Source organism: Phocoena sinus, chromosome 9 (genome assembly GCF_008692025.1).
Source record: "Phocoena sinus isolate mPhoSin1 chromosome 9, mPhoSin1.pri, whole genome shotgun sequence".
Taxonomy (NCBI): domain Eukaryota; kingdom Metazoa; phylum Chordata; class Mammalia; order Artiodactyla; family Phocoenidae; genus Phocoena; species Phocoena sinus.
The window spans coordinates 57,070,085-57,132,514 of record NC_045771.1 but is presented as its reverse complement, the minus strand read 5'-3'; the positions used below and the strand labels follow the sequence as shown (position 1 = coordinate 57,132,514).

The window sequence follows — 62,430 nt, the reverse complement described above, 5'->3', positions numbered from 1 at the left end:
TCAACAGAAGCATGGATATGTCAATATGACAAAGTCAAACAATAGAATATTAAATAGCAATGAAAAAAATTAACTACAGTTACATCAATGTGGATGAATCTCAGAAGAAATGCTGAGTGCATGAATACATACAATCCAGTTCCAGTAGACAAAACTAAGCAGTATATTGTATGTGGATATTTTTATGGGTGGTAAAATCTCCAAAGAAAATCCAGGAATTCTAAACCTCAACCTATTTGCATACTGATGCGAAAGATGCCATTTAAAGTGAGAAATTTTAATTTGGAGTTAAGTCCCTGAGAGTGAAGGAGAGAATGAACTTCAGTTTACTTCTTTCTTTTATTGGGGATTATGAGTGTTATTATACAGGTGATAATTGTATGATTTCTTTTTTATTTTTAATAATCACCAACTTGTAACCCACCAATCAAAAACTTATAGATTGATAGGAAATGCAAGGACAACACTTTAATGAACAGTTGGGTAAGATATTGAATCACCCTCCAGTATTTCAGTGTATATTTCAACAAACAAGGAAATTCTAGCCACAGTATAAGGAAAGCTAATCACAACACAACCATCCAAATCAAGATGGTTAACTTAAGATGGACACTTTTATTTTTTTTGGTTTGGTTATATTTTATTTCTTAAAAGAAAAATCTGAAGCAAATAATGCAAAATGTGCAGATTTAACAAAGCTGGATTGTATTCGCTGTTGGTTATATAATTTCTGAACACTTGACACATTTATTTTCTTTTGAATGCATTCCTTTTATTTTTTTTTCATTTTATTTTATTTTATTTATTTATTTTTATACAGCAGGTTCTCTTTTTTTTTTTTTTTTGCGGTACGCGGGCCTCTCACCGCTGTGGCCTCTCCTGTTGCGGAGCACAGGCTCTGGACGCGCAGGCCCAGCGGCCATGGCCCGCAGGCCCAGCCACTCCGCGGCACGTGGGATCCTCCCGGACCGGGGCACGAACCCATGCCCCCTGCATCGGCAGGCGGACTCTCAACCACTGCGCCACCAGGGAAGCCCAATACAGCAGGTTCTTATTAGTCATCCATTTTATACACATCAGTGTATACATGTCAATCCCAATCTCCCAATTCATCCCACCACCACCACCACTGCCGCCCTCCCCACTTTCCCACCTCCGTACGTTTGTCCTCTACATCTGTGTCTCTGTTTCTGCCTTGCAAACTGGTTCATCTGTACCATTTTTCTAGATTCCACATATATGCGTTAATACATGATATTTTTTTTTCTCTTTCTGACTTACTTCACTCTGTATGACAGTCTCTGGATCGATCCACGACTCTACAAATGACCCAATTTTGTTCCTTTTTAGTGGCTGAGTAATATTCCATTGTATAATAACTTAGATATTAATGTTGCTTGCGTTCATCTAATCCTCACACTTCATTCAGGTTTCACCAATTGTCTCAACAATGTCTTTTATAACAAAAAGACCCAGTTTGGAAGCACATGTTGCACTTAATCTCCTCCAGTCTGGAACATTTCCTTAACCTTTCCATGATATTTATGACCTTGACACTTTTTAAGATGACAGGCCAGTTATTTTGCAGAATATCCCTCAATTTAGGTTTGTATGATGTTCCAAGATTCTTAGATTTAAGCTATGCATCTTGGCAGGAATATCACAGGAGTGATGCTATGTACTCATTCCATCCCATTAGGTGGTACATTATTCTCATTTGTCCCATATTGATGTTGTTCACCTCAGTGACTTGAAAATACCACTGAAAAAAGAGCATACAGGCCAGACTTCTCCACTGTAAAGTTGTCTTTCCCCATTTGTCATTGGTGGAGAGGTAATTTGAAACTTTGTAAATACACTATTTCTTGCCAATTTTCCATCTATTCATTTACTTATCTGTATGGACTCGTGGTTTTCCATTTCATTCAGTGAATTATCTGATTATTCAGTGGATAATCTGTTACTACACTATTTATTTTGATGCTCCAATTGTCCTAGATTTGACTAGTAGGAGCTTATACAAGTTGACTAGACCTTTTAATGTTGTCCATATCTTTCTTTGACTTCTTCCTTGCTTTCTGAACAAAAGATGTTCCAAGCTTATCTAATACTTTCTCTGTCCCATCTCTGGAATCAGCTGTCTTTCCAAGGGGCCCTGGTTCTTCAAAGAGAAAAATGGCATTTAGAAGACACCATCTGAATTCTAGTTTTGTTCATTGCTATTGTGGTGTCTCTACTCCCTCTCAATCAGCAAGCCTAGACAATATATTCACAGCTATATTTATTTCTGTACCTAAATATATTAAAAAACCATGAGTTCACACATGTAACCATGAGTTACTCTCTTCTCATATTTGTAAGCCACTTCTCCAACAGTGAGAAATATGGCTTTCATTTCCTTATATATTTCCTTATTTGAGCAGTCCCTCTGTGTAATCTTCTATCTCAATGCCCAGCAGTCCCCTGCCCATCACAGGTGTGTTCCTCTCTTAACTCAGATCTGACTCTTGACCAAAGTGGCCTTTAATGATCCCCTAAGCTTTACTAAACTTTGGACAGGCATCTTCTAGATTATAGGTCCCTGACTAAAGGCCTCCCTTTCCTTAGAGCATTTACTTTAGAAAATTTGTAATTACAAATTTTTTCTCTGTCCCTTTAAAATGTACGTAAATCTCGGGACTTCCCTTGTGGTCCAGTGGCTAAGACTCCACACTCCCAATGCAGAGGGCCCAATTCGATCCCTGGTCAGTGAACCAGATCCCACATGCCACAACTAAAGATCCCACATGCTGCAACTAAAGAATATCCCATGTGCCACAACTAAAACCCGGTGCAGCTAAATAAATATAATTTTTTTTTAATGTTAAAATGTATGTAAATCTTCTCCCACCCTGTTGCCAGTTTTATAACCCAGGATTGTCTTTCTCAAGCACCAGGGAACCGGGTATTTGAAATGTAAACACCAAAGAAGATAGCACCCCTGTCTCCCAGTATCAGTAGGAGGGTGGAAACCTGACTTGGATGCACATCAACTAGCAAACCCAGGTGGCCTAATCACAGAGAAAAACGTTTGCAAACTGAGGGGCAATCCATGCGCTTGACACACCCCACTGACCTGATAGTACTCCAGTTCTTTTCCACTAGTTCATTCCAGGGCTTAAAAACCTTCCCAGGCTTTCCTGGTGGTGCAGTAGTTGAGAGTCCGCCTGCCGATGCAGGGGACACGGGTTCATGCCCCGGTCTGGGAAGATCCCATACGCCGCGGAGCGGCTGGGCCCGTGAGCCATGGCCGCTGAGCCTGCGCGTCCGGAGCCTGTGCTCCGCAACGGGAGAGGTCACAACAGTGAGAGGCCCGCGTACCCAAAAAAAAAACAAACAAACATTCCCATGTTTTACTTCAGCTGAGTTGAGTTCAGTCTATCTCCCCTCTATTACCATAGTCTTGAATAAAGTTTTCCTTGCCTGTTTAACTTTGCTCAGTGCAATTTTTGACATTCTTCATTTTAGGATCTTCTCCCAGAAGAACATTGTCTTTTCTGCTTGACCTCTGATATCCCACACCAGGCCAACTCTCCATTTAGACACTTTGCTCCCTGTGCTTGGGCTCTGACACCCACATCAGGCTGCCCCTGTACACCCTCCACGCCTCCTTCAGGCTCTTATTCCCAGCACTGGCTCACTCTTGCAGATGGATACTCCCTTCACACTGTCCAGGTTCTGACTCCTCACCCCAGGTCACCTCTCTGAAGGGCCACCTTCCTGGGCCCTGACTTCCCCACTCTCCCACCACAGACACCTACCTTTCTCTGCATATGTAATGATTTTAGGACGTAATTGTTTGAAAATGGAAGAGAAATAAAAAGGTAAGGGGAAGAGGAAGAGTTCATTTTATTCCAGACATTCTTGCCCTGTCTACATATTAGAACTGCTTAGGAAGCTTTTAAAAATTTATTGATATTTGGCCCTATCCCTAGAGATATATGATTGCCCAATAGCAGTCCTGGGCATCATCTGCCTTTTTATTTAAGTGTTTCTTTTTTTTTTTTTTGGTTGCGCCAGGTCTTAGTTGCAGCTGGCGGGCTCCTTAGTTGCGGCAGGAAGGCTCCTTAGTTATGGCATGTGAACTCTTAGTTTCGGCATGCATGTGGGATTTAGTTCCCTGACCGGGGATGGAACCCAGGCCGCCTGCATTGGGAGCGCAGAGTCTTAACCACTGTGCCACCAGGGAAGTCCCATCATCTGCTTTTTCTGAAAACTCCCCAGATGGTGTTATTGTGGAGTCTGAGTTGAGAACTGCTCTATTAGGTACAGAGAGGAGAGGAATGTAGGGGCGCACGTGGGTTTAGGGATCCGGAGAATGGAGCATGTGAGAAAGCCCACCTGATACCTTCAATTTTGTTCATTAGGTAGGAAGAGTTGTCATCAGGTGAGAGTGATGGAGGTCAAAATTTTCGGGGGGTGGGAAGTGTAGAATCTAGGAAACTGCTTATTGAGAGAGGGAGACAAACTGAAATAAGAACGAAAGACTCTGAAAATGATGAATTTGACAAAAACTGTAGCAAGAGTCTTACTGGCGTGAATTGTTCATCTTTAGAATGTTGTAGTACACAGGAGCATGCACATTCTGAAGACCCACGCCTCACTTGGCTTTTAGAACAGCCAGCCAGTTTGGTAAAACAACTGGGAGTATCAGTAGACATTACAGCACCTCTAACAGCTATAAAAATTATCTTCATTTAATAATGAAAAAATGTTCAAAACATTCTTAGAGAATTTTGTTTCTTAACGAGCTAACCAAGATTGTGTGTGTGTGTGTGATTCAGATTTTATTGCTTATTAATTATATCATTCCATACAATTTTAAGTAAACAGACTGAGAAAATAAACTGGGAGTATTAAACAGCTGATGGCAATATTGATGAGAATGTTCAAGTGTTTTACATAAGGTAGTACGAGGCACCACTGTCACTATCACTCCCCCAAAATTTGTGCATTTCATATAAATGAGTAAATATAATTCTTTGGCATTTAACTAGCATTATTCTTTGTAATCTATGCACCACGATACACCTGAACAATTTCAGAACTTCAAAGCAGAACAAAGCATTTTCTTCCACTAGCAGATTCTTTAAAAAAAAAAATTAACAAAAACTGTACACACAACCCCAAAACAAAAGTTAGCATATTCCAGTGGTCCTGAATTTTGATGTTCATATCATATTAATTCAAGAAATAAAACGTAATTCAGCTTTTACCAGGCACTGTTCACTACCTATTTGAAGTTATGTGTTTCAAGGTTTGGTAAAATTTCCCAAATATTAAATTTATATATTTTTTAATGTATGAATAGAAGAAACTACAGTGGAAGATAGAGATTGCATTTGGATAATATAGTTCTCCCCGCTTCTTTCCATATTCTGTATTTCTTAAGTTTGAAAATGAATTTTAGTCATGTTCATAATGAAAAAACTAATGTTTTAATTTTCAAAAAATAATGAAATTAATGACGACCCAGCACACAGAAGTATTAGTTTGCTGGAGCTGCCATAATAAAGTACCACAGACTAGGTGGCTGAAAAATCAGAAATTTATTTGCTTACAGAGGCTAGAAGTCCAAGATCAAGGATTTGGCAGAGTTGGTTTCTTTTGAGGCCTTCTTCTTGATTTATAGATGGCTGTCTTCTCCCTGTGTCTTCACCCAGTCTTGTGTGTGTGTGTGTGTGTGTGTGTGTGTGTGAAAGAGAGAGAGAGAGAGAGTATGCAAGCACCAATCTCTTCTTACAAGGAAACTAGTCATATCTGGATTAGGGTCCACCCTAGTGACCTCATTTTAACTTAATTAACTCTTTAAAGACATTATCTCCAAATACAGCCACATTCTGAGATACCAAGGGTTAGGGCTTCAACATGTGAATTTGGGGGCGGGGTGCAATTCAGTCCATAACAGGCACTTGGATCACACTGAGTTTTTAATATTTTCCCAGTGTTTTTTTCTATAGGTGTTTTTTCACCTTGATTTCTTAACTCTTATAACTTGAAACTCTGGTGAATAGTTTCTCAGCAATGGTTCAACTTTATTGGTAATTTTTTGTGATGTTAATCTGTTAATATTTTATAACCATTAAAATATATTTACATATATTATAAATATATTTAATATTTTATAAACCTAGATAAATACATTCTGAAGCAAAACTGAAACTGTTCGCATTTCTACTTCCTCATTCTGCATCAGCACAGGGGCAGGGCATCAGGAGACCAGAAAACTTCACAACTTAAAGGCTTATTTTTAAAAAGGATCCTTACAATCATACATCTCCTACCCATTAGAAGAGGAATAAGAAAGCAAAGATTAAAAACCAACTATTTCAAGTTTCCGACATAAGAAGAGGAAGTTTTCAGAAAAATCCGGGTAAGTTTCTGAATCATTACGCTTTTATTTTTTATGCTTATGAGGAGACAGCTATTTTCATAAACTCCAGCTGTACTTCTTTTTATAATAAAACATGTGTTTGTGCATAAGCCAATTACTTGTAAAACTAATGAAAGTAATTAGAAATTTCAATGGGTTAAATACACATCAGTATATCTAACTGAAGCTAACTTTGTAAATGCTCTTCTGCAAAGAAATGGATCATTAAGTATATACATAAGGTGGCGAGAGTGTTTCTGGTCATGTAGGGCAGTGGGAAAAACGATACAGAAACAATGCAAAGAAGTTCAGGAAGTTAAGCATAAAAGATTGTAAAGGAACCTGTGGTTGTGTGCAATTATGCAAAATTCTGTCTTCCAGAACTTGAGATGTTACTAGAAGTTTTACATGTAATCAAAGATAACATCCTCCAGAGGCTATTTTTCAATGTAAGTGCTTCCTTAACATCCATGTCATACAGCAATCTGGTTTAAAAATTAAAATAAAAACTTATCCTCAGGAAAATAAAACCTAACTTGGCTTATGTGTGGTTTCAGTTCATCAGACCATCAGAGGAGTGTGTGTGTAGCCTTCCTGGGCAAGAGCCAGGATTCTGAATTGTCTCTCCCCACTATCAGCTCTAAGTCCTGTGGAGCAGAACAACTCCTCAGGGCATGGATATCTGGGGTGCTACTGAGGACGCCCCTGAGATGAGGGTGGGTGGACTTACCCCTAAGAGTACTTGTCCCTAAGAGCTCTGCTGATTTGTTACTTCTTGTTTAATACCTCAAGAGAGAAAACTGGAGGAGTCACTTGAGAATGGCATCCTATAGCTCCTTTGCCAATAATTAGTTACTACTAATAAGAAGATTTGTGTTCATGATTATTTCAAAACAGGAAGATGAGGGCCCTTAGGAAGCCAAGAGTTATATCAAGGCATTCTCAAAATTTGTCCAACCCAGTCATTTTAATCTTTATTTATCTCCAATAATATATATACATATGCTCTTAAAATTAATAAAGTATAAACTAGTTTAAAAGCATTCCTGATAGGACTTCCCTGGCAGTGCAGTGGTTAAGAATCTCCTGCCAATTCAAGGGACATGAGTTCGATTCCTGGTCCGGGAAGATCCCACATGCCGTGGAGCAACTAAACCCATGTGCCACAACTACTGAGCCTGTGCTCTAGAGCCCGCGAGCCACAACTACTGAGCCCACGTGCCACACCTACTGAAGCCCGTGCACCAAGAGCCCGTGCTCCACAACAAGAGAAGCCACTGCAATGAGAAGCCCACGCACAGCAGCAAAGACCCAACACAGTCCAAAATAAATAAATAGATAAATAAATATATTTTAAAAAGCATTACTGATAGAATATGTTCAAATCTTTATATGTTCACAACAGCTATCATGTGGGGAGAGGGGAGTTGAGCAACTCTTGACATTATAATCAGTCCAAGGATATTATTGAAGTTTAGTATATAATATTGAGACCAGGTATTCCTGATGTTTCCATTTAACAGAAGAAAAGACTCCATACTTGAGGAATAAATGTCAGTGACCTTATTTGAGAAGAATATTTCTATTTCCCTGGTATCTATTGGCAGAATCAGAACAAAACGAAGTAACAGAAAACTGTCACCTGTCAGATGGCACAAAGTTCCCTTTGCAACATCCCCTACGTTAGACACAGCACACAGTCACTGGTGGTATGAGGCCAAAGAGCTGTAAGAATAAGGGGCAGACTGCAGAGGGAAATTCTTGATGCGCTGCTTCATTTCCAGAAGGTTGGGCCCTATTGGAATTTTGTAGTCACTGGTTAAACCAAAAGAGAATATCTGGAGTCTGTCCTCTCAGTCTTTAGGATATGCAGAGAGAGGGGGATGGTTAAATTACTGAAAGAAGACTCTGGCTAAGAGAAGGTATTGCATCAGACCTAAACAGAGTGTGTCAGTGGAAAGGGGCAGGCCCCTCACCTGGAGATCAGCTTCCCAGAGCAGAGGCAGGAGATTAAAAGAGCAGAGGTGCTGAGGACCTAGAGGAAAAAGGAACCCATGCCGGGGAAAACCTGGTATGACAAATGGCTTCATTTGGGGACTGAGAATGACAGAGCAGAAAACTGATATGGGCTATTATGGAACTGGGGTACCTAGAAGGACTGGGGGAGGAAATGTATTCATTTTCTTTTCCTTTTGATAAAAACTTATTTTTCCTTTTTTTTTTTATATCTTTATTGGAGTATATTTGCTTTACAATGTTGTGTTAGTTTTTGTTGTACAACAAAGTGAATCAGCTATAAGTATACATATATCCCCATATCCCCACCCTCTTGAGCCTTCCTCCCATCCTCCCTAATCCACCCCTGTAGGTCGTCACAAAGCATGGAGCTGATCTCCCTGTGCTATGCGGCTGCTTCCCACTAGCAATCCATTTTACATTTGGTAGTGTATATATGTCAATGCCACCCTCTCGTTTCATCCCAGCTTCCCCTTCCCCCCGTGTCCTCAAGTCCATTCAATAAGCCTGCATCTTTATTCCTGCCCTGCCACTGGGTTCATCCGTACCGTTTTTATAGATTCCATATATGTGCGTTAGCATACGGTATTTGTTTTTCTCTTTCTGACTTACTTCACTCTGTATGACAAACTCTAGGTCCAACCACCTCATTAAAAATAACTCAATTTCGTTCCTTTTTATGGCTGAGTAATATTCCTTTGTATATATGTGCCACATCTTCTTTATCCATTCATCTGTTGATGGACACTTAGGTTGCTTCCACATCCTGGCTATCGTAAATAGTGCTGCAATGAACATTGTGGTACATGTCTCTTTTTGAATTATGGTTTTCTCAGGGTATATGCCCAGGAGTGGGATTGCTGGGTCATACAGTGGTTTTATTTTTAGTTTTTTAAGGAACCTCCATACTGTTCTCCATAGTGGCTGTATCAATTTACATTCCTACCAACAGTGCAGGAGGGTTCCCTTATCTCCTCACCCTCTCCAGCATTTATTGTTTGTATGTTTCTTGATGATGGCCATTCTGACCAGTATGAGGTGATACCTCACTGTGGTTTTGATTTGCATTTCTCTAATGATCAGCGATGTTCAGCATCTTTTCATGTCTTTGTTGGCCATCTGTATGTCTTCTTTGGAGAAATGTGTATTTAGGTCTTCCATCTATTTTTGGATTGGGTTGTTTGTTTTTTTCATACTGAGCTGCATGTGCTGCTTGTATATTTTGGAGATTAATCCTTTGTCAGTTGCTTCATTTGCAAATATTTTCTGCCATTCTGAGGGCTGTCTTTCTGTCTTTTTTTATGATTTCCTTTGCTGTGCAAAAGCTTTTAAGTTTCATTAGGTTCCATTTGTTATTTTTGATTTTTATTTCCATTACTCAAGGAGGTGGGTCAAAAGAAAGATCTTGCTGTGATTTATGTCACAGAGTGTTCTGCCTATGTTTTCCTCTAAGAGTTTTATAGTGTCTAGACTTACATTTAAGTCTTTAATCAATTTTGAGTATTTTTGTGTATGGTATTAGGAAGTGTTCTAATTTCATTCTTTTATATGTAGCTGTCCAGTTTTCCCAGCTCCACTTATTGAAGAGGCTGTCTTTTCTCCATTGTATATTCTTACCTCCTTTATCAAAGATATGGTGACCATATGTGTGTGGGTTTATCTCTGAGCTTTCTATCCTGTTCCATTGATCTATATTTGTGTTTTGGGGCCAGTACCATACAGTCTTGATTACTGTAGCTTTGTTTCAATCTTTTGTGACTAGATGATTGAAGCTAGAGTTAGTTCTGGCCTAACAGGCAGCACAGAAAAGAAAGTTCCCCAGATTTCAGTCTGGGATTCAAGCCACATAAAATAATTGACCTAGTGAAATGAGCAAAATCCCTTGACCCACAGACACTGCTAACTCAAGGGTTTTCAAAAATTCATTATCTTTTACTACTCTAAGAAAATATGTTATTTATTCGACAAATTTTTGTTAAGAAGCTACTATGTGTTAAGCACTGTAAAATAAGTGAACAAAACACACAAAAATGTTTGTCCTCATGAATCACACAGAATAATGGGTGGGGCAGAAAATAAACAAGGCAAACACGTTAAAATATATGGAATGGAATAGTTGATTGTGGTAAGTCTTAACTAGATTTTTTTAAAAGCCAGGTGAGGGATAGGAGACCTTGGGAGATGGGATAGTTTTCAGTAAGCTGGCAGAGCAGTGCCTCCGTGAGAAGGTGGCACTTGATAAAAGACCTGAAGGAAATGAAGGAGTGAACCCTGCAGGTGTCTAAGGACATTCCAGGGAGAGGAAACAAGTATAGTGCTGGAAGCAGGAGCAGGTGCCACATGTGAGGAGCAACAAGGCAGCCAGGGAGCTGTACCAGATTTAGAGAGAGGAAAAATAAAACTAAGATGTTATATCAGAGGGGTAACGGGGTGCCAGGTCATATGAGGCCTTGTAGTTCCTAATAAGGAGCTCAGCTTTCACTCCAAGTCAAACGGAAAGCCACTGGAAGGAGTGAACCGAATATTGGTATGTTATTTACATTTGAAAGGATCACTCTAGCTGCTATTTTGAGAAGCTCCCGAAGGGATCAATAACAGCAAGAGGGAAACTTGTGAGACAGCCACTCCTATAATTCAGGAGAGAGACATGGGGACTTGGACCAGCTGGTGGGAAGTGGTAGCTGGTAATCAGATGCTTGTTTTGAAGCAACCTATAGGAGTTTCTCCACATTGAATGTAGAATGTGGGAGAAGAGAAAGAGAAAGTATGCCTGCAACATATTTTGAATGTTTATTTTTTTTATTAAAAGTATCAGTATTTAGGAATATAGGAAGAGATGCCATCTAGCTGAAGGATGTTCTTTTAAATCTTCTATGTTTGAAAATTTTATAGTAGAAAGTTAAGGGGAAAATCTGTCCTGTAAACAATTTCTAAGCAACAGTCCAATCAACTACATTTTAATTTTGCTGTGATATCTTTTTTTTTTTAATGTAGTAGATTCTCAACAAATATACCCTCAGGTAAAACTAGGAAATGACCAGGTCTATTCTTCTCACATATCTACTTCCTCATAGATGCTTTCCGGGATGTGACTCCTGAAAATTCACAAGAAAATGCAACTCATCTAACTGCTGGAGATTAAAGAACCTCTTGAAGAACTATTTCAAGTTGCTGATATGAAAAGTAGAAGTTTTCAGAAAAGCTCTGGTAAGTTTCTAATCATTAAATATATCTGTTTCATCAACTTTCTTTGAAAGCTATCTTTAAAATCTAATTCTAAAAACTAAAGCAGAACTTTGGAAATGAATATACTTCCAAGTGTACATAAGCCATTTCTAGCAAAATGGTTCTAAAAGGAATGAGAAATCTCAGTGCTTTCATATACATATCGCCAGATGCCACTTGTGCTGACTGCAGAGTTCTTCAAAAAAAGAAATCTTCCAGCAAGCAAGGTGCAGAATGTTTCTGATGGTGGAAGGCTCTGGAGATGAAGCTAGAAGACCTAAGTAAAATGTAGTTCAGAAGATCAGGAATTCAAGCATATGAAACTGTATAGAAAATTGTGACCACATGCAGCTATGCAAAATTCTGTCCTATGTAACTCAAGATGATATCAAAAGTTTACATCTAGTTAAAGATGAAACCCTCCAAAGTTTAATCAACATTTTATTTAAGGCTTTCCTTCACAATTAGCTTGTACAGAGACTATGAAAAGAATTACATAATTTTAATGTAGTTAAATATAGTTCCAGAAAATGAAAGTAGCTAGGTTTGTAGTTTCAGTCCCGAAGAACATTAGAGCAGGGCATAAGCCTGCTGAGCTCCAGCCAGGACTTCGAGCATCCTTCCCTGGAGGTATGACTACCTGCATGCTGCCAAGGCCCAGCCTCCTAAAGATGGGGGTGGGCACTGGTTCTCACCCTGAAAGCTGCTAGTTTGATCCTTCCTTCTCACCCCACAAATGGAGAAAGTAAAAGTCCTTAGGGAATGGATCCTGAAAGTAAGTACTCATAAGGAGACCTCTAGGGTTCAAAATTTTCCCAGAACAGAATAAAGAAGGTAAAGTGTAGTTCTTCCCCCAGTTCCAACCAGAGCAATTCCACCTTTACCCATTTAGACACAGAAGTTTCATGTGCATTTCTTTTGAAGAAACAAAACAAACAACGAACAGCACTGGTTCTGGTCCAATTCCCCTATACGCACAATGAATGGGAAAACAGGTTGGCTGAGAGGACACATAATTTAATTATGACATAGTTTTCCTGATCACAACTCCTCCCCCTTTACTTACACTATGCAGCTTCTTGCCAAACATAAAGGTCCCTCATGTTAAAAAATATGCCAACACTCCAGAACATAAATCTGATCAGATAATGTTCATGAAAGGACTTGGTAAGCCTCAGAACAGTGAACTATATTAAGGTTCTATATAAATATTAACAAACCATCACTGAAAAAAAGGTTGAAGACACTGATGGGCCAAGGAGTTATGTCAAAGCATTATAACCTTTTTGCTCAAATCATTCTCACCTTGAATTAAATACATAGCTCCAAACCGAACATAGATCAGAGACCACATAAATTGCTCATGTAATTGACAGAGTACAAAATTCATCTGAAGGGGTTACCAAATGTATAGTAGCTTCAGATCATTATATATCTTCTCAGCTCCCATCATAGGAGTGGCAGCTGAGAAATTTTTTAATGTTATAAAGGGTCTTCATCTTTGAATAATGGGGGAACCTTTGAGATAAGGTAGAGATAAAAAGACAGGCTTGGGCTTCCCTGGTGACGCAGTGGTTGAGACTCCGCCTGCCGATGTAGGGGACACGGGTTCGTGCCCCGGCCCGGGAAGATCCCACATGCTGCGGAGCGGCTGGGCCCGTGAGCCACGGCCGCTGAGCCTGCGCGTCCGGAGCCTGTGCTCCGCAACGGGAGAGGCCACAACAGTGAGAGGCCTGCATACCGCAAAAAAAAAAAAAAGCCTTGCCGAGAACAGATATCAGTCACCCTATTTCATCTCCCTGGATAGAATTCCTCGGAGAATTGAAACAATAAAGGAGAAAGCAAGAAGGAACCTGTTCCCCTGTGAGATGGCGCAAAGACAAGCCCTCCCACCATCTCCATGTTACACACGGGCGTGCCCGTGGGCACGTGCGCGTACGCACGTACAATGTCTCTGGGCAAGTATAATAATAGCCGGTAAGCCGAAAGTCCTTCATATGCTGTTTTTTGTAGAATGCTGAGCTCGGGGGCAATTGCTGCAATCACTGGCTCAAACAGGAGAGAAAACCTAGAGCTTCTCTTTACAGTCTTTGGGGCGCCCATTGGAGCCGGTGGGTAGCTTACTGAGAGAAGACTCTGGCTAAGAGAAGATAGTGCCTCGGACCTGGGCAGAGCAAGTCTGTGGAGAACGATAAGAGCATCTCCAGAAGAAAGTCAGTTTGCCTAGGACAACCAGAGCAGTTCAAACGGCAGAGGATAACGCAGAGACCCTGTGAGTCGAGCTCACTGAGGACCTGGAGTATAGAACTCTGAAACAGGGTGAACCAAGACAGCCAGTGGAAGAAGCTTATACTTAGAAAATAGGCTTACAATGCAAGCCCACCTGTGCCAGTCATCCATAAAGTGAGCGTACACAGGTAAGTTAGAACCCTGTTTTCTCATTTGTCAAATGATAATAAACTTTGTTTGCAGGTGTCTGATGAGGATTAAATTGGGTAGCATAAGTTACATATCTGGCACTTGGTAAGTTCTTATTAGGAGGCAAATTTATTGAGATAATTCACATACCATAAAGTTATACAATTCAGTGGTTTTTGGTGTATCCACAGAGTTGTGCACAATCAATCTTAGAACACTCTCATCACCCCAGAAGAATTCCTGTACCCATTAGCAGTCAATCACCATTTACCCCATCCTCCAGCCCCTGGAAACCACTAATCTACTCTCTTTCTCTATGGAGTTGCTTATTTTGGACACTTCATATAAATGGAATCACACAATATGTGTTTATTTGTAAATGGCTTCTTTCACTTTGCATAATGTTTTCAAGGTTCACCCATGTTGTATTATGATGATTTCATTTCTTTTTACTGTCAAACAAATTCCATTATATGGATATACCACATTTTGTTTATTCAGTCATGAAAGGCAATTTATTTTTATGAAGCACTAAATAAATATTGCTTTATTGATCTAAGATGGGTGTGTTTTACCAAGTTTGCTGAGGCCTTCTTGAATTTAAATAATAGCTGTCCTTGTCACTCCATTTCAGTCTTTGGTTAAAGAAAGTTATTCACTGACACTCTAGTTCAAGCCCTTTCCCCTAAACATACAACATTTGTTTTCTCAAACTGTATTGTTTACCCCTTTTCCAATACTCATCTTCACATGTAGATATGTTGCAGTACATCAGTTTATATGATTTTAAATAAAAACAATATTTTCCAAGTAGTTGGAAAACTAATTATCACATTGGAAACAGGGAAATGAACAACTGGATGAAAAAACAAAAAACAAACCCATAGGGTTTTTTTAGTTCATTACTCATACCTAAATTAAGTATAAAATGAAAAAACAAATATACCCCAGAATGTTTCTTCAAACCATTTAAATTTTTATTTTTTCATTTTTATTTGAGAAAATAAATATCATTCCTGAATATCAAATATGCATGAGTTATCTAAGAGCCAGAATATCTTTAAACATGGTTGGCTTCTACTGAGCACTGTGAGGCCATGTTACAACACTTCCTGAAGGATGGATAAATACAGGCCCTTCGGATCAGCAAATCCTTTAGGGAACAATCATTCTATTTTCCAATATTAACAATACTTCCAATGTTTCTGCAAAACACATGACTAGATAAACAAAGAGACTGGATTAGAGAAAAACTTACAGTAAGCTTGGTATCACTCTGAAGGGATAACTGGTATATTAGTTTGGAAATACCTATAATAAGAAATGCACGCCCAATGTGGAATTTTAAATCATGTAAATAGTATTTTAAGTTACCAAAAAGACTCTTAGCAAAGAGATATGTAACAAGAGGCAAGAAAAAAATTTTTTTTGGCTGCACCACATGGCTTGCGGGATCTTAGTTCCCTGACCAGAGATGGAACCCAGGTCCTGGCAGTGAAAGCACCGAGTCCTAACCACTGGACCTCCAGGGAATTCCCAGGAAGAAATTTTTTAACAGACATCAAAGATCAAAGGTCTCTGCTTAAAGCTGAGTAACCCTTCGGTAAATAAAGCATACCTATATGCTCTGAGTTTAACCAATTTTTTTTTTAACATTTTAACATTTTATGGAGACTCTGTTGTCCAAACATGCCTAGTCCCTGTGGGAAAATTGGGCCTTCCAGGTGGGCAGGTGGCAATGCGTTATCTATTGCTCATAGAATATAAGCCAGTTCCTGAATGGAGTCAGCTCTTCAAGGAGCTTCATGTGTCCAAAAGACTGAAGATGTGTATTGGGTATAAATAGCCACAGGAAGATTCAATTTGTTCTTACAGTCTTAGAAAAGTGGAAAGTAGCATTCAAATGAGTCATGGCATACAATTTATAAGTCCATCCAGAAAGAAAAAATTAGTAATAGTTAGAGAGTTAATAGGAAATATCCATGTGGTCTGCGGTTATTTAAAAGATATCCATTGTGTGCAAAGGAGCAAGAACTGCCTAGTAGGATACAATATCCATATGTGACCCTTATAACGTCACTTTACTTTGTTCTTTCAACCAATTGTATTAAATTTCCATCTGCCTGCTCAATATGTGTAAAGCAGATTCGCTTTGCTGGCTCATCTTGGAAGTCCTGAAATGATGTTCATTACAGCTATTGTAAACATATAAACATTGACTAATGAGTGCCACATCTGACCACTCCTAAGATGGTGAGAACATATTAGACAGTTCTAACATCAGGCCAGATATTATGGGTACCAATTAAACTAAAGCCCTTGTACTCACAGGTGTCGTGGGGTAAAATTGTGATGTCTGGCAGCCTTAGACTTTTGATATGGATGTGCCAAGTATCATTATTTCTTTATTCCTAAATTTGCCAGGTGAGATTACACCAGTTCCTTATTTCAGTTTGACTGATAGAGTCGCCTGATACAAAGACTCACCATGCCTTAAAGAGTATTGCTTCTGGTACCAGTTTGGACAAAGGCTTAACAGTTTTTCATAAAGTTAAACACGCACCTATTTGATCCAGCAATTCCTTGCCAAGGTTATTTACCTAAGAGAAATGAAGATATATGTCTGTACAAGACTTGTACAGAAATAGTCATAACAGCTTTCTGTGTGATTGCCAAAAATGGAAATAACTCAAATGTCTATTTAAGGACATTAGATAAGTGTGGTATGTTAATAAAACAGAATACTATTCAGCAATAAAAAGAAACAAACTATGGATACATACAACATTTAGACCAATCTCAATGACATTATGTTGAATAAAAGAAGCCAGTCACAGAAGAGTATATTCTATATGATTCCAGTATATCAACACTTGGATCAGGTAAAGCTAATCTATGGTGAAAAAAAAATCAGCAGAGTGGTTTCCTCTGGAGGAGGTTAGGAGTAACTGAGAAGGGACATGGGGTAACAGAAATGTCCTATATCTAGATTGGGGTGGTTTTTCAAAATTTTACATTTAATGTATGTGCACTCCAGTTTTACCTCAAGAGTAGCAGAATGTAAAAAAGAGAGAATAGCAGAAAGCTAATAGCTTTGAAGCTGAGTGATGACTACATGAGGATTCATTATGCTGTCCTGTTTACTTTGTATTTAAAATTTTCCAAAAAAATTATGCCATAAAAGTCTATTTCATGATGTGGGGAAACAGAAGCTATATTTTGCTAAGTAGAAGAACAAAACATTATAAGGCATATGCTTCTACTATTGGGCAAATATTTATCTGAGAGATTATCTATAAAGGACCGAGAGATTGTATACCAAAAATGTTCATAACAATGAATGGGGGATGGGATTCAGGTAGAGCTTGTTTTTCTTCTTTTTTCTAGTTGTTTCTGATGTTTTTAATTGAACACATATTAGCTTTTTAACTAGAAAAATATACTGTAAATATTACTTTCTTAAAAATGAACAATAATAACAACCAAAAAAAAAAAAGACTCAGTCCTAATTACTCTGAATCAATAACAACAAGGGAAATGTGCTCCGGACACTTGCAAAAATCCTGTCTCATGGACTAAGAGGCTTCTTGGTATTATAATGTTGCAATACTTCCTTCATCTGAGAGAAAGGGGAACATGATCGAATGTAAAACTTTTGCTGGTTCTGTTCCTAGGAGAAATTTTATAAAAAAGGAGAATGGAATGAAAGCATGAGATATTCTACAGAGTATTTCTAGATCATGACACATTTTTCTGTGCTTGCTACATTATAATAATTTTATTAGAGCATAAGGACCCCCAAATGAGTTGAAAGAGAAACATTGATCAGATAGTATCCAGGGAGCTTAACTTTGAACACTCTTCTCTTAAGAAAGGGATCCTCACTCTTTGGATTATTGAAATAATTTAAACAAGAGAGTTTAAAAGAAGGCCTGGAAAAGAGAAGGAACTTCCCCTGATCTTCACCAGAGAATTCCTCTCAAATATAGGATGTGTCCTCTAGTGAGACAGCCCACATCCCAGGATTATTCAGAGGCTTACTTGAAGGAGAGGGCTGATGGGTGAAGAACCAGACTGAGATCCTAGAGCACAGGAGGAGAGGGGGAGCTAGGCAACATCAGAATTCACCAGCAGAATCCATCCCCTCAGGTGGAAAGGCATGACTGCTTTCCCCTTTCCATAGGACCGTTTCAGGAAACAGTTGGCCCAAGAAGTTCGTATGCAATAGCAGGACTGAACCAACATGGTGGGTGAAGTAATGAGGAATCCAGGCAAACAATATATGCAAGTCTAGATCATGCATTCTCAACTGGGACACTATCACCTCCAAGGGAGTAAAGATTTGTTCTTAGAAGCAAAAAAACAAAAAACCTTTCTTTAAAATAGACTTAATTTTTTTAGAGCAGTTTTAAGTTCATAGCAAAATTGAGAGGAAGGTACAGAGATTTCCCATATACCCTCTGGGGGAGAGGGTATATATTTTCAGAGTGTTCAAAGTTAATCTCCCTCACTGTCAACATCCCTCACCAGAGTAGCACATTTGTTACAATTGATGAATCTACACTAACACATCATCACCCAAACTCCATAGTTCACATTATAGTTCACCCTTGGTGTTGTATCTTCTATGGGTTTTGGCAAATACATATATAATGGCATCCACCATTATAGTGTCATACAGAATAATTTCATTGTCTTAAAAATCCTCTATGCCCCACCAGTTCATTCTTACCTCCTCCCTAACTCCTGGCAACCACTGATCCTTTTGCTATCTCCAAAGTTTTGCCTTTCCCAGAATATCATATAGTTGGTATCATATAGTATGTAGCCTTTTCAGATTGACTTCTTTCACTAAGCAATATGCATTTAATATTCCTCCACATCTTTTTATGGCTTGACAGCTCAATTCTTTTCGGCACTGAATAAAGATTCCATTGTCTGGATATACCAGTTTATTTATCCATTCACCTACTGAAGAACATCTTAGTTGCTTCCAAGCTCTGGCATTTATGAATAAAGCTGCTATAAGCTTCTGTGTGCAGGTTTTTGGTGTGGACATTAATTTTCAACTCCTTTGGGTAAATATCAAGGAGTGTGATTGCCAGATCATACGGTAAGAGTAGGTTTAGTTTTATAAGAAACCACCAAACTGTCTTCGAAAGTGGCTGTACCATTTTGCATTTCCCCCCCAGCAATAAATGAGAGTTTCTGTTGCTCCATATCCTCACCAGCCCTTGATGGAGTCAGTGTTCTGGATTTTGGCCATTCTGATGGGTGTGTATTGGTATCTCATTGTTTTTTTGCGGTACGCGGGCCTCTCGCTGCTGTGACCTCTCCCGTTGCGGAGCACAGGCTCCGGACGCACAGGCTCAGCGGCCATGGCTCACGGGCCCAGCCGCTCCGCAGCATGTGGGATCTTCCCGGACCGGGGCACGAACCCGTGTTCCCTGAATCGGCAGGCAGACTCTCAGCCACTGCGCCACCAGGGAAGCCCGGTATCTCATTGTTTTAAGTTGCAATTCCCTAATGGCAGGCATATAATGCTCTTTTTTATGTATAAAGCACAGATATACATAAACAGATATACAGCATATCTGTAGTATTACAGTTTCAAGGGAGGGGACAACTAGGTTAAAATTCCCCTCCTTAAGGGGGAAATAGTCTAATAAAGAAATGGAAAAGCACTGTCTGGGTGGTCAGAGAGGCAGCGTGAGGAGGGCGACACAGGATAGAAGAGAAAGGTTGCTCATGCTGAAGATCTGGAACCTGGCCTCACACAGGGAATGTGAGCAATGAGATAAGCTAGGGGAATAAGACTGCTCTGAGACAGCAGAGAAGTTAATTTTTATAACCTGTTTGTATTAGGGTTCTCCAGAGAAACAGAACCAGTAGTACATACTGGAGAAAGAGAAGGAGGGAGGTGGGGGGAGAGAGAGAGATTATTTAACATCTCTGCATCTCAGTTTCTTTAGCTGTAAAATGGAAATAATAATAGCATCTACCTCAGAGGATTGTTGTGAAGAGTAAATAAATTAATATAAAGCACTTGGAATAGTGCCTGGTATATAGTATGTGCCCAATAAATGTTTATAAAACATATGAAGCCAGTGTGAATCAACAGTGGAATATGGAAACCAAATGCTAACTGAGCACACACAATAAATTTTAATACTTGATATCAATTTTTTAAATGCTCACTATTTTTTTCACTCTCACTCAGGCTGTTCTGTGCCTGTCCCTGAGGCTGACATTAGAAAAGAAAATCCCTGCAATGTGGCCACTAGGGGTCCCACCCTGGTCTGCTCTGCAGAACTAACCCAGAGGAATTTAGCATTTATAGGGAGCTCCAAAAAGTCCCCGAAAGCCATTCCTTTACATTATCTTTAGGAAAACAGAGATGGATGGACAGTCCACCCAGGAAAGCCAGTGAAATGCCAACATAAGCTCTTCCCTACCCAAGTTCTGGGCTCTCTGCAGCCCTCAAAACTCTCAGGCAAAAACAGATTTTAAACCTTTGGCTTCTAACCAATCACACCAGAAGGCGGAAGAATAATGGCTTACCAAAAAGAAAAAAAATCATTTCAGAGAGAAAAGTCATATCTAGGAAAGCGAAACTGAAATCAATTCTGCAGGCTTCCTCCTCCCCCACCTTCCAGTTTCGGCACACCCATTACTGAGAAACACTGTCCTTTCTGAGCTGATTAGAGTTCAGATTGAAGTGGAAGCAGAGGAGAAACTGTCATAAAAAATGGAGTGAAAAAAGTATTTTTCTCTAACACAGTAGGAAGAAGAACACAGATGTTTGTTTCCTGCACCGAAATACATGGTTTTTCCCTCGTTTCTGTAGAAGAACTTGGCAAGAAAAATCTGGGTAAGTACAATATCTGTTATTTATAGTATTATTACTCTCTATAGCAGCATTTTATTGACTAGGAAAGAATCTACTTCTCAATTAGAAAATTGAAATATACTCCAAAAATAGTATTTTAAACCTAAAAATATTTTAAGCCTAGACTGTTCATTGCTGTGACAGAGTCTGCTTTATATTAGTTGAGGAAGGAGTCATAACATTCCATAAAAGATGCATGCAGTGGAAAACTAGAGGCACTTTTATTGATGAAATCCCCCAAGGCGTTAGGAGCATCTTCAGAAAGAACATATAATGAAAATTTAAAGATGTACTTTACATTAATCAAAGATCCCTTCCACCATCTACTCTAAGGAGTTGCCAGAAAATAAAATTCCCTGATAACTTCTCAGATATTAATGTCAAATTATATGTATAAGAGACAGGCAGACAGACAGAGACAGTGACAGAGATGAAGACAGACTACTACAGGAAGTACTTGAAATTATGACAGCTTTCTTATTTCTTCCTAAAAATCCTGGGTTTACGTCTGATTTCCCCCAAAGTAAGGAACAAGGTAATACAAAGAGTTGGGGGAAATACAGTTTAGATTAAAGGCCTGCTCCTCAACTTCCTTTTAGTAAAGCTAACAAGCCCTACAGTTAACCCTACAGTTCATAAATATATGTGGGTTTGACCAATCATGTAACAAATTATGTTTCCATTTTTTATGGGGTTGCTAAGAAGCTCAGAACGAAATTTTCAGGCCAATTCTAGTCAAGTATATAGAATTGAAAAGTTATTTTAGGCACTAACTTTACTCCATGGCTTCACCTTCTTTCCTCTTCTACCCATATTTAGCCTTCTCCCTGATTATTTTTCTGACTTTTTAATTTCTTTCTTCCAGCTTATTAAGATATAACTGACATATTTTATATGTCATATAAGTTTAAGGTATACAGCGTAATGATTTGACTTACATGCGTCATGAAATGATGAGCACGATGAGTTTAGTGACATCCATCATCTCATGTAGATACAAAATAAAAGAAAAAGAAAACAATATTTTTTCCTTGTGATGAAAACTCTCAGGATTTACTCTCTAAACATCTTTCATATATAACATACAACAATGTTAATTATATTAATCATGTTGTACATCACATCCCTAGTACTTATTTATCTTATAACTGGAAGTTTGTACCGTTTGTACCTTTATATTAGTTGAGCCACTTTACCCATCTCCTCTGGTAACCACTTTACCCATCTCCTCTGGTAACCAGAAATCTTATCTCTTTTTCTGTTAGTTTGTTTTTGAAGTATAATTAGTTCCTGGTACACAACATAGTGATTCAATATTTCTATACATTACGAAATGATCACCACTGTAAATCTAGTCAGCAAAGATATTACCATTGATATTATTGACTATATTCCCCGCACTACACATTTCATGCCCAACACATTTATTTTGTAACTGGAAGTTTGTACCTCTTAATCTTCCTAACCTATTTCACTCATCCTCCCACCCCTCTCCCATATGGCAACACCCATTTGTTCTCTGCATATATGACTCTGTTTCTGTTTTCTTATTTTTGTTCATTTGTTTTGTTTTATAGATTCCACATGTAAGTGAAATATTATGGCATTTGTCCTTCTCTGACTTATTTCACTTAGCATAGTACCCTCTAGGTCTATCCATGTTGTCCCAAATGGCAAGCTTTCATTCATTTTTGTGGCTGAGTAATAGTCCATTGTGCGTAGGTGTATGTATGTACATACCATATCATCTTTATACATTTATCTATTGATGGACACTTAGGTTGCTTCCATGTCTTGGCTATTGAATATAATGCTGCAATGAACATAGGGGTGATTATCTTTTCAAATTAGTGTTTTTTTTTTCTTTGGGAAAATACCCAGAAGTGGAATTGCTAGATAATATGGTAATTCTATTTTTAATTTTTTAAGGAACCTCCATACTGTTTTCCACAGTGTGTGTACCAATTTACATTCCCACCAGTAGTGTACAAGGGTTCCCTTTTCTCCACATCCTCTTCAACACTTGTTATTTCTTCTTCATAATAACTGTCCTAATTGGTGTGAGGTGTTATCTCATTGTGGCTTTGATTTGCATTTGCCTGATGATTAGTGATGTTGAGCATCTTTTCATATGTCTGTTAGCCATCTGTATGTCTTTGGGAAAATGTCTTTTAAGGTCCTCTGCTATTTTTTATTTGGGTTGCTTGTTTTTTGATATTGAGTTGTATGAGTTCTTTGTATATTTTGGATATTAACCCCTTATCATATATGTCATTTGCAAATATCTTCTCGTATTTAGTAGGCAGACTTTTTGTTTTATTGATGGTTTCCTTCACTGTACAAAAGTGTTTTAATTTGATTCTCATTTGTTTATTTTTGCTTTTGTTGCACTTGCCTGAGGAGGCATATCCAAAAAAATATTACTAAGACTGAGGTCAAACAGAGTATTGCCTATGCTTTCTTCTAGGAGTTTTATGGTTTCAGGTCTTTCATATAAGTCTTTAAAACATTTCAAATTTATTTTTATATATGGTGTGAGAAAGTAGTCCAATTTTATTCTTTTGCATGGAGCTGTCTAGTTTTCCCAACACCATTTATTGAAGAGGCTATCTTTTCCCCATTGTATATTCTTGTTTCCTTTGTTGTAGATTAATTTGCCATATAAGCATGGGTTCTTCTCTGGGTTCTCTCTGTTCCATTCATCTATATGTCTATTTCTTTGCCAGTACCATACTGTTTTGATTACTGTAGCTTTGTAGTATAGTTTGAAATCAGGGAGCATGATACCTCCAGATTTGTTCTTCTTTCTCAAGATTGTTTTGGCTATTCAGGGTCTTTCATGGTTCCACACAAATTTTAGAATTATTTGTTCTAGTTTTGTGGAAAATGCCATTGGTATTTTGATAGGGATTGCATTGAATCTGTATATTGCCTTGGGTAGTATGGTTATTTTAAAAATATTAATTCTTTCAATACATGACCACAATATATCTTTCCATCTGTTTTTGTTTTATCAGTGTCATATAGTTTCCAGTGTACAGGTCTTTTACCTCAGATTTATTCCTAGGTATTTATTATTTTTGATGCAATTGTAAATGGGATTGTTTTCCTAATTTCTCTTTCTGATAGTTCATTGTTAGTGTATAGAAACACAACAGATTTCTGTATATTAATTTTATATCCTGCAACTTTACTGAATTCATTTATTAGTTCTAACAGTTTTTTGGTGGCATTTTAGGATCTTCTATATGTAGTATTATGTTATCTGCAAACAAGGACAGTTTTACTTCTTCCTATCCAATTTGGATGCATTTTATTTCTTTTTCTTGTCTAACTGCTGTCACTAGGACTTCCAATACTATGTTGAATAAAAGTAGCAAGAGTGGGCATCCTTGTCTTGTTCCTGATCTTAGAGGAAATGTTTTCAGCTTTTCATTACTGAGTATGATGTTGACTGTAGGTTTGTCATATATGGCTTTTATTATGTTGAGGTATGTTCCCTCTATACCCACTATGTTGAGAGTTTTTATCATAAATCAATTGTCTAAAGCTTTTTCTGAATGTATTGAGTTGATCATATCATTTTTATTCTTAAATTTGTTAATGTGGTCTATCACATTGATTGATTTACAGATATTGAACCATTCTTTCATCACTGGGATAAATCCCACTTGATCGTGGTGTATGGTCCTTTCAATATATTAGTGGATTTGCTTTGCTAATATTTTGTTGAGGATTTTTGCATCTATGTTCCTTGGTAATATGGGCCTGTAGTTTTTCTTTTGTTGTGGTATCTGCCTGATTTGTTATCAGGGTGATGCTAGCCTCATAATTCAGAAGCACTCCTTCCTCATCAAGTTTTTGGAAGAGTTTGAGAAAGATAGGCATTAACTCTTCTCTAAATGTTTGATAGAAGTCACCTGTGAAGCCATCTGGTCCTGGGCTTTTGTTGTGAGGGTTTTTTTTATTACTGATTCAATTTTATTACTGGTAATCAGTCTGTCCATATTTTTTCATTTCTTCCTGATTCAGTCTTGGGAGATGGTATGTTTCTTGGAATTTATATATTTCTTCTAGGTTCTTCGTTTTATTGGCATATAATTGTAGTAATCTCTTATGTGGTATGTTTCTAGGACTTTATACATTTCTTCTAGGTTGTTCATTTTATTGGCATATAAATGTAGTAATCTCTTATGATCTTTTATATTTCTGTGCTGTTGGTTGTAACTTCTCCTTTTTCATTCTGATTTTATATATTTGACTTATCTTTTATTCTTGATGAGTCTGGCTAAAGGTTTATCTATTTTGTTTATCTTTTCAAAGAACCAGCTCCTAGCTTTATTGATCTTTTCTATTGTTTTTTTAGTCTCTATTTCATTTATTTCTGCTCTGATCTTAATGATTTTTTCCTTCTATTAACTTTGGGTTTTGTTTGTTCTTTTTCTAGTTCCTTTAGGTCTAAGGTCATGTTGTTCATTTGAGACTTTCCTTGTTTCCTGATGTAGGCTTGTATTCTATAAACTTCCCTCTTAGAACTGCATTTGCTGCATCTCACAGATTTTGGATTGTTGAGTTTCCATTTTAATTTGTCTCCAGGTATTTTTTATTTCCTCTTTGATTTCTTCAGTGATCCATTGGATGTTTAGGAGCATATTCTTTACCTACCACCTGTTTGTGTTTCTGCAGTTTTTGTCTTGTAGTTGATTTCTAGTTTCAGAATGTTGTAGTCAACAAGATGATTGACATGATTTCAGTCTTCTTAAATTTATGGAGACTTGTTTTGTGGCATGGCATGTGATCTGTCCTTGATAATGTTTTATGTGCACTTGAAAGGAATGTGTATTCTGCTGCTATAAGATGAAATGTTATATATATGTATATATAAAGTCCATCTCTCCTAGAGTGTTAAGACCAGTGTTTCTTTATTGATAGTCTGTCTGGATAATGCGTCCATTGATATAAGTGGGATGTTAAAAGTCCCATACTATTATTATGTTAGTATCAATTTCTTTCTTTATGTTTGTTAATATTTGCTGTATGTATTTACATGCTCCTATGTTGGGTGCATATATATTTGCAACTGTTATATCTTTTTGTTGGATTGATCCCTTTATCTTTTTTTTTTTTTTTTTTTTTGCGGTACATGGGCCCCTCACCGCTGTGGCCTCTCCCGCTGCGGAGCACAGGCTCCGGATGCACAGGCCCAGCGGCCATGGCTCACAGGCCCAGCCACTTCGCAGCATGTGGGATCTTCCCGGACTGAGGCACGAACCAGTGTCCCCTGCATCGGCAGGCGGACTCTCAACCACTGCGCCACCAGGGAAGCCCCCCTTTATCTTTATATAATGTTCTTTTTTTGCCTTTTCTTACAGTCTTTCTTTTAATGTCTATTTTGTCTGATATAAGTATTGCTACTCTAGCTTTTTTTTGTTTCTATTTCCATGGAATACCATTTTCCTCCCCGTCACTTTCAGTCTGCCCATCCCCCTTCCCCACTGCAGCACCTGGTAACCACTGTTCTCTGATTTCAACTTTGGGTTTGGTGGGGGGTGGCGGGGGGGAGTTGTTATTTAGATTCCACATATAAATGAGATCATACGGTATTTGTCTTTCTCTTTCTGGCTTATTTCACTTAGCATAATGCCCTTCAGTTTGATCTATGTTGTCACAAATGGAAGGATTTCCTTCTTTCTCATGGCTGAATAATGTGTGTGTGTGTGTGTGTGTATCACACCTCCTTATCCATTCATCCATTGACAGACACTTAGGTTGTTTCTTTATCTTGGCTATTGTAAATAATGCTACAATAAACATGGGAGTGCAGCTATCTCATCAAGATACCTATTTCATTTCCTTCTGACATATAGTCAGAAGTGAGATGGCTGAATCATGTAGTAGTTCTGTTAAGTTTTTGAGGAATCTCCATACAGTTTTCCATAATGGCTGTACCAATTTACATCGCCAGTAACAGTCTACAAGGGTTCCGTTTTCTCCACATCCTCACGAACTCTTGTTATCCGTTTTATTTTGGATGCTCACCTTCTAACAAGTGTGAGGTGATAATCTCATTTTGGTTTTAATTTGTATTTCCCTGATGATCAGTGATATTAAACACTTTTTCCTATATCTGTTGGCCATTTGTGTGTCTTCTTTTGAGAAATGTCTATCCAGGTCCTTCGCTTATTTTTCAAATAAGTTTATTTGTTTTCTTGCTATTGAGTAGTTTGAGTTCCGCATGTGTTTTAGATGTTAACTCCTTATTAGATATGGTTTGCCAATATTTTCTTTCATTCCATAGGTTGCTTTTTCATTTTGTGGATTGTTCTCTGTTGTGCAGAAGCTTTTTAGTTTGATGCAATCCCATTTATCTATGTTTTCTTTTACTGCATGTGCTTTGGGGGTCATATCCAAAAATCATTGCTCAGACCAATGTCAAGAAGCTTTTTCTCTATGTTTTCATCTATAGTTTTTTGGTTTCAGGTCTTAGATTTAAGTCTTTAATCAATTTTGAGTGGATTTTTTTTTTTTTTTTTTTTTTTTTTTTTTTATTCGTTACGCGGGCCTCTCACTGCTGTGGCCCCTCCCGTTGCGGAGGACAGGCTCCGGACGCGCAGGCCCAGCGGCCATGGCTCACGGGCCCAGCCGCTCCGCGGCATGTGGGATCCTCCCAGACCGGGGCACGAACCCGCGTCCCCTGCATCGGCAGGCAGACTCCCAACCACTGCGCCACCAGGGAAGCCCTTGAGTGGATTTTTGTATATGGAGTGAAATAAGGGTCCAATTTCATTCTTCTGTTTATGGAAAATCAGTTTTCCCCAAATTATCTAAAGAAGAGACTGTCCTTTTCCCATTGTGTGTCCTTAACACCTTTGTTGAAGATCAATTGATCATTAACCTGTGGATTTATTTCTGGACTCTCTGTTCTGTTCCATTGGTCTGTATGTCTGTTTTTATACCAGTACTATGCTGTTTGAACTATAGCTTTATAGTATATGTTGAAATAAGGTAGTGTGAGGCCTCCAACTTTGTTTTTCTACTCGATTGCTTTGGTTATTCATGGTCTTTTGTAGTTCCATATGAATTTTATGCCTATTGTTTCTATTTCTGTGAAAAATGTCATTGGAATTTTGATAGATATTGCATTGAATCTCTAGATTTATTTGGGTAGTATGGACATTTTAATAATATTCTTCCAATGCATGAACACAGGATACCTTTCCGTTTATTTGTATCTTCTTCAATTTCTTTCATCAATGTTTTATAGTTTTCAGTGTACAGACCTTTCTCCTACTTGTTTAAACGTATTCCTGAGCAGTTTTTATGCTATTGTTAAGTGAGACTGTTTTCTTAAATTTTTTTTCAGATAGTTTACTGTTAGTGTATAGAAATGCAACTTTTTAATATTGATTTTTTTTTTTTTTTTTTTTTTTTTTGCGGTACATGGGCCTCTCACTGTTGTGGCCTCTCCTGTTGCAGAGCACAGGCTCCGAACACGCAGGCTCAGCAGCCGTGGCTCACGGGCCCAGCCGCTCCGCGGCATGTGGGATCTTCCCGGACCAGGGCACGAACCCGTGTCCCCTGCATTGGCAGGCGGACTCTCAACCACTGCACCACCAGGAAAGCCCTTTAATATTGATTTTTTTGTATCCTGAACCTTTACCTAATTAGTTTATTAGTTCTAACAGTTTTTTGGGGGGGTTTTTGGTGGTGGTGTCTAAGGTTTTATGTGTATAATATCATTGCAAACAGACAATTTTACTTCCTCTTTTTCCTTTTTGGAGGGCTTTTATTTCTTTTTCTGCTAATTGATCTGGCTAGAACTCTTAGTTTTATATAGAATAAAAGTTGTGGGAGTGGGAATCCTTGTCTTGTTCTTGTTCTGAGAGGGAAAGCATTCAGCTTTTCACTGCTGAGTATGATGCTAGCTGTGAGCTTTTCATATATGGCCTTTATTATGTTTAGGTACATTACTTCTGTACCTAATTTGTTCAGGGTTTTTGTCATGTAATAGTGTTGAATTTTGTCAAATATTTTTCTGGATCTATTGGGATGATCATATGATTTTTATCCTTCATTCTTTTAATGTGGTATATGACATTTATTTATTTATTTATTTTTAACATCTTTATTGGGGTATAATTGCTTTACAATGGTGTGTTAGTTTCTGCTTTATAAGAGAGTGAATAAGTTATACATATACATATGTTCCCATATGTCTTCCCTCTTGTATCTCCCTCCCTCCCACTCTCCCTATCCCACCCCTCCAGGCTGTCACAAAGCACCGAGCTAATATCCCTGTGCCATGCGGCTGCTTCCCACTAGCTATCTACCTTACTATGTTTGTTAGTGTGTATATGTCCATGACTCTGTCTCGCCCTGTCAAAGCCCACCCTTCCCCCTCCCCATATCCTCAAGTCCGTTCTCCAGTAGGTCTGCGTCTTTATTCCTGTCTTACCCCTAGGTTCTTCATGACATTTTTTTTTCTTAAATTCCATATATATGTGTTAGCATACGGTATTTGTCTTTTTCTTTCTGACTTACTTCACCCTGTATGACAGACTCTAGGTCTATCCATCTCATTACAAATAGCTCAATTTCGTTTCTTTTTAAGGCAGAGTAATATTCCATTGTATATATGTGCCACATCTTATTTATCCATTCATCCGATGATGGGCACTTAGGTTGTTTCCATCTCCGGGCTATTGTAAATAGAGCTGCAATGAGCATTTTGGTACATGACTCTTTTTGAATTTCCGTTTTCTCAGGCTATATGCCCAGTAGTGGGATTGCTGGGTCATATGGTAATTCTATTTGTAGTTTTTTAAGGACCCTCCATACTGTTCTCCATAGTGGCTGAACCAATTCACATTCCCACCAGAAGTGCAAGAGTGTTCCCTTTTCTCCACACCCTCTCCAGCATTTATTGTTTCTAGATTTTTTGATGATGGCCATTCTGACTGGTGTGAGATGATATCTCATTGTAGTTTTGATTTGCATTTCTCTAATGATTAATGATGTTGAGCATTCTTTTTTTTTTTTTTTTTTTTTTTTTTTTTTTTTTTTTTTTTTTTTGCCATATGCAGGCCTCTTCTCACTGTTGTGGCCTCTCCCGTTGTGGAGCACGGGCTCCAGACACGCAGGCTCAGCAGCCACGGCCCACGGGCCCAGTCGCTCCATGGTATGTGGGATCCTCCCAGACCGGGGCACGAACCCGTGTCCCCTGCATTGGCAGGCGGACTCTCAACCACTGCGCCACCAGGGAAGCCCAGATGTTGAGCATTCTTTCATGTGTTTGTTGGCATTCTGTATATCTTCTTTGGAGAAATGTCTATTTAGGTCTTCTGCCCATTTTTGGATGGGGTTGTTTGTTTTTTTGTTATTGAGCTGCATGAGCTGCTTGTAAATTTTGGAGATTAATCCTTTGTCAGTTGCTTCATTTGCAAATATTTTCTCCCATACTGAGGGTTGTCTTTTGGTCTTGTTTATGGTTTCCTTTGCTGTGCAAAAGCTTTGAAGTTTCATTAGATCCCATTTGTTTATTTTTGTTTTTATTTCCATTTCTCTAGGAGGTGGGTCAGAAAGGATCTTGCTGTGATTTATGTCATAGAGTGTTCTGCCTATGTTTTCCTCTAAGAGTTTGAGAGTTTCTGGCCTTACATTTAGGTCTTTAATCCATTTTGAGCTTATTTTTGTGTATGGTGTTAGGGAGTGATCTAATCTCATACTTTTACATGTACCTGTCCAGTTTTCCCAGCACCATTTATTGAAGAGGCTGTCCGTTCTCCACTGCACTTTCCTGCCACCTTTATCAAAGATAAGGTGTCCATATGTGCGTGGGTTTATCTCTGGGCTTTCTATCCTGTTCCATTGATCTATATTTCTGTTTTTGTGCCAGTACCATACTGTCTTGATTACTGTAGCTTTGTAGTATAGTCTGAAGTCAGGGAGCCTGATTCCTCCAGCTCCTTTTTTCGTTCTCAAGATTGCTTTGGCTATTCGGGGTCTTTTGTGTTTCCATACAAATTGCGAAATTTTTTGTTCTAGTTCTGTGAAAAATGCCAGTGGTAGTTTGATAGGGATTGCATTGAATCTGTAGATTGCTTTGGGTAGTAGAGTCATTTTCACAATGTTGATTCTTCCCATCCAAGAACATGGTATATCTCTCCATCTATTTGTATCATCTTTAATTTCTTTCATCAGTGTCTTATAATTTTCTGCATACAGGTCTTTCATATCCTTAGGTAGGTTTATTCCTAGATATTTTATTCTTTTGTTGCAATGGTAAATGGGAGTGTTTTCTTGATTTCACTTTCAGATTTTTCATCATTAGTATATAGGAATGCCAGAGATTTCTGTGCATTAATTTTGTATCCTGCTACTTTACCAAATTCATTGATTAGCTCTAGTAGTTTTCTGGTAGCATCTTTAGGATTCTCTATGTATAGTATCATGTCATCTGCAAACAGTGACAGCTTTACTTCTTCTTTTCCGATTTGGATTCCTTTTATTTCCTTTTCTTCTCTGATTGCTGTGGCTAAAACTTCCAAAACTATGTTGAATAAGAGTGGTGAGAGTGGGCAACCTTGTCTTGTTCCTGATCTTAGTGGAAATGCTTTCAGTTTTTCACCATTGAGGATGATGTTGGCTGTGGGCTTGTCATATTTGGCCTTTATTATGTTGAGGAAAGTTCCCTCTATGCCTACTTTCTGCAGGGTTTTTATCATAAATGGGTGTTCAATTTTGTCGAAAGCTTTCTCTGCATCTATTGAGGTGATCATATGGTTTTTCTCCTTCAACCTGTTAATATGGTTTATCACATTGATAGATTTGCGTATATTGAAGAATCCTTGCATTCCTGGAATAAACCCCACTTGATCATGGTGTATGATCCTTTTAATGTGTGGTTGGATTCTGTTTGCTAGTATTTTGTTGAGGATTTTTGCATCTATGTTCATCAGTGATATTGGCCTATAGTTTTCTTTCTTTGTGACATCCTTGTCTGGTTTTGGTATCAAGGTGATGGTGGCCTCGTAGAAGGAATTTGGGAGTGTTCCTCCCTCTGCTATATTTTGGAAGAGTTTGAGAAGGATAGGTGTTAGCTCTTCTCTAAACGTTTGATAGAATTCACCTGTGAAGCCATCTGGTCCTGGGCTTTTGTTTGTTGGAAGATTTTTAATCACAGTTTCAATTTCAGTGCTTGTGATTGGTCTGTTCATATTTTCTATTTCTTCCTGATTCAGTCTTGGCAGGTTGTGCATTTCTAAGAATTTGTCTATTTCTTCCAGATTGTCCATTTTATTGGCATAGAGTTGCTTGTAGTAATCTCTCATGATTTTTTTTATTTCTGCAGTGTCAGTTGTTACTTCTCCTTTTTCATTTCTAATTCTATTGATTTGAGTCTACTCCCTTTTTTCTTGATGAGTCTGGCTAGTGGTTTATCTATTTTGTTTATCTTCTGAAAGAACCAGCTTTTAGTTTTATTCATCTTTGCTATCGTTTCCTTCTTTTCTTTTTCATTTATTTCTGATCTGATTTTTATGATTTCTTTCCTTCTGCTAGCTTTGGGGTTTTTTTGTTCTTCTTTCTCTAATTGCTTGAGGTGCAAGGTTAGGTTGTTTATTCGAGATGTTTCCTGCTTCTTAAGGTGGGCTTGTATTGCTATAAACTTCCCCCTTAGAACTGCTTTTGCTGCATCCCATAGGTTTTGGGTCGTTGTGTCTCCATTGTCATTTGTTTCTAGGTATTTTTTTATTTCCTCGTTGATTTCTTCAGTGATCACTTCATTATTAAGTAGTGTATTGTTTAGCCTCCATGTGTTTGTATTTTTTACAGATCTTTTCATGTAATTGATATCTAGTCTCATGGCGTTGTGGTCAGAAAAGATACTTGATACAATTTCAGTTTTCTTAAATTTACCAAGGCTTGATTTGTGACCCAAGATATGATCTATCCTGGAGAATGTTCCATGAGCACTTGAGAAAAATGTGTATTCTGTTGTTTTTGGATGGAGTGTCCTATAAATATCAATTAAGTCCATCTTGTTTAATGTATCATTTAAAGCTTGTGTTTCCTTATTTATTTTCATTTTGGATGATCTGACCATGGGTGATAGTGGGGTGTTAAAGTCCCCTACTATGAATGTGTTACTGTTGATCTCCCCTTTTATGGTTGTTAGTATTTGCCTTATGTATTGAGGTGCTCCTACGTTGGGTGCATAAATATTTACAATTGTTATATCTTCTTCTTGGATCGATCCCTTGATCATTATGTAGTGTCCTTCTTTGTCCCTTTTAATAGTCCTTATTTTAAAGTCTATTTTGTCTGATATGAGAATTGCTACTCCAGCTTTCTTTTGGTTTCCATTTGCATGGAATATCTTTTTCCATTCCCTTACTTTCAGTCTGTATGTGTCTCTAGGTCTGAAGTGGGTCTCTTGTAGACAGCATATATAAGGGTCTTGTTTTTGTATCCATTCAGCCAATCTGTGTCTTTTAGTGGGAGCATTTAGTCCATTTACATTTAAGGTAATTATCGATATGTATGTTCCTATTCCCATTTTCTATATTGTTTTGGGTTCGCTACTATAGGTCGTTTCCTTCTCTTGTGTTTCTTGTCTAGAGAAGTTCCTTTAGCATTTGTTGTAAAGCTGGTTTGGTGGTGCTGAACTCTCTCAGCTTTTGCTTGTCTGTAAAGGTTTTAATTTCTCCATCAAATGTGAATGAGATCCTTGCTGGGTAGAGTAGTCTTGGTTGCAGGCTTTTCTCCTTCATCACTTTCAGTATGTCCTGCCACTCCCTTCTGGCTTGTAGGGTTTCTGCTGAGAGATCAGCTGTTAACCTTATGGGGATTCCCTTGTGTGTTATTTGTTGTTTTTCCCTTGCTGCTTTTAATATGCTTTCTTTGTATTTAATTTTTGACAGTTTGATTAATATGTGTCTTGGCGTATTTCTCCTTGTATTTATCCTGTATGGGACTCTCTGTGCTTCCTGGACTTGATTAACTATTTCCTTTCCCATATTAGGGAAGTTTTCAACTATAATCTCTTCAAACATTTTCTCAGTCCCTTTCTTTCTTTTTTCTTCTTCTGGAACCCCTATAATTCGAATGTTGGTGCGTTTCATGTTGTCCCAGAGTTCTCTGAGACTGTCCTCAGTTCTTTTCATTCTTTTTTCTTTATTCTGCTCTGCAGTAGTTATTTCCACTACTTTATCTTCCAGGTCAGTTATCCGTTCTTCTGCCTCAGTTATTCTGCTATTGATCTTATCTAGAGTGCTTTTAATTTCATTTATGGCGTTGTTCATCGTTGCTTGTTTCATCTTTAGTTCTTGTAGGTCCTTGTTAACTGTTTCTTGCATTTTGTCCATTCTACTTCCAAGATTTCGGATCATCCTTACTATCATTATTCTGAATTCTTTTTCAGGTAGATTGCCTATTTCCTCTTCATTTGTTAGGTCTGGTGGGTTTTTATCTTGCTCCTTCATCTGCTGTGTGTTTTTCTGTCTTCTCATTTTGCTCATCTTACTGTGTTTCGGGTCTCCATTTTGCAGGCTGCACGTTCGTAGTTCCCGTTGTTTTTGATGTCTGTCTCCAGTGGCTAAAGTTGTTTCAGTGGGTTGTGTAGGCTTCCTGGTGGAGGGGACTAGTGCCTGTGTTGTGCTGGATGAGGCTGGATCTTGTCTCTCTAGTGGGCAGGTTCACGTCTGGTGGTGTGTTTTGGGGTGTCTGTGGCCTTATTATGATTTTAGGCAGCCTCTCTGCTAATGGGTGGGGTTGTGTTCCTGTTTTGCTAGTTGTTTGGCATAGGTTTTCCAGCACTGTGGCTTGCTGGTCGTTGAGTGAAGCTGGTTGCTGGTGTTAAGATGGAGGTCTCTGGGAGACTTCCACCGTTTAATATTATGTGGAGCTGGGAGGTCTCTTGTTGACCAGTGTCCTGAAGTTGGCTCTCCTACCTCAGAGGCAGAGCCCTGACTCCTGGGCTGGAGCACCAAGAGCCTTTCATCCACACGGCTCAGAATAAAAGGGAGAAAAAGTAGAGAGAATTAGTAGAAATATGAGGAAAAAAGAGGATAAGGAGGAAAGGAAGGAAGGAAGAAAGAAGCAAAGAAGCAAAGAAAGGAGGGAGGGAGGGAGGAAGGAAGGAAGGAAGGAGGGAAAGAAGGAAAAAAGACAGAAAGAAAGAAGATATAGTAAAAATAAAATAAAGTATAAGATAGTTATTGAATTAAAAAATATTTAGAAAAAAAAAAAGGGACGGATAGAACCTTAGGACAAATGTTGGAAGCAAAGCTATACAGAGAAAATCTTACACAGAAGCATACACATACACCTTCACAAAAAGAGGTAAAGGGGGAAAAAATCATAAATCTTGCTCTCAGAGACCACCTCCTCAATTTGGGGTGATTCGTTGTCTAAAGGAGGGAAGGAAGGAAGGAAAGAAAGAAAGAACGAAGGTAAAGTATAATAAAGTTATTACAATTAAACTTAATTATTAAGAAAAAGAATTTTTTAAAAAAATCATGGACGGATAGAGCTCTAGGACAAATGGTGGAAGCAAGAGTATACAGACAAGATCTCACACAGAAGCATACACGTACACATTCACAAAAAGAGGAAAAGGGAAAAAAATCATAGATCTTGCTCCTAAATTCCACCTCTTCAATTTGGGATCATTCCTTGTCTATTCAAGTATTCCACAGATGCAGGGTATATCAAGTTGATTGTGGAGCTTTAATCCGCTGCTTCTGTGGCTGCTGGGAGAGATTTCCCTTTCTCTTCTTTGTTCTCACAGCTCACAGGAGCTCAGCTTTGGATTTGGCCCTGCCTCTGCGTGTAGGTCGCTGGAGGGCGTCTGTTTTTTCGCTCAGACAGGACGGGGTTAAAGGAGCCGCTGATTCAGGGGCTCCGGCTCACTCAGGCCGGGGGTTGGGGGATGGGGGAAGGAGGGGTACTGCGTGCGGGGCGGGCCTGTGGTGGCAGAGGCGGCGTGACGTTGCGGCAGAGGCCGGCGTGACGTTGCACCAGCCTGAGGCCCGCCGTGCATTGTCCCGGGGAAGTTGTCCCTGGTTCCCGGGAACCTGGCAGTGGCGGGCTGCACAGGCTCCGCGGAAGAGGGGTGTGGAGAGTGACCTGTGCTCGCACACAGGCCCCTTGGTGGCGGCAGCAGCAGCCTTAGTGTCTCCCGCCCGTCTCTGGGGTCCGCGGTTTTAGCCGCGGCTCGCGCCCATCTCTGGGTTTTGCGTTTTCAGCCGCGGCTCGCGCCCGTCTCTGGCGTTCGTGCTTTTAGCCGCGGCTCGTGCCCGTCTCTGGGGTTCGCGCTTTTAACCCGGCTCGCGCCCGTCTCTGGAGATCCTTTAAGCAGCACTCTTAAACCCCTCTCCTCGCGCACCAGGAAACAAAGAGGGAAGAAAAAGTCTCTTGCCTCTTCGGCAGGTGCAGGCTTTTCCCCGAACTCCCTCCCGGCTAGTCATGGTGCACTAACCCCTTCAGGCTATGTTCAAGCCGCCAACCCCAGTCCTCTCCCTGAGCTCCGTCCAAAACCAAAACCCGAGCCTCAGCTCGCAGCCCCGCCCGCCCCAGCGGGTGAGCAGACAAGCCTCTCGGGTTGGTGAGTGCTGGTCGGCACCGATCGTCTGTGCAGGAATCTCCCCGCTTTGCCCTCCGCACCCGTCGCTGTGCACTACTCCGCGGTCCCCGCTTGTTTCATCTTTATTTCTTATAGGTCTTTGTTAACTCATTCTTGCATTTTGTCCATTCTATTTCCAAGATTTCGGATCATCCTTACTATCATTATTCTGAATTCTTTTTCAGGTAGACTGCCTATTTCCTCTTCATTTGTTAGGTCTGGTGCATTTTTATCTTGCTCCTTCATCTGCTGTGTGTTTTTCTTGCTCCTTCATCTGCTGTGTGTTTTTCTGTCTTCTCATTTTGCTTATCTTACTGTGTTTGGGGTCTCCTTTTTGCCGGCTGCACGTTCGTAGTTCCCGTTGTTTTTGATGTCTGTCTCCAGTGGCTACGGTTGTTTCAGTGGGTTGTGTAGGCTTCCTGGTGGAGGGGACTAGTGCCTGTGTTGTGCTGGATGAGGCTGGATCTTGTCTCTCTAGTGGGCAGGTTCACGTCTGGTGGTGTGTTTTGGGGTGTCTGTGGCCTTATTATGATTTTAGGCAGCCTCTCTGCTAATGGGTGGGGTTGTGTTCCTGTTTTGCTAGTTGTTTGGCATAGGTTTTCCAGCACTGTGGCTTGCTGGTCGTTGAGTGAAGCTGGGTGCTGGTGTTAAGATGGAGGTCTCTGGGAGATTTCCACCGTTTAATATTATGTGGAGCTGGGAGGTCTCTTGTTGACCAGTGTTCTGAAGTTGGCTCTCCTACCTCAGAGGCAGAGCCCTGACTCCTGGGCTGGAGCACCAAGAGCCTTTCATCCACACGGCTCAGAATAAAAGGGAGAAAATGTAGAGAGAATGAGTAGAAGTATGAGGAAAGAAAGAAGGAAAGGAGGAAAGGAAGGAAGGAAGAAAGAAGCAAAGAAGGAAAGAAAGGAGGAAGGAAGGAAGGAAGGAGGGTGGGAAAGAAGGAAAAAAGACAGAAAGAAAGAAGATATAGTAAAAATAAAATAAAGTATAAGATAGTTATTGAATTAAAAAATATTTAGAAAAAAAAGTGATGGATAGAACCTTAGGACAAATGTTGGAAGCAAAGCTATACAGAGAAAATCTTACACAGAAGCATACACATACACCCTCACAAAAAGAGGTAAAGGGGGAAAAATCATAAATCTTGCTCTCAGAGACCACCTCCTCAATTTGAGGTGATTCGTTGTCTAAAGGAGGGAAGGAAGGAAGGAAGGAAAGAAAGAACGAAGGTAAAGTATAATAAAGTTATTACAATTAAAATTATTAAGAAAAAAAAATTTTTTTTTAAAACCATGGACGGATAGAGCCCTAGGACAAATGGTGGAAGCAAGACTATACAGACAAGATCTCACATAGAAGCATACACGTACACATTCACAAAAAGAGGAAAAGGGAAAAAAATCATAGATCTCGCTCCTAAAGTCCACCTCTTCAATTTGGGATCATTCCTTGTCTATTCAGGTAGTCCACAGATGCAGGGTATATCAAGTTGATTGTGGAGCTTTAATCCTCTGCTTCTGAGGCTGCTGGGAGAGATTTCCCTTTCTCTTTGTTCTCACAGCTCACAGGAGCTCAGCTTTGGATTTGGCCCTGCCTCTGCATGTAGGTCGCTGGAGGGCGTCTGTTTTTCGCTCAGACAGGACGGGGTTAAAGGAGCCGCTGATTCGGGGGCTCCGGCTCACTCAGGCCGGGGGTGGAGGGGGGGAGGGAGGGGCACTGCGTGCGGGGCGGGCCTGCGGCGGCAGAGGCAGCGTGAGGTTGCGGCAGAGGCCGGCGTGAGGTTGCTCCAGCCTGAGGCCCGCCGTGCGTTCTCCCGGGGAAGTTGTCCCTGGATCCCGGGAACATGGCAGTGGCGGGCTGCACAGGCTCCGCGGAAGAGGGGTGTGGAGAGTGACCTGTGCTCGCACACAGGCCCCTTGGTGGCGGCAGCAGCAGCCTTAGCGTCTCCCGCCCGTCTCTGGGGTCCGCGCTTTTAGCCGCGGCTCGCGCCCATCTCTGGGGTTCGCGCTTTTAGCCGCGGCTCGCGCCCGTCTCTGGGGTTCGCGTTTTTAGCCGCGGCTTGCGCCCGTCTCTGGAGTTCCTTTAAGCAGCGCTCTTAAACCCCTCTCCTCGCGCACCAGGAAACAAAGAGGGAAGAAAAAGTCTCTTGCCTCTTCGGCAGGTCCAGACTTTTCCCGGACTCCCTCCCGGCTAGCCGTGGTGCACTAACCCCTTCAGGCTATGTTCAAGCCGCCAACCCCAGTCCTCTCCCTGCACTCCGTCAGAAACCGAAACCCGAGCCTCAGCTCGCAGCCCCGTCCGCCCCGGCGGGTGAGCAGACAAGCCTCTCAGGCTGGTGAGTGCCTGTCAGCACCGATCCTCTGTGCGGGAATCTCCCCGCTTTGCCCTCCGCACCCGTCGCTGTACACTCCTCCGCGGTTCCGAAGCTCCCCCCTCCACCTCCCGCAGTCTCCGCCCGCGAAGGGGCTTCCTAGTGTGTGGAAACTTTTCCTCCTTCACAGCTCCCTCCCACTGGTGCAGGTGCCGTCCTTATTCTTTTGTCTCTGTTTTTTTTTTTTCTTTTGCCCTACCCAGGTATGTGGGGAGTTTCTTGCCTTTTGGGAGGTCTGAGGTCTTCTGCCAGCCTTCAGTAGGTGTTCTGTAGGAGTTGTTCCACGTGTAGATGTATCTCTGGTGTATCCGTGGGGAGGAAGGCGATCTCCGCGTCTTACTCTTCCGCCATCTTCAAGGTCCCCCCCATCACATTTATTGATTTGCATATATCAAACAATCCTTGCATCCCAGAGATAAATCACATTTAATTATGGTATAAGATCTTTATAATCCTTATAATGTTCTTTTGAACTTGGTTTGCTAGTATTTTGTTGAGGATTCTTGCATTTATGTTCATCAGTGATATTGGTCTGTAACTTTCTTTTTGTTGTACTGTCCTTATCTGGCCTTGGTATCAAGGTTATGCTGGCCTCATAAAATGTGCTTATAAGTGTTCCCTCCTCTTCTATTTTTTGGAAGAGTTTGAGAAGGATTCACAATAATTCTTCTTTAAATATTTGGCAGAATTCACTGGTGAAGTCATGAGGTCCGAGGCTTTTCCATCTTGGGAGGTTTCAGTTACTGATTCAGCCTCCTTACTCATTATTGGTCTGTTCAGATTCTTTATTCATGATTCAGTCTTGGTAGTTTGTATATTTCTAGGAATTTATTTATTTTTTCTAGACTGTCCAGTTTGGGGGCATATAAATATTCATAGTACTATCTTATGATCCTTTGCATTTCTGTGGTATCAGTTGTAACATCTCTCTTTCATTTATAATTTTATTTATTTGAGTCTCTGCTCTTTGTTTCTTAATCTAGCTAAAGGTTCATTAATTTTGTTTACTTTACAAAAAACAGCTCTTAGTGGTAAGAGAAGATGGATGCCTTGGTCATTAATTTGGCTGGTCTCCTTTTCTTTCTGCAGTGTTATTTCCTTCATGCCCAACTGCTCTGAGATACAACTATTTTTAAGAAACTTGGTATCAATGGGAAGGTCTTCTCTTGAAGAAGGTGGAGTAGAAGGACCCTAAGCTCATCTCGTCTCAAGAGGAGACCCAAATCACAACAATCCGCAGAACAACCATCATTGAAAAAGATCGAAACCTACCAGAAAAGATCCTCTACGACTAAAGACATAAAGAACCACAGTGAGACTGGTAGGAGGGGAGGACTAGTGATATAATCAAACCCCATCCCCCCCAGGTAGGAGACCCACAGACTGGAGAATAATTATATTACAGAGATTCTCCCACAGGAGTAAGAATTCTGAGCCCCATGTCAGGCCCCGCAGCCTGGGGGGTCTGGCACCAGGAAGAGGTGACCTTTTCTATTGTTTTCTAGTTTCTATTTAATTTATTTCTGCTCTGATTTTATTATTTCATTCCTTCTGTGAACTTTAGGTTGAGTTTGTTCTTGAGGTGTAACATTAGGTTGCTTATCTGAGATCTTTCTTTTTTCTTAAAGTAAACATTTATCACTATTAACTTCTGTCTTAGAACTGTTCTGCATTTCTTAAATTATGGTATGTTGTGTTTCCATTTTTAAAAGTCTCAAGATACTTTTTGATACCCCTTTTGATTTTTTCTTTGACCTGTTGGTTTGTCAGAAGTATGTCATTTAACTTCCACATATTTATGAATTTTCCAATTTTCCTTTTATTATTGATTTCTCATTTTATATCATTGTGGTCAGAAAAGACATTTGATATGATTTCAAGCTTCTTAAATTTGTTAAGAGTTCTTTTGTGGGCTAATATATGATCTATCCTGGACAATGTTCCATGTGCACTTTGAAAGAATGTGTACTCTGTTGCTATTGGATGGACTGTACTGAATGTGTCTGCTAGGTCTATTTGATCTATGGTGTTGTTTAGGTCTGCTGTTTCCTTATTGAATTTCTGTCTGAATGACCTATCCATTGTTAAAACTGGGATATTGAAGTCACCTACTCTTATTGTATATGTCTATTTCTCCCATTAGTTCTGCTAATATCTGCTATATTTTTAGGTATACTGAAGTATCTAAGTTTGGGTGCATAATATATTTACAATTGTATATCATCTTGATGAATTGACCCCTTTATCATTATGTAGTAACCTTCTTTGTCACTTTTGACAATTTTTGACTCAAAGTCTATCTTGTCTAATTATAATCACTCCTGCTGTCTTTTGGTTACCATTTGCATGGAATATGTTTTTCCATCCCTTCACTTTCAGTGCATGTGTGTCCTTAAATCTAAAATGAGTCTCTTGTAGGCAGCATATTACTGTTGGATCTGATTTTTTTAATCCATTCAGCCACATTGTATCTTTTGATTGGATAATTTAATCCTTTTACATTTAAAGTAATTATTGATAGGTAAGGATTTAATATTGCCATATTGTTCATTGTTTTCTGGCTGCTTTATAATTCCTTCATTTTCCTTTCTTCCTTTCTTGCTGTCTTCCTTTGTGATTTGATGACCTTTTGTAGTGATATGCTTTGATTCCTTTCTCTTTATTGTTTGTATATCTGCTACAGGTTTTTTATTTGTGGTTACCATGAAGTTTACGTTATTCATCTTATAGATATAACAGTCTGTTTTACATTTATAACAACTTAAATTCAACCACATACAAAACCTCCACACTTTAACTTAACTTCTTTCACATTTTATGTTATTAATGTCACACTTTACATCTTTTATATATGTTGTATCCTTTAACACATTATTTTATTTTTTTTTGTTTTTGTTTTTTTTTGTTTTTGTTTTTTGTTTTTTGCAGTACGCAGGCCTCTCACTGCTGTGGCCCCTCCTGTTGCGGAGCACAGGCTCCGGACGCGCAGGCTCAGCGGCCATGGCTCACGGGCCCGGCCGCTCCGTGGCATGTGGGATCTTCCCAGACTGGGGCACGAACCCACGTCCCCTGCATCGGCAGGCAGACTCTCAACCACTGCGCCACCAGGGAAGCCCACATTATTTTATTTTACCTATAGTTATTTTTAATACTTTTGTCTTTTACTTTTTTTAAAAAAGATTTTTTTTAATGTGGACCATTTTTAAAGTCTTTATTGAATTTGTTACAATATTGCTTCCGTTTTATGTTTTGGTTTTTTGGTCACAAGGCATGTGGAATCTTAGCTCCCCAACCAGAGATTGAACCCACACCCTCTGCATTGGAAGGTGAAGTCTTTAACCACTGGACCGCCAGGGAAGTCCCTATCTTTTACTTTTATACCAGAGTTAAGAGTGATTTATCTACCACCATTACAGTATTAGAGTGTTCTGAGTTTGACTATATTCTCACCTTCACTATGTTTCATACTTTCATATTCTTTTCATGTTGTCAGCATACTTTTGTTACAACTCAAAGACATCCCTTTAGCATTTCTTGTAAGACAGGTCTAGTGGTGAAGAACTCTACAACATTTTTGTTTGTTTGTTTTGGTCTTGGAAAGTCCTTATCTCTCCTTCATTTCTGAAGGACAACTTGTAAGGTTCTTAAGTATTCACGGTTGACAGTTTCAGAACTTTGAATATATCATCCCACTCTCTACTGGCCTATAAGGTTTCTGCTGAGGAATCTGTTGATAGTCTTATGAAGGTTCCTTTGTATGTGGGAATGTTTTTCTCTTGCTGCATTTAAAATCTTTGTCTTTGATTTTAGGTAGTTTTATTATTATGTGTCTTAGAGAAGATCTTTTTGTGTCGAAACTTTTGGGGCACCTATGAGCTTCAGGAACTTGAATGTCCAAATCTCTCCCCACATTTGGGAAATTGACAGCCATGATATCTATAAATAAGCCCTCTGCCCTTTTCTTCCTCTATTCTCCTTGAACTCCAACAATAGTAGATTTTACTGTCAATGGTATCCCATAATTCACATAGGCTTTCTTCACTCTTTTTCATTCTTTTTTCTTTTTTTGCTCCTCTGAATGGAGAATTTCAAATGTACTGTCATCAAGTTCACTGATTCTTTTGCTTGGATGAATCTGCTTTTGAAGCTTTCTGTTGAATTCATCAATTCATTCACTGTGTTCTGCAATGCTAGGATTTCTGTTTGTTCATTTATATGTTTTTAATGTTTTGTTTCTTTGCTGAACCTCTCATTTTGTTCATGCATTGTTTTACTAATTTTGTTTAATTGTATATCTGTGTTTTCTTGTAGTTCACAGACTTTCTTTATGAAGATTATTCTGAATAATTTGTCAGGTAGTTCATAGATCTTCATTTCTTTAGGGTCATTTATTGGAGCTTTATTAGTTTCCTTTGATGGTGTCATGTTTCATTGATTATTGGTAATTCTTCTGGCCTTGCATGTTTCATTGATTATTCATAATTCTTCTGGCCTTGCATTATTGTCTGCACATTTGAAGAAGTAGGCACCTCTTTCAGTCTTTACAGACTGGGCTTAGGCCAGAAAAGCCCTTCACCAGTCAGCTTGTCCAGAGATTGTGGGTGAATTGTCTGGTAGATTCTGAGGATGAGCTTGATCCTCAGGTGGGAAGGTCTGCTGCCTGGGTCAGTGTCTGGGCTGGACTAGTACTTGGGTCTACAGAGGTAGGCTGGCATTTGGGTCCATGGGGTGGACCTGGCCCCTGAAGTGCTGGTGGTGGGCCTGGATTCTGATGCCCACAGGAGTTGGCCTATAGCCTTGGGGTACAGGTGCTGTCCTGAAGGTTGGGTCCATGAGGTGTAGCCTGACAGTGGGGCTGGCCATGTACCTGGGTCCTCGGGAGCCAACCTGGAGGCTGGGGCAAGCCAGGAGCCTGAGTTTATAGGAACCAATCTGGAGTCTGTGTCCTTGGAACCGAACCCAGCACCAGGGCAGGCAAAGAGCCTGGGTCTATGGGAGCTGGCCTTGCACTGGAGTGAGGCAGGAGCCTGGATCTGCAGGAGACTGCTTTGAGCCTGGGGCCTCAGGGACTGGCTTGGCACTGGGGCAAGGCAGGAGTCTTGGTCCATGGGAGCTCACCTGAAGGCTGGGTTTGCAGATGCTTTGCTAGTAGGGTAATATGAGCTTCATAAAATGAATTGGGAAGTATTCCGTCTTTTACTGTGTTCTAGAAGAGATTATATAAAATCAGCATTAATTCTTTAAATGTTTGGTAGAATTCTTCAGTGAATCTGTCTGGGCCTGGAAAATTTTCCTTGTAGGGAGATCTTTAAAATTAAAAATCCAGTTTTCTTTAAAGTATGGGACTATTCAAATCATCTGTTTCATACTGAATGGACTGTGGAAGTTTGTTTTTTGAGGAATTGTTCTATTTCATTTGAGTTGTCAAATTTGTGTGCGTGAAGTTATTCATACTACTCCCTTGTTCCCTTTTGATGTCTATGCAGTTCAAAATTATATCCACTGTTTCACTTCTAATATTGGTAAGTTGTGTCTTCTCTTTTTTATTCTTTGCCAGTTTTGCTAGAGTTTTGTCAATTTTACTGATCTTTCAAGGAAGCAGATTTTGTTTCATTGATTTTCTCCATTGTTTTCTGTTTTCAGTTTAATTGAGTTCTGCTCTTATCTTTATTATTTCTTTCCTTCTGCTTTGGGTTATTTTACTTTTCTTTTTCAAGATTTTCTAAGTTTTTGAAGTAAGATCTTAGATTATTAATTTGAGATGTTTCTTCTCTAACGTATGCATTTATTGCAACAATTTTTTCAATACTGCTTTAACCATGTACCACAAATTTTGGTATGTTGTATTTTCATTTTCATTCACTGCAATGTATTTTTTTAATTTCACTTGAGACTTTTCTTTGGCCCATGAATTATTTAGGAGTGTAGTTTTAGTGTTTAGTGAGTTTCCTCTTATCTTTCTGTTATCAGTTCCTAATAAGATTCCATTGTGGTTGGCAAACATATTCTGTATGATTTCAATTATTTTAAATTTGTTGAAGCTTGTTTTATCATTTAGGTTATGGTCTATTTTTGGCACTTAAAAAGAAAGATTTTCTGCTGTTGTTGAATGGAGTGTTCTATAAATGTGGTTTGGTACCTGTTGGTTGATGGTGTTGAGTTCTTCTGTAACCTCACTAACATTCTGTCTAATTTTTCTTTCAATTATAGAGAGAAAGGTGTCAAAATATCCAGCTATAAATGTGGATTTGTCTAAAACTGAAAAGTTCTGTCAGTATTTGTTTCAAACATTTTGAAACTTTCTTGTTTGGCACATACACTTTTAGGATTGTTATGTCATCTTGTTGAATTGAACATTTTATCATTATGTAATATGCCTTTGTCTCTGGTAATTTTCTTTTCTCTGAAGTCTACTTTATCTGACATTAACATAACCATTCCTGTCTTTATTGATATTTGTATTATATATATTTATCCATACTTTTCTTTTCAACCTATTTATATAATTTTATTTCAAGTGAGCATCTTACAGGCAGGATATAGTTGGGTCATGTTCTTGATCCACTTTACCAATTCTGTCTTTTAACTTCTGTATTTAGGCCATTTATATTTAATGTAATTAATTATTTATATGTTAGGACTTATGTTTTTCAATTTTCTTTCTTATTTTCCTGATGTCCTGAGGGTTACTTGAAAGGTTTTTTACAATTCCACTTTTATCTAGTGGAATTGAGTATATCACTTTTGAGTATATCACTTTGAGTGTATCACTTCGTATGGCTTTTTTATTGATTGCTCTAGATGTTTCATTATACATACATAACTTATGACAGTCCAATAGTGTTTTTTTTACCAGTTTGAGTGAAGCATAGAAATCTTACTTCCCTTCATATCCCTTTACCCTATCCACATATAATGGTCTTAAATATTTTCACTACATACATTTAGAACCATATCAGCCAGTTCTTCAAAAATCAAACATAATTTTGAAAACCAAAGAGGAGAAGTCTATTATATTTACCAATATTTTTGCTTACTGTGTTCTTTTTTCTTCCTAATGTACCAGGATTCCTTCTTTTATTATTTTCTTTCTGTTTAGAAAACTTCCTTTAACCATTCTCTTAAGGTAGGTTGTGTAGGTTGCATCATTTTACATTCCCACCAGTAGTGCACAAGGGTTCCTCCAATTTCTCCACATCATCTTCGCTAATACTTGTTATTTTCTGGGGTTCTTAAAATAGTAGTCATCACAGTAGATGTGAAATGATATATCACTGTGTTTTAGGTTTGTATTTCTCTAATGATTAGTGATATTGAACATCTTTTTATATGTTTTTTGGTCATTTGTATATCATCTTTGGAGAAATGTCTAAATCCTTTGCTCACTTTTAATCAGGTTATCTGTCTTGTCATTGAGTTGCAGGAGTTTTCTAAAATATATTTTAGATATTAACCCCTTATCAGATCTATGATTTGAAAATATTGCAAAAAAAAAAAAAAAAGAAAATATTGCAAATATTTTCTCCCATTCTATAAGTTGCCTTTTCATTCTGTTCATTGTGTCCTTCAATGCATAGTTTCTAAGTTTGATATAGTCCCACAAAAGGGGCTTACTTTAAAAAGTACTACACTTAAAGCAATTTCCCACCTCCACTCTTTTCTCTCTCCCCAGCTTATTTTAAATTTGAGCTTCTTAATCTCTACAGGCCAAATAACTGAAAGAAATTTCACCTAGTTCACTTTTTTTAGAAGGCATTAAATCTCCATGGTTTCTGATTGTCATAGTATTGTAATAGAGTAAAATTTCCATCAGTTGTGCATATCTTTGCCTATTTTTGTTTTAATGTAGCTGTAAGGTATATCTTTTATTCACTTAATATGAATGCAGGAGTTACTAACCAAAAAATAATAGCTTTAACATTGGACAATTGCTCTGGCAGCTTTATGTCTGGACGGGAAGGTAAATCCTAACCTTGCTCTTTTATGTACCACTGGTAGGTAATATTCCTGTGTATTATTTCATGGAAGTGTGCCTATATAGTCTATTTTCCACTATTCTCCAGGCTTATCTTCTCTGTTGATTTGATTTCTCCCATGGTGATTTTATAGGAATGGCTCACATTATTTGAGCCATTTTTGGATTGTACTTAAAGCTGACTATTATTATCTGGATTCTATTGTGTTTTTCTCTAACCATTGCTATATTTCTGCAACCCAGATTGCCAATAATTTTTCCAAATAGTAGTCTTTCAATCTGAATACCAAATAGTAATGCCATTTGTTACTGCCCAGGAATTAGCTATTACCAAATATTATGTGAAAAGTTACATGGATATAATAGTAGCCCCCAAGTTCACTACCCAGCAAGCTATCCCAGAAGTCATGGAACAGAATGGCTCACAGATCAATTTAAGGTATTTGAGGCACATCTTTATTAAATCAATTAAAATACACAACAAAAAGCAGGGGGAAAGAGATGGGTAACACACTTTGGATAAGGTACAAGAGGGGTGGAAGGATCTCATTACCTGAGTTATACAAGTTCATATATCCTCTCTCTCCCTCTCTGCAGTATCAGCATTCTCCACTGATTGTGTGATTTTGAGAACCAGAGTTAAGGTCTGTCCAAGAGGAATCAACAGATACAAGACACCTGTGTCAGTGGCATACACTTGCTCCAATCAGAGAGATGCAGAGGGGCATATATGCCTGACCACAGCTCTAACTCATCAGTTAGCCTGATAAGCTACTCTGGATTTTATTTATGTCTTTTAATTAGAGTATACAAAGGATCAGAATGGGTGTCAACAGTAGGTGGCCCAATTAAGATGTCAAAAATATAAAGTGCTTCAAGTGTGCCGCATGAATATTTAATATCTATTTGGCCCTTCTTTCTCTTCCTAACTATGTTTAATGCTCATATGCTCTATTTACTTGATCTATGTCTATCATAACATGTTTCACAAACTACTTGCTTTATACCTTGTTTCATGTATCCTCCTCATATCATAATCCTTCTCTCTTTAGTTTCATATAGCCTTCTTTGGTTTTCTTATTTTCTATAGCAGAATTGAATATTTATAAACAATAGAGCTAACACACATTATAGAAAACAACCATTAAGAAGGATGAAACATCTCTCTCTATATATATTGACTGGAAGCATCCCCAAGATACAGTTAGTGAATAAAGCAAGCAAAGAGAATTGAGTATAGTATGTTGCCATTTGAATGGAAAAAAGTGTTTATGCTTTTGTATTTGGTAGTATTTCTCTGAAAGGATATAGAAGAAACTGATAATGGTAATTTCCTCTCAGGAGGGTAATTAGATGGAATGTATATCCTTTTGAGCTTTTTCAGTTTTATAAGACATGTACATATTGTCTATTGAAAAATTAACTGATTATTTTTAAAATTTACTTATAAAAATACTAAATAATTTTTCTTTTTCTATACATAGGTATCAGAATGGCAACACAACTTAACTTACCAGATAATACAGATGAATGGACAAAAGAGGATGTAAATCGGTGGTTAGAAAGTCAAAAAATTGACCAAAAACACAGGAAAATTTTGATTGCACAAGATGTGGATGGCACAAACTTGAAGTACTTAACTACAGATCACCTTGTTGCTATGGGCATAACATTTGGACCAGCTATCCAAATAGAACATCTCTTCAAAGAGTTGCTGGAAACATCCTCTGGAGATCCTTTTCAGACAAGTAAGAGGGGGAAAGGCAGTAAAAATGTTCCTAAAAACCAGGAGAAAAATGGAGAAACTTCAAAGCAAAAACAAAAGGAGAAAGAGAAATCAGACATGGTTAATGACTCTACAATGAGTACAGTTACTAAAGGTTCTAAGTCACTAAAACATGAGTTCATGAACGATGAAATAGATGACACAAAGGAAGAGCAGCCATCCATAGAACCAACATGTGTATCGTACCCTTTTGATGAATTCAGTGATCCATATCGTTACAAATTAAATTTTAATCTACAGCCTGAAACAGGACCACTCAATCTCATTGATCCAATACATGAATTCAAATGCTTCACGAATACAAGAACAGCCACAGAAGAGGATGTTAAGATGAAATTTAGCAATGAGGTTTTCCGGTTTGCTTCAGCTTGTATGAATTCACGTACCAATGGCACTATTCATTTTGGAGTCAAGGACAAACCCCATGGAAAAATTGTTGGCGTGGAAGTCACCACTGTCACCAAGGAAGCCCTCATTGAGCACTTCAATCTGATGATCCACAAATATTTTGAAGACCATCAGGTCCAAAAAGCAAAGAATTGCATTCGAGAGCCAAGATTTGTAGAAGTTTTAATGCCAAATAGTATTCCATCTGACAGATTTGTTATTGAAGTGGATGTTGTTCCAAAATATTCTGAATGTGAACATGATTATTTCCAGATTAAAATGCAAAATTGCAGCAACAAGACATGGACACAAAGTCCAAAATTCTCAGTCTTTGTGCGCGATGGGGCCAGTTCTAAGGACATCATGAAAAATAATACATATTTCACATCATTTAAATTAGATTTAAAAAGACTGGCAGAATCTAGGAAAGAAGCAGAAGAAAAATGCAGAATAAAAACAAATAAAAAAGAGAGTGAGGGACCAAAGCTTGTTAAACTTTTGACAGGAAATCAGGATTTGTTAGATAATTCCTACTATGAATGGTACATTCTTGTAATAAATAAATGCCATCCAACTCAAATAAAACACTTAGATTTCCTAAAGGAAATTAAATGGTTTGCTGTGTTGGAGTTTGATCCTGAATCTGTGAGCAAGGGTGTGGTCAAAGCTTACAAAGAAACCCGAATAGCAAACCTTCACTTCCCAAGTTTATATGTGGAAGGGAAAACTACAAATGAGAAGATTACTAGTCTGAATCTTTATCAACAACTCAGCTGGATTTTCTGCAATGGCAGGTTAGACCTTGACAGTGAAAAATATAAACCCTTAGATCCAAGTTTCTGGCAAAGAGAAAAAGCGTCTGAAGTCAGGAAACTGATTTCATTTCTTACACATGAAGACATAATGCCAAGAGGGAAGTTTTTGGTGGTATTTCTATTACTCTCCTCTGTGGATGACCCAAGAGACCCCCTCATTGAGACCTTCTGTGCTTTCTACCAAGATCTCAAAGGAATGGAAAATATATTGTGTATTTGCACACATTCACGCATATGTCAGGGATGGAAAGATCTACTTGAAGCAAGATTAACAAAACAGCAAGATGAATTATCAAGACAATGTGTTTCTGCTTTAAGTCTTGAAGAGATAAATGGAACTATTCTTAAGCTAAAATCTGTGACTCAGTCTTCAAAGAGATTTTTACCATCTATTGGTTCATCTACTGTCCTTCTGAAAAAAGAAGAAGATATCATGACTGCTCTGGAAATTCTCTGTGAAAATGAATGTGAAGGTACACTCTTAGAGAAGGACAAAAAAAAATTACTTGAATTCAAAGCATCAAAAGAGGAAGACTTCTATCGAGGTGGCAAAGTATCATGGTGGAACTTCTACTTTTCTTCTGAAAACTATTCTTCCCCTTTTGTCAAAAGGGATAAATATGAAATACTTGAAGAAATTATTCAAAACTGGGCAGATTCTTCTAAGCCAACATGTGTCAAAATTATTCATCTGTTTCATCATCCAGGCTGTGGTGGGACTACCTTGGCCATGCATATTCTCTGGGAACTAAGGAAGAAATTCAGATGTGCTGTGCTGAAAAACAAGACAGTGGATTTTTCTGAAATTGGAGAACAAGTGACTAATTTAGTAACCTATGGGACAACAAATAATCAGGAATACTTACCTGTACTACTGCTTGTTGATGATTTTGAAGAACAAGATAATGTCTATCTTCTGCGGGCCTCTATTCAGACAGCTGTAGCTAATAGGTATATTCGATATGAGAGACCTCTAGTGATCATCCTAAATTGCAGGAGATCACAGAATCCTGAAAAAAGTGCAAAGATCTCAGACAGTATTGCCCTAATACAAAAACTATCTCCCAAAGAACAGAGAGCTTTTGAGCTTAAACTGAAAGAAATTGAAGAGCAACATAAAAACTTTAAAGATTTTTATTCCTTCATGATTATGAAAACCAACTTTAATAAAACATACATAGAAAATGTGGTCAGGAATATTCTGAAAGGACAAAATACTTCCACCAAGGAAGCAAAGCTCTTTTCTTTTCTGGCTCTTCTTAATTCATATGTGCCTGATACCACCATTTCACTATCACAGTGTGAAAAGTTCTTAGGAATCACAAACAAGAAAGCTTTCTGGGGAATAGAAAAGCTTGAAGACAAGATGGGCACCTACTCTACAATTCTAATAAAAACAGAGGTGATAGAATGTGGGAACTACTGTGGAGTACGCATTATTCACCCTTTGATTGCCATTCGCTCATTGGAAGAATTGAAGATAAGCTATGACTTAGATAAAAGTCAAATTATGCTGGCTATGCTAACAGAAAATGTGTTCTATGATACTGGTATAGGAAAAAGCAAATTTTCAGAAGATATGCAAACACTGCTGCTCACAAGACAGCGCAACGAACATGAAGGTGAAGCAGGAACTTGGTTTTCCCCATTCATTGAAGCATTACATAAAGATGAAGGGAATGAGGCAGTTAAAAAGGTATTACTTGAAGGTATTCGTCAGTTCAACTCAAATGCATTCATTTGCCAAGCCTTGACAAGACATTTCTACATTAAAGAGAGGGACTTTAACAATGCTCTACGTTGGGCAAATAAAGCAAAAATGATAGAACCTGACAATTCTTATATCTCAGACACACTGGGTCAAGTGTACAAAAGTAAAATTAGATGGTGGTTAGAGGATAATGGAAGAAACAGGAACATTTCAGTTGATGAGCTATCTGATCTTTTGGATTTAGCAGTGCATGCCTCAAATGCATTCAAAGAATCTCAACAGCAAAGTGAGGATAGAGAGTATGAAGCAAAGGAAAGATTTTATCAGAAGTCGAAAAGGCGGTATGATACTTACAATATAGCTGGGTATCAAGGGGAGATAGAAGTTGGGCTCTACACAATCCAGATTCTCCAGCTCATTCCTTTTTTTGACAATAAAAGTGAACTATCTAAAAGAGATATGATCAATTTTATATCAGGAAATAATGATATTCCTGGAGATCCGAGCAATGAATTTAAAGTAGTCCTCAAGAACTTTATTCCTTATCTAACCAATTTGAAATTTTCTTTGAAAAAGTCCTTTGATTTTTTTGATGATTACTTTGTCCTTCTAAAACCCAGGAACAATATTAAGCAAAATGAAGAGGCCAAAACTCGGAAAAGGGTGGCTGGATGTTTTAAGAAGTATGTAGATATATTCGGTCCCTCAGAGGAATCACAGAACAATGATCTTGGACCAAAGCTTAGTTTGCCACTTCAAGTAGAGCTGTATCGGAGAAGCCTAGAAGTTCTAAAAGCAGACAAGTTTTCTGGGCTCTTGGAATATCTTATCAAAACTCAAGAAGATGCTATACGCACCATGGAAGATATAATTAACAAATATACTTTTCTCTTTGAGCAGTGCACTGTCAGAATCCTGCCAAGGGAAAAGCAAAATTTCATCTTGGCCAACATCATTCTCCACTGTATTAAACCTACCTCCAAAATAGTGAAGCCAATTAAAAAACTGAAAGATCAGCTTCGAGAAGTCTTGCAACAAGTAGGAATGAATTATCGATTTCCAGAACCTTATTTCCTAGCCTCCCTGTTATTCTGGCCAGGAAACCAACAACTAGATCAAGATTCTAAACAAATGGAAAAGTATGCTCGGTCACTGGAAAATTCTTTCAGGGGGCAATATAAGCATATGTATCGTACAAAGCAACCAATTGCATATTTCTTTCTTGGGAAAGGTAACAATATGAACAGACTTGTTCACAAAGGAAAAATCGATCAATGTTTTAGAAAGACAGCTGATATTAATTCCTTGTGGCAGAGTGGAGATGTATGGAAGGAGGAAAAAGTCCGAGAACTTTTGCTTCGGTTAAAGGGAAGAGCTGAAAATAATTGTTTATACATAGAATATGGAATAAATGAAAAAGTGACAATACCCGTCACACCTGCTTTTCTTGGTCAACTTAGAAGTGGTAGAAGCATAGAAAAAGTATCTTTTTACCTGGGGTTTTCCCTTGGAGGCCCACTTGCTTATGACATTGAGGTTATTTAAGAGTTTGATCCCTAAGTGCCCATCATCAGATGAATGGATAAAGAAGATGTGGCACATATATACAATGGAATATTACTCAGCCTTAAAAAGAAACGAAATTGAGCTATTTGTAATGAGATGGATAGACCTAGAGTCTGTCATACAGAGTGAAGTAAGTCAGAAAGAAAAAGACAAATACCGTATGCTAACACATATATATGGAATTTAAGAAAAAAAAATGTCATGAAGAACCTAGGGGTAAGACAGGAATAAAGATGCAGACCCACTGGAGAACGGACTTGAGGATATGGGGAGGGGGAAGAGTGAGCTTTGACAGGGCGAGAGAGAGTCATGGACATATACACACTTACAAACGTAGTAAGGTAGATGGCTAGTGGGAAGCAGCCGCATGGCACAGGGATATTAGCTCGGTGCTTTGTGACAGCCTGGAGGGGTGGGATAGGGAGAGTGGGAGGGAGGGAGACACAAGAGGGAAGACATATGGGAACATATGTATATGTATAACTGATTCACTTTGTTATAAAGCAGAAACTAACACACCATTGTAAGCAATTATACCCCAATAAAGATGTTAAAAAAAAAAAAAAAGAGTTTGATCTTCTCCCTCCAGGAATGTGGACGCAAAAGCACTTAATTTTTTTAGACCCAAGATCTATACTGTAAATTGGCAAATTTATAGATGCAGCCTCTGAGTTTTCAGCCCTGTACATACAATATTTATATTTCCTCTTAAGCATGTTGTGAGTCTCAAATAGACTGTGTTGGAAAAGGAAGGAATGAGAGATGTGGAAACTATCAAATATCTACCTTGGCTTGGACAACACCATCAAGGGCAAAATAAGGAGCTATGGATGGAATTAGGAGCAGTGAATGTAATCATTCAGCCACACAGAATCCCACCACTTCCCTCAATTAACCAACCAAGGCATGGATTGAGGAAAACTGTCTACTTTCTTCTTAAATGTGAAAATTTTTCAGAATTGAAAAACAATAGTTATGGTACCAAGACGTTACAATATCTGGGAAACCGTTTCACAAAAACAGATGAAAACTCTCAACATAAACATTTATTCCTACTAGGCAGACCAGAAAGGTACCATGTACTTGGCACTGAAGGGTCTTTCAAAGGAGAGGACCAACCAGTTCTCTGAAGGTCATACCCATAGAGGTCTGCAGATCTTACCAAAGTAAGTAGGCTGGAGAATTAGGCTCCCTTTTCATGCAGTAGCAGGCGGTTGAGCAAAAATGAATTTTGTTTCTACAGCTGACAAACTCATAGACCTCCAAACAAACAAAAATACACCAGAATTCCAAAGCTAATGAATAAAGAGGACTCTTGTGAAAAGACTAATGAGTCTCCAATCCAGGGGATCCCAGTGTTCTAGCATGTATACATACAGCCTATGCACAACCAGTGAGAGGTAATCAAAATGTAATTTTTCCTAATAAAATTATGGATATGGGAAATCATCAGTGGTTGCTAAAACTGATAAAAAGCTGATAAAGAACTATAACAGATGAATCAAACTGTCCTAAATCCTGATCAATATTAACATTGCTGAGAGAGAACCAGACATCATGGGCCTGGAAGTCCTGTAGGAGTGCACACAACACCTGTGAGACAGTCTCACCAAATAATTGAAACTGAATCTGATCAAGCCTCTGGATCCTACTTCCAAGTTAAAGGAAATACAGACATTGGATATACTTCAAAGTAATTCTGTGTATGGGGTATGGGGATGGTGAAAGGAGAGTAGATGGGCAGTATAGTTGCAACAAGATTCGACAGGAGTTAATAATTGCTGCATTATGAGGACATGGGAGTTCATCAGACTCTTCTCTCTTCTTTGGACTGTGCTTTTGAAGTTTTCTGTTATAAAATATTTATAAAACAAAACAAACAAGAAATGCTATTTGTTTTGTCTTTACAATCCCATTCAAATTTTTTCACTGGAGGAGGTTTTTCCTTTGCTCCTGCATGAAATTTCAGCTTCATAACTTACCAATTCACTCTTGGCATAAAAAAAATCCTCTGCTCAAACACAGTCTCAATTTAGAGATGAGAATGTCCAGTCACATTTTTTTCTCTGGGGCCACTTCCCACTCTGCTCCAGGTTTCGTTCTACTCTAAAGAGAATGGTTTCTGTTGGAGTCCTCTTACCTTCCCAGGTGATCCTTTTGAACTCAAATTAAACCAGCTTAGGCAGATGCTCTCTCCCCCATGATCTACCTGGGGTACGTGAGAAACACTCATGGATGTTTGTTCTACCATTGGTAGGGAGTGCAGCTAACGTCGAGTCTTGGGAACAACATGCCCCATAAAGTCAAGAGGATGCATCAAGCACTCCACGTGGTCCTCTTGAAGACCCCTCTCTAGGCTCAGGATGAGGTTCTCGTGGTGGTTGGGAGAACTTTCACCAAAAGAACCTCTTCATAAACCTCTCTTCCTCAGTGCCAGCAGTGGGCAAACTACAGCTCGTAGACCAAATGCAGCCTGTCTTTTACTTTTAAATACAGTTTTATTGGAACACAGCCACACTCATTTTTGTAAGTATTGGCTTTGGCTGCTTTTGCATTGCAACAGAGTTGAGTAGTTGCAACAGAGACCATACAGCCACAAACCTAAAATATTTACCATCTGGCTCTTTACAGAAAAAGGTTGCCAACCCCTCCTTTATGCTATCAATGCTTTTATGTCTTTATTGTAGGTCAGTTGTTTCTTGGACATTTACTTTGAAAGTACACATTTTGGTGTATCACCTAACTTTGGTATTTCTATCATTTTAGGACCAAAGTTAAAATTTAACAACATTTTGTCTCACTGAATCTGTTTTTCACAGATAAATCTGATTATTCTTCAGGCAGGGGCTCTGTCTGTATGCCTTACTTGTCCACTCTCAGAAAGTCAGAGCCCCAGGCCAGCCCCATGCTACTGCCTCTCCCTGTTTTGGAATTGGGAGGTGGCCCTGCCAGTGCATCTCTCCCTTGCAAGAAACTCTAGATCATCTCTGGAGAGCAAATGGCTATGATGGGGTGGGGTGAGCTGGGGGCTTGTAATGATGTGCCAACACATCTGCTTTTTAGGCTGCTGTTTACTGAGGTGACTTTGATGGACCCTCCCTTGCAGCTGCAGTAACTCATGGTCCTTATCGAGGTGGTGGTCTTGGGGTAGAATCCCTCTTTTATTTTACCACTTGATATAAAACATTTATTTTTGACTAGGCCTGTGGCTTCCATTAGCAATATGTTTCCTTCCCCTAATATGCAGATACTGGCTTTATTTGCTCAGTTTTGTGAGTGCTTTGGAAGTTAGATGATTGTATAACTCAAGAAGATCACGATCACTTTTTTATCTTGCTCACAATGATAATGATGATAATCATCATCATCATCATCATCCAAGCCCACTTTACCAAGGAACAGCAGAGTAATAAGTGTGTCAGTTTTTCTTTTGCAAATAAAGCATAGCTGAACTATGCTGGATAAATTTGACAAGCATATTGATTTATCATAATTCTCTTTATTTAGCTTTATATTTTCCTTAGGTCCGTGGAATGTGGTATTGAAAAATAGAAATTTGGAATGTAAGATTTAAATATTAATAATTTACTATTCATAAGCCAGCAGTTCTCAGCTGAACAGAATTCCCCGAGAGGTCTTTCCAAATTACCTATTCTGTCTCCCAATTCAGATAGAGCCTACCTAGAGTGAGAAGGCATCAGATATTTTTTTAACTTGAGAATCATTGATCAGGTCATTGTAATACAAAAGTTTCACAACTCAGTGTTCAAAAGGAAATGTTAACACTCTCAAAACAAATGGTGACCAGAACAAATGAGGTTTGGAAACTGCATGGGATTCTGCTTCTGGCTATTTGGAATGTGGATTAGCAAAGAAAACTATCAGAAAGTAATCCCAAAGGGAAGTTCACTTATTGTATAGACTAAGTTATTTCTCTTAAAAAATTTTATTTTCTCTTTTTTTTTTTTTTTTTTTTTTGTGGTACGCGGGCCTCTCACTGTTGTGGCCTCTCCCGTTGCAGAGCACAGGCTCCGGACGCGCAGGCTCAGCGGCCATGGCTCACGGGCCCAGCCGCTACGCGGCATGTGGGATCTTCCTGGACCGGGGCACGAACCCGTGTCCCCTGCATCTGCAGGCGGACTCTCAACCACTGCACCACCAGGGAAGCACCTCACTTATTTTTATATTTCTTGCTCCTTCAAAGGTCTTCCTGCTGCACAACTTAAAACATACTAGAAAAGAGTTCATATGCCCTGAAATATTTATAGATTTTTCACCTTCTCTACTGTCAAGAAGCCCAGCTCTAATTAAAGTATGTGTACTATAATTCTCTGTTCTTTTCTGTATTTTTAAAACTTAAATATGTATGTATACCATCATCATAACGTTGTATACGAGTTTCCAATTCCAAGGCAGGCTTTACAGCCTGAGAGTCCTATGTCACCACTGAATACATTCCAAGTAAGTAAAAACTTGCATCTTCTTTGATTAGTTGAAGGAGACAATTGTTCAGTTTAAAATCTAGAAATTTACTGTTTAGGGAAATGATATCATCATCTCATCCTTGTTGCCGAAAATATACTTTAAGCCTGTATTTTAGTGATTTACTTAAGATGTGTGTCAGTTGGCTAGGGCAAGGTACCCAGATATTTGGTCACCCACATATTATATCAAACAGCCATCTAGATGTTGCTGTGAAGGTAATTTTTTTAAATAAGTTTATTTATTTACTTATTTATTTTTGGCTGCGTTGGGTCTTTGTTGCTGCGCGCAGGCTTTCTCTAGTTGCGGCGAGCAGGGGCCACTCTTCATTGCGGTGTGTGGGCTTCTCACTGCGGTGGCTTCTCGTTGCGGAGCACGGGCTCTAGGCATGCAGGCCTCAGTAGCTGTGGCACATGGGCTCAGTAGTTGTGGCACACGGGCTTAGTTGCTCTGCAGCATGTGGGATCTCCCCCAGATCAGGGATTGAACCCGTGTCCCCTGCATTGGCAGGCAGATTCTTAACCACTGCGCAATCAGGGAAGTCCAAAGTTTTTTTTTTTAAAGATAATGTTAACATTTAAATCAGTAGACTTTTGAGTAAAGCAGCTTGCCCTCCATGATGTGGGTGAGCCTCATCCAATCAGTTGAAGGTCTTAAGAGAGAAAAGACTGAAGTCTTCCAAGGAAGAAGAACTTCTAGAGAGGCTGCCTTCAGACTCCAGCTGCAACATACACACACACACACACACACACACACACACACACACACAATATGTGAGTGTGTGTGTATACATGTCTCTCTATATATATGTATATATACATCCTATTGGTTCTGTTTCTCTGGAGAACTATCACAGTCCTTAAACCAAAAATCAGCCATCAGGAGTCTCAGATATCCCAGAAACCAGCCTTCCTTAGTATTCTTGCTTCGATAAATCATTGGCTGCAAGAAGCCCATGGAATTTGCCTTGGTTCAAATGTAGGAATGGATTTCAAAGCCCAGCAGCAAAGGCCCTTGGTCAGTTAAGCTCCCTACGGTTAGAGATCTGCAAAGTGCATTCCCATGGCTATCACAAACACCAAACTCAAATAAAATAAAATTAAAGCAGTTCCAAGTCCTAGATAAAAACAGATCCCATTTACTAAACTAAGACAATCTGATTTCTGAATGTCTACAAAAAGAGATGTTTCCAAATATAAATATCTGTAGAGAAAGCTCCAAGTGAGCTAAGTGTTTAAAAATAATTTAGCATTAATTCAAAATCATGATACAGAAAATAAAAGCATTATAGCTAGTTTATTGGATAAGAAAGAAGTTGATCTGCACATAGTTCAGATTCACTGGCCCATGGTAATGACCAGATATAGGATAAGAGTGATCATATAAAAAAAAGGAAAATTAGCCATTCACAGAAATGGGCTGTTTACTTCATTCTGTTAGTGTGTTTCATTCAGCATTATATTCTGCGATCTGAAGTAGGGCTTTAGGATTTCATTGGTTCTTTGAACAAATCCAAACACAGGATCAGCAAAAGAAAAATGATAAAAAGGTAGAAATAATGTTCTTTTAATTTATTTTAGCCTACATTAAATATGGCATCAATAGTTCAGGTATCTTTAGAGTTAGTGAGAAAATCTGTTGCAGTTCACGTTCTTCTGAAAGCGGACTCAGACACGTTTTACTGATGTGACCAGTCCCCGAGTCTTCAGAGTGTTTATCTCCCATCCTCTGGGGCACTTGTTTCTTACCAAACCTTCCAATGTGCTGGCCAGCTTGTGCTCATCTGACTTGATTAGCATGATGTTGTCAACATAAGGGATCACAGTGATGTTCAGCAGGATGTCCAGATATGTGCAACTGGTATCATGACAGAGGGACCAAGAATTTATGTAGTCCTTGGGCAAAACTATTGACTGTATACTCCTGTCCATTTCTGATCCTTTTTTCTGATAGGGTTAGAATATAAGGCATTGGTTAAAACAGTGCCCTCATACCATGTGCCTGAGATCATTCTAATCTTCTCTAGGAAAGATACCACAGCTGTCAATGAAATTGCAATTACGGCTACTAGTTGGTTGAGTTTCTGGTAATTTATTGTCTAGAGAGGAGGTCTTATCAACTTCAAACAATAAGCATAAGCGATGCACATTCTTGGACTATAATGCAAGGAAGTCTGAAGTGGATAATAAAAATAACTAAATAGAAACACCCTTATATATTTGGAAATTTAAAATCAAACCAAAAAACTTATACGCTAAAAAAAGAGGAAATTTTAAAGCACTTATAACTGAATAAAAATTAAAACATTACATTTCAAAACTTGTGAGATGAGGCAAAAGTGTTGCATGGAGAGAAATGTATGGCCTTAATTGCTTATTCCAGACAATAAAACAAAATCAATTAGGTATGAACTCAGGAAATTAAAAAAATAGAATATCTCAAAGAAAAATTTGAAATATATTACAATAAAGATAAAAGCAGAAATTCATGATATAAAAAAGAAGAGGGCTTCCCTGGTAGCGCAGTGGTTGAGAGTCCGCCTGCCGATGCAGGGGACATGGGTTCGTGCCCCAGTCTGGGAAGATCCCACATGCCGCGGAGCGGCTGGGCCCGTGAGCCATGGCCACTGAGCCTGCGCATCCGGAGCCTGTGCTCCGCAACGGTAGAGGCCACAACAGTGAGAGGCCCGCGTACCGCAAAAAAAAAAAAAAAAAAAAGAAAACAGAAGAGCTCAATAAACCAAAAACTGGCTTTTTGAAACAAATTAACAAAATACACAAACTTCTGGTATGATTGATCATAAAATAATTAAAGAAAAAGAAACATAATTACAGATAAAGCTAAAAATACAGATTTCAGCTTTTATGAAGATGGGTAGGTACATTTTCCCCTATTCTTTTCACTAAGTACAAAAGATGGCTTTTAAAGATAGAGAATGGAAGGTAAAGTAGCTAGGGACCTAGAGATCAAAAGAAACAGCATGATGCAGGGTGTTATCAGCACCAAATGGGAAACCAGAACTCTCACCCTTGTTCAGTAGTAATGCCCCACTCAGGTGTTAATGGAAATCAAGTGGGAAAGCTGGATTTTTATCCCCAACTGGGAGGACCAAGGCAAAGGGCACCGCCATTTTCCCTGACAGAGTGATGTCACAAAAGCCAATTAAAACAGAAGCTTTAAATAAGATTTAGATCCTCATAACAGAGTACCCAAAACGTACAGGTTTCAATAAAAAAAAAAAGTCACTCATCATACCAAGAACCAAAATTTTAAAAACCTCAGAATGAATGAAAAAATACAATTGGTTGATGCCAACACCAAGAAGCCAGAGAGATTCGAATTCTCTAACAAAGACTTTAGAACATAGTAAAAGTGCTTCAGTGAGGAACTGTGAAGGCACTTGAAACAAATGAAAAAAGAGTTTCAGCAAACAAATAGTTTCAGCAAACAAATAGAAGATGTAAAGAAGAACTATATGGAAATTTTAGAACTAAAAGCACAATAATTAAAATAGGCAACACAAAGGATTGACTCAACAGAATTCAGGGGACAGAGGAAAGAATTAGTGAACTTGAAGATAGAATAATAGAAATCACCAGTCTGGGGCTTCCCTGGTGGCACAGTGGTTAAGAATCTGCCTGCCAATGCAGAGGACACAGGTTCAAGCCCCGGTCCGGGAAGATCCCACATGCCGCAGAGCAACTAAGCCCGTGTGCCACAACTACTGAGCCCGAGTGCCACAACTACTGAAGCCCACGCGCCTAGAGCCCATGCTCTGCAACAAGAGAAGCCACCCAATGAGAAGCCTGCGCACCACAACGAAGAGTAGCCCTCGCTTACTGCAACTAGAGAAAAGCCCCTGCACAGCAACAAAGACCCAAGACAGCCAAAAATAAATATAAATAAATAAATTTAAAAAATAAGAAATCACCAGTCTGAAAAAATGCAGAGAGATTCAGGAACTGTGAGACCATAAAAAAAAAATCTGTTATTCATTTAACAGTAATCGTAAGAGTGGAGAAAGAGGGTGGGACTGAAAAATTACTGGAAGAAATAATGGCTACAAACTTCCCAAAGTTGGCAAAATGTACAGACTCAAAAAGCTGAGCAAAGGAAATCTCACTTGAATAAACCCAAAGAAAGCCACACCAACACATACTAGAGTCAAAGATAAGAGCAGAATTCAGTGAAATTGAAATCAATCACCTTTTAAAAAGCTAGTAATTAGAAAAGGTCAATAAAATTGACAAACCTCTAGCAAGACTGACAAAGAAAAAAAAGAAAATTACCAATATCAAGAATGAAACAGGGATATAATTATAGACTCTGAAAACATTAAAAGGATAATAAGGGAATACTATGAACATCTCTACACAGATAAATTTTACAACTTAGATAAAGTTGACCAATTCTCAGAGAAGTACAAACTACTATATCTTATCCAGTGTAAATTAGATAATTTGAATAACCTTATAACCCCTAAGAAAATTGAATATATAATTTTTAAATTCCCAAAAATGAAGTCCCCAGACCCAGATACTTTCACTGGAGAACTCTACCAAACAAGTAAAGAAAAATTAATGCCAATGATATACAATCTCTTCCAAAAATAGAAGAACCATTCCTAATTGATTTTATAAATCTAGAATTACCTTGATGCCAAAACCAGACAAAGAGAGTGCCTCACCCAAAGAAAAGAACAATATCCCTCATGAACATAAACACAAAAGATCCTTAACAAAACATAAGCAA

General features: G+C 38.7%; 1 protein-coding gene across 7 annotated transcripts; it reads left to right on the top strand.

The window, feature by feature from the left end:
- The first annotated feature begins 6,223 nt into the window (after positions 1 to 6,223).
- Positions 6,224 to 53,375, top strand: LOC116759427 (sterile alpha motif domain-containing protein 9-like). Of its 7 annotated transcripts, XM_032643182.1 has the most exons (6): positions 6,242 to 6,412; positions 6,794 to 6,861; positions 11,503 to 11,635; positions 13,741 to 14,070; positions 20,853 to 20,942; positions 48,416 to 53,375. In XM_032643182.1, the coding sequence occupies exons 5-6, from the start codon at positions 20,870 to 20,872 to the stop codon at positions 53,173 to 53,175; spliced, it is 4,833 nt and encodes a 1,610-aa protein (XP_032499073.1). In that variant the 5' UTR covers positions 6,242 to 6,412; positions 6,794 to 6,861; positions 11,503 to 11,635; positions 13,741 to 14,070; positions 20,853 to 20,869; the 3' UTR covers positions 53,176 to 53,375. The 7 variants fall into 7 exon arrangements, with proteins under 7 accessions (XP_032499078.1, XP_032499073.1, XP_032499074.1 ...); XM_032643187.1 differs by lacking the exons at positions 13,741 to 14,070; positions 20,853 to 20,942 and adding an exon at positions 40,046 to 40,323 and having other exon boundaries at positions 6,224 to 6,412; XM_032643183.1 differs by lacking the exons at positions 6,794 to 6,861; positions 13,741 to 14,070 and adding an exon at positions 40,046 to 40,277.
- The last annotated feature ends 9,055 nt before the right edge of the window (positions 53,376 to 62,430 follow it).

Excerpts from the sequence above, each read along its gene's own strand:
- LOC116759427 (XM_032643180.1), top strand. The coding sequence starts at position 11,605 with ATGAAAAGTAGAAGTTTTCAGAAAAGCTCTG. Across the intron at positions 11,636-20,852 it reads AAGTTTTCAGAAAAGCTCTG|TAGGAAGAAGAACACAGATG; the intron begins GTAAGTTTCTAA and ends TCTCTAACACAG. Across the intron at positions 20,943-48,415 it reads ACTTGGCAAGAAAAATCTGG|GTATCAGAATGGCAACACAA; the intron begins GTAAGTACAATA and ends TTCTATACATAG.